We start from the raw sequence: 72089 nt of genomic DNA on the forward strand, positions 1-72089 counted from the left end.
TTCCCGATCCGATTGCTTTTTTTTTTTTTGCTCCCGATTCAATTCCAATCATTCCCGATAATTTTTCCCGATCATATACATTTTGGCAATGCATTAAGAAAAAAATGAATAAAACTCGGACGAATATATACATTCAACATACAATACATAAGTACTGTATTTGTTTATTATGACAATAAATCCTAAAGATGGCATTTACATTATTAACATTCTTTCTGTGAGAGGGATCCACGGATAGAAAGACTTGTAATTCTTAAAGGATAAATGTGACTTTGTATATTGTGACTAAATATTGCCATCTAGTGTATTTGTTGAGCTTTCAGTAAATGATACTGTAGCCATTTAACTGTTCTGCCCAAATGCATGATGGGAAGTGTAACCACGACTGTGCGTAGTGGCACCAATATCTTCTCTGCGTTGGGAAATAACATAGGGTGTTAAGAAAAAGATCAACTACTACCCTTCTTCCCCACATTGCTCCCCACGATATTTCTAATTGTTGAGAGATAGTAAGGCTTTAGCCAATTAAAAAAAAGCTCCAGAGGCAAGGAGTCCGACAAGAGCCATGCCATATGCAATCTGTGCAATGCAAAAGTGATATAGTGCGGAAACACCATGAACCTGTGTCCACACATTTCAAGACAGCCGCGTGGAGTTATACCTGGTATACCTGGATGCTCAAGCTAATGGTTTGACCTGCCATTTTTTAAATAACTTTGTTATTGACATGCTATACATCCTTTAAGATGTTTTTTTGTTGTTGTTGTTTTGTTGTTTTCCCATATTTAGAATCTTGCATTTAAGCAGGTTTTGAAAAAGCAGGTTTGCACTAAAAAAAGAAAAAAAATAGATAATTAAAGCCATATGTTGTTCAAACATTAAACAAAAAATGTTTTGTTTTTTTTTATTCCTAGATGAGATTTTAGGAATAAATTGATATAAATTTACTTTTACACCCATTTTGACTTGTTTTTCTAAAATGATATGCAAATATCGCAATAATTGTCCTAATGTATAGTATCGGGATTAAATCGAATCGTTACCTGTGCATCGCGATACAAATTGTATTGCCCAATATGAGGCAATACACACCCCTATCTACCAAGCTGCCGCATGAGAGAAAGAAAAATAAGCCATCCTCCATTTTAATGGTTATCCCTGGCTATAGATGAGGTGTGACCACTTCAAAAACTCAAAGAAAGCTAGTGTGATTTCCCCTTCACCAGGGGGGTTCCAGATGTCACAGCACCAAGCGATTAGCATGGCTCTGACATTAAGAGGAGGGCAAAACCTCAGATACAAACATATTCATAAACTGCTCTCCAAGCAGGCCTCCAGCCACAACACTGCTGCTTTTGCAATCCGCTCTTCTCATAGCTGTTAAAATCCCTTTGCCATCTCAGCACAGTTAGTCTCTCCATATAATCAAGTTAAATCAAAATGCCTCTCAAGCAAGATGGACCCACACATCGCTAAAGGCCAGGCATTCAACCAACACTTTGGTGGCATAATATCACGGAATTTAGAAACACTTCACCAAGTGATGCTCAAGCAAGAATAAATTACGGCCCTAATATATTCACCGACCTGAAATTGCCACACTATTATTTGCAAAATTTGTTTGTGAAGGCTTGATTCCTGCATTGGACTTTGGGTGCAGCTGGGCAAAATGAATTTGTCATCAGGTTTAAAGGTTTTTGGCAGCTATCCCGGAGTCAGTCGAGGTCCTTGAAGTAGGAACGGCTTTCCCGCTGCTCACCTCCTCTGCATCCCAGCAGGTCCATGGATTAAATTTACAGCTTCTGTCAAAGCCCCTGACAAGCCTTAAAGGGGGAGCAGGGCTTCTCTGGCTCCCCCCATATCGGTCCCCAAAGACAGAGAAACAAGACATTTTTTATGAGCTGCTGCGATACTTGCAGTGCCCCAGAGAGCTGGTATAATGTGACTCTTGGTTGGAATGCCACTCATGTCTCATGCCACTCTGCATGACACCACCACTTGATTAGATCCGCTCGTCTTTATAGATCTGTATTGCTATCCATCTGTGCCCACCGTGCAGTCTTCCTTTCTTTAGACGTTTACTCTTGCAACACTGAAGTTCAGTTTCATTTTGAAGTCAAAGTCCTACCTTTAAATCTGAGGCCTCCTATATTGTATCCAATTGGATTTACTGAGAACAACTGACCTCATTCAATCAATGTGGGATGACCCTTTCTCTTAACACCTGTTGAGAGAATGTGTAGCTTACCTTAAAACAAAAAGAAAGAAAAGCAAAACCTTATCACACAAGGTTTTACCAGAACAATTCACTCGTTGTAGGACTCAGCAATAGGGATGGGACATCTGTTTACCTCACGATATGATACAATTTGCGATACAAGGCTCATGATAACGATCTCACGATTCGGCGATACAGCAATTACTGTGGTACCCAGTGCTTAACTCATTTGCTCACAAAAATGTATAAATACGTTCTATTTTTAAAAATTTTAGTGTCCCAAAGACGTATTTATACGTGTTTTACGTTTTTTTTTTTTTCCAACAAAGACATCTCTGGGTCATGATACAATTTAGCTCCAGAGCACAAAGCTGAAAATCCATTTTGAAGAAATAAAACTGACCACTGGAGGGCAATAGCGCATTTGGTAAGACCCGCAACCCAATTCAACGGCAACGAACGGCCAAGCCGCACGGCTGGGCGCCGGCGGAAAAACGACCGAATGGATGCCAGGCGGCAGCGACCGAGCAGAACAACCAGTAGGACGCCCGGGATGCCAGACATTGGACGACCGAGCAGAACGACCAAGACCGCTAGTGCAGCGGAAAATGCCTTTGAGTCCATGCTGCTCGCGAGCAGAGCCCGCATAGACTCAAAAAAATTCATCTTTATGAGACAGACGGCGATGAGGGAAAAGTTTAACCGGCTGTCGCGGCCAGAACAGCGTCATCTTTCAGTTATTTATGTGTAAATAAATTGTTACCTTGCTATATTTGTCTTGTTGTTTATCTTATTTTGTAAAAGGAAAACATTATACATTATTGTTTGGGATGTAATTAAAGCAAAAACTGGCTGTGTTAAAGTCAAAGTTATGTTAGAAATATATGGTTTCACAACAAGCTCAATTTTTCTGTTTTTTCATCAGAAATTGGAAAATTGCTGAGACTAAGCTATTTTCTACTGATTTCTAAATAATGAAAAAAGATATGAACTTTTCTGAAAGAAGAGAGTCTAATCTTTCTTTTGGTGGGTTATACAGCAAAAGAACAGAATTTTCTGTGGGCCTTGCAAAATCAGTCAGAATCCAGTAAAAAGGCTGGGAGCGAAGGGCCTTGCTCCGGTGAAAATGGCCGGGAGTGAATTAGTTAATTCGTAAATCATATGGAGCCGGAACACAAAGCACATAGGGATGACGAGACGGGCACAGGTCTCGGAACATGCAAAGAAAATGGTGCTGAAAAAAAACGCCCACTTGCCATGCTCTGGGACTTACAAGCCTCAATTTCAGATAATATCCATGGTATACTGTATGTTATAACAAAAAAATACAATTATTTAGGCTATATTCTGCACAGCAAGGGCAATTGCCAACATAACCACAGGTGGGACTTAGAGTACACAGACGGCAATTAGTTTCTCAAACTTGTATAACATTAAAAAAAATTATGACATTAAAAAAAAAAAAAAAAAAATTCTTTTGCGAGTTGCCCCACAGTTCCCTCCGCCTTACCAATTGTGCAGAACAAACCCGAATTTCCCATAAGGATACTGGCTTGTTGCTCCGGCTGTTGGTCGTCCACCTGGCTGACTGCTAGCGCTGTAGCTGGCCCCCACTCTGGGTGGCACTCAACCTGACCAGCTGCTGCCACGGGAGCAGCCTCATGCCCTGGCTTGGCTGGCTGTTCGTGAACCTGGCTAGCTTCTGTGGCACTAGCCTCTTGCTGCACCCGGTACTGCCCGTTAGCATAATCGCTGCAGCTGTCCTCATCGCCGGTTGTTGCTCTTCTGACTCGTTTTAAGCCATCTTCCTTCTTTTTGAAAAAAGACAGTAAATGAAACTGTCTTTTGGCATATTGAAATACTGTTTGATCCTGGCTGCTTGCTCTCCAGATGCCGCAAATTTCCGAAGTTCTTAATTTTTTTTTTATTTTTTTTTTTTTATGTCACACGAGAGGTGCTGGATCTGCCCAAATAAGTCCCAGAACACAGTGAGGCACAAATCAAGACGCATCGGATCCTTTTCCGGCAGGATCAGGCACAAATTAATCCCATTTGGTACCCCTACACACAAATTGAATTAGTTCCAGTACTTTTTACAGTCAAAATGGTTGTATATCGAGCAGGATTTTCCCATAAGAATACAGGTAGTCCCAGGGTTACGAAAGAGCTCCATTCCTACGCAGTCAACCCAAACTTCCGTGTAAATCGGAATTAACCCTTTAATGTCAAAATAACTATGATGGCAGCGTTGGGTCTGGCTGGACTGTTGCTTTGTATGACTGAGAAGCAGACTCAGACGTCTGACATGGATAAAAGATAGCTGCACTCTGGTTTGACCCACATATGACTAAGTTGTTTCTGCTAATTTACGTTTGTATATGCATTTGTGATTAAGTTTACAGTTACAGTCTGTGGAGTTAAGTGTGAGCGATATGCTATGAGAATTTTAAATATGTTAGCAAACGTAGCATTTAGGCTAGCGGACTTCTGTTAGGCAAATTAGGCTGATTTAATCTACTACATTTTGATCAGATCAGACGGACCTTTGAACGCCAATTGTTACGTGTCAAGTGTTTTATTGCTAAAATGCGTGTTATTTTTAACTTAAGTGTACAAATGTGTGTTACAGCTTTACAAATTGTCTAAAGTGAAGGAAGTTAAAAGCTTCAAAATGCACAATTGCCTTGTCTGCTGTCTGTCAAGCTGAACAACTTCACGTTTAGTGAGGACAGAACACGTCGTATTAAGAAAGTAAAATAAAAATAAATAAAATACTGTGAGGTACAATAAATACTGTTTTTGACACTTATAGATAAATAACGACTGGAGAAATGCCGAACGAGACTTCGGCGTCGTAAAGTCGAAATCGCGTAAGTCGAGTACTACCTGAACATTATAATTCGATTAATTTGTTTCACAGCTTAAAAACCTACACTAAATCATTCATAAATATTGCAGGTACAATTACAAATAGCAACTATACATAGTAAAACAAAACATTTATGAATACAAATCGTAATAATAATAATATACCATATTTTCCGCATTGTAAGGCGCATCGATTTATAAGGCGCACCTTCAATGAAAACTGTTTTCCATTATAGAGCGCTCTGCATAATAAGGCGCAGGAGTAGTAGTTGTTGGTGTTGCAGCACGCATCCACTAGATGAAGCTGCGTTAAAGGGATTGTCATGCCATGATCAACATTGATCAATATATAGGGCGCATCGAATCATAAAGGGCACTATCAGCTTACAGTAGTTGTGTTGCACAAGTTTTGAAATAAATAATTACAAGCCTGATGAAGCTGGCGACTTCCTTGCCGATGTTACAAAAATAATAATATTGAGAGTCGTCCTCGAGATTTTTCGGCCATATTGTCGAGCCAGTTCACTGACGCGGACACCACGCTCATGTTTTTCTGTCATTTCCTTCTTAATTTCAATGGTAAATGTCACATTTTTCTTTTTCACCACCTGCACTAACCTACTTGGGACCCATATTGATTTCTTGCACAAGAAAATCCGCCGTGCATCCATCATGCAGGAAAAAATGAAATTGCGACATTATCATAAATCGTCGTATTTCGATCATGTCGTCACTTATCTTGACAAATGATGAGTCAAATTTAACGTGGCATGTCAAAAGGATCGTATGTTAAGCGATTATATGTCCAGGTACCACTGTATCAGGAAATCATTCTAGAATATTCTACAAAACAAGTAATAAACAGAATAATAGGGCATTTCACATCATTTCCTGTTGATTTTAAGTCACTTCTTTTCCTTTTGAGGCATTTATGGGTCACTTCCTGTTGATTTTGGTTTACTGAAAAGGAATTGACTCAAGAATGTCCTCAAAATGAACAGGAAGTGACCTGTACAATCCAGTCAATATGAATTGGATGTCCAGCGCCATCAATGGCAGCCGGTGAGCTAACGTATTCTAATGGAAGATTTTGGTAGCAACCTGTTGGTTCTTTTTTTTTTTTTTTTTTTTTTAAACAGTGACACCTTTTTAAAACGACATATCGTTTCTGGGTGGGAGCGTATCAATAACCTTTTGGGCTATGAAGTATTGCGTATAAAACCTTTTTGACATATTGTCACATCCCTACTCAACAATAGAATGTGCATCATTCTTTAATTCTAGCAAAAATACAGGGGTTTCTAGATAAGGCCCATTTTATATTTGTAGCTATGGGACACTAATAGTTTATTTAGTAGTGTGTTTCTTATTTTGGTGCGTTTGTAAAAGCTCTCCCAAACCTGAGTAAAATATGAAAACTTCAGGATTTACCGCATATACTGTATAAGTTTTGGATGACTGCATTCTGATTTGTAGTGGAATGTATTGACTCAGATACAAGTGCTTCTTAAGGTCACAACATGTATGCATTTATTTCAATATTAATGTTAAGGACAAAAAAGTTCTGTTGTCAAATTGAACAACAAAATAAGCAGGGCTCAAAAAAGCTTTGGTACACCTGCACCTGTTGTGAAAGTGCTAAATAAATAAACTTGCACTGGTTCTTTTTCTCAACATCTGGTGGTTATCATATATTCTCTTTTTCTTAGATGCGTTGTGAAGTCAGAAATCCATACATAAAGCTGTTGGAACCAAACAGAAGCATGTGAAACTCTACCTTTATTGCCAGCGGTTTTTGCACACGTGAGCCCTCTTTGCTGTAATTCTTTAATTATTGATTTTTGTGCTATCCGTCCTCGGCAGTCCTCCAATTATATAACCACAAGGATTTCTATTGACGGCTCCGAGACCACTTGTCTAGTGCTCCTTCAGATGCCGTGCCCAGCCCTGGAAACAAACCTTGGGAAAGTGTTTGTGGGAGGGTTAATGAATTTAGATCAGGGTTTGCCGCAAACACAGCCTTGCCATCCAATGCAGCGGCCTTGAAGTCGGCGGCCCCGAGGTTAGAGTTGGGTCATCGCCGAGACAATACGGCTGATTAGGATGGCAAACACCAGAGACTGTGGAAGCATGTCTTGCGGCCAGGGACCCTAAATTCAAAGCCAGGGCCCTGAATGACAAACCCAGGAGGCATTAGTAAGACTGTGGAATCTGCTTCTTCCATTGCAAAGTAAATTTAACAGAGCTTCTGTGTTTCTCAGTGTACTACTCCAATGTGAAAAGTATTCATTCATTTTCCAAGCCGCTTATCCTCACAAGTGTCGCGATGGTGCTGGAACCTATCCCAGCTTTGGGCAGTAGGAGGGTATATTCTGAATCGGTTGACAGCCAATCAGAGGGCACAAGCCGAACATTCACGCAGACACTCATACGTTTGAACAATTTAGAACAGGGGTCCCCAACCTTTTTTGCACCACGGACTGGTGTGATTTGGGTCTTTTTTTCATGGACCGGTGTTCTGTCAAATTTTTCACCCTTATAAAATTTTGCTCCCAAGGCTTTTGTGGTGGTGAAAAAAGCCCTATTTTATATTCAGTTGGACTCTCAATGTTATCCAACGGTGCAAAAAAACTATTTACATCATAAACATACATGTGCAACACGAAAATGGCGTAAATTAATGCTTAACGACACGGCGAAGTCGTTAATTGAGAGAGATGCGTGCAGTTGTTGTGTGCAGCTAACATGGCAAACGTAAGTTAATATTCCTTTCTTTAAAGAAAGTAGTGCGTACTTTGGAATCGCTGCATTCGCGGTCATTTTTAACATTACGCGCATGCCAAATTTTTCAGAACACCGGCAATGTGCGGCAGAAAAATACAGCAAACATAAAATAACATTTGTTTTTAGCCCCGTCATGTTAAGTGCAGGGAAAATACAACTCACCCGCTGAATCAGTGGGAGGCCTGTTTCGTTGAGACGAGTTGGTCCCGAGATGGGAGGGTGAGAGAAGCCCGCTTCACAAAGATACAATGTTGGAAATTGTAGCACAGTATTTAGTGCTCCCCTAGCGATGTCAGGATATTCCGAAATGACTTTAATCCAGAACCTCGACTGAGTTGTTGTCTCAAATGTACGTTTAAGGTCGCCGTGATTTGCAATCTCTACAAGCTGATATTCCTGTTGCACAGACATGCTCAAATCACTCGGTTTATTCACATACGGGTCACGAATCCACTCCTTCGCAGTTCGTGGGTCTTTAGTGATTGGGATGTAGCATAGATTTTGTTTTTTTTGAGGTTGGAGGCTCATCTTCTGGCTCATCAGGTTCCCTTTTGCCCCTAAAAATCTGTCCAAAGACGTCTGTTTTTCAGTCATTCTAGTGTGGGGGCGAATTATTTCCGGTAACAAATGTGATGGGCGACGACCTACATCATACGCTATTATCGAGGCCAAGCGCACATAGATATACAAAACAAGATGTACTGCTAACAGTCAAATCAATGCATTTCTATGACGACCTCCTATCATGTAGTTGTATATCTAAGGTAGACAGGGATATTGGTGTGTTAAGCGGCACAGGCCAAAGTCAATCGGCCAAATGCAGTCGTTTATAAATTGTTTATTATTTCTGCGCGGGCCGGGACCAAATGTGCCACGGACCGGTGACGGTCCGCAGTCCAGTCGTTGGGGACCCCTGATTTAGAATGTTTAGCCAGCTTAACATGTATGTGTTTTGGATGTGGGAAGAAGCCAGAGAACCCACGCATGCATTGGGAGAACAGGTAAATTGCACACAGGAAGGCTGCAGCCAGGGGTTGAACCCTTGATGTCAAAATTGGGAGGTGGACGTGTTAGCCACTTGTCCACAGTGCTGCCTATGTGATAACTAGTGAATATATAAAAGAGAACTACAGTGCTTTGCAAAAGTATTCGGCCCCCTTGAACCTTGCAACCTTTCGCCACATTTCAGGCTTCAAACATAAAGATATAAAATTTTAATTTTTGGTCAAGAATCAACAACAAGTGGGACACAATCGTGAAGTGGAACAAAATTTATTGGATAATTTAAAAATTTTTAACAAATAAAAAACTGAAAAGTAAAGCGTGCAATATTATTCGGCCCCCTTGTGTTAATACTTTGTAGCGCCACCTTTTGCTCCAATTACAGCTGCAAGTCACTTGGTGTATGTTTCTATCAGTTTTGCACATCGAGAGACTGACATTCTTGCCCATTCTTCCTTGCAAAACAGCTCGAGCTCAGTGAGGTTGGATGGAGAGTGTTTGTGAACAGCAGTCTTCAGCTCTTTCCACAGATTCTCGATTGGATTCAGGTCTGGACTTTGACTTGGCCATTCTAACACCTGGATACGTTTATTTTTGAACCATTCCATTGTAGATTTGGCTTTATGTTTTGGATCATTGTCCTGTTGGAAGATAAATCTCCGTCCCAGTCTCGGGTCTTGTGCAGATACCAACAGGTTTTCTTCCAGAATGTTCCTGTATTTGGCTGCATCCATCTTCCCGTCAATTTTAACCATCTTCCCTGTCCCTGCTGAAGAAAAGCAGGCCCAAACCATGATGCTGCCACCACCATGTTTGACAGTGGGGATGGTGCGTTCAGGGTGATGAGCTGTGTTGCTTTTACGCCAAACATATCGTTTTGCATTGTGGCCAAAAAGTTCAATTTTGGTTTCATCTGACCAGAGCACCTTCTTCCACATGTTTGGTGTGTCTCCCAGGTGGCTTGTGGCAAACTTTAAACGAGACTTTTTATGGATATCTTTGAGAAATTGCTTTCTTCTTGCCACTCTTCCATAAAGGCCAGATTTGTGCAGTGTACGACTGATTGTTGTCCTATGGACAGACTCTCCCACTTCAGCTGTAGATCTCTGCAGTTCATCCAGAGTGATCATGGGCCTCTTGGCTGCATCTCCGATCAGTTTCTCCTTGTTTGAGAAGAAAGTTTGGAAGGACGGCCGGGTCTTGGTAGATTTGTAGTGGTCTGATGCTCCTTCCATTTCAATATGATGGCTTGCACAGTGCTCCTTGAGATGTTACAAGCTTGGGAAATCTTTTTGTATCTAAATCCGGCTTAAAACTTCTCCACAACAGTATCTTGGACCTGCCTGGTGTGTTCCTTGGTTTTCATAATGCTCTCTGCACTTTAAACAGAACCCTGAGACTATCACAGAGCAGGTGCATTTATACGGAGACTTGATTACACACAGGTGGATTCTATTTATCATCATCGGTCATTTAGGACAACATTGGATCATTCAGAGATCCTCACTGAACTTCTGGAGTGAGTTTGCTGCACTGAAAGTAAAGGGGCCGAATAATATTGCACGCCCCACTTTTCAGTTTTTTATTTGTTAAAAAAGTTTAAATTATCCAATAAATGTTGTTCCACTTCACGATTGTGTCCCACTTGTTGTTGATTCTTGACAAAAAAATTAAATTTCATATCTTTATGTTTGAAGCCTGAAATGTGGCGAAAGGTTGCAAGATTCAAGGGGGCCAAATACTTTTGCAAGGCACTGTATATACCCATATGGAAAAGAACAAATTATAAAGTTAATATCTGTTTTATCTGTAACTTGTATGTAAATTACGTGACAGCCAAATCAGATATACGATCCTCAGTAAATTTGTACAATATGAAGCTTGTATAATTTGGGAACTTAAAAGAACAATAGTTGACAGGAATTGCACAGACAATATCCTTAGTCAAGGGCGTAGGTTTGGTCTCAACATTGGTAGGGACGATGTAACAGCATAACCTGCATGTACACTTTTTGCTGGGTGCGGGACATTAATCAGACCAAACAGATTGGGTGGGGGTCAGGGATAGACTTCTCACGAATATGAACCCAATTGATACGGTAAATGATCAATGCAAAATAAATCTGTATTGACTTATACTAACTTTCATATGTATTAGTTCAAGTGATACATCATTTCGATTTAAATCTTTGATTTCAAAAACTACCAAAGAAACATTTTGAAAACTTCCAGAAGAAATGTCTGGATTTTTTTGTTTTTGTTTAGCAAATTTAAATTGCAATATTTGCAGAATTTAAATTATATTAACATACACAATCTCAACTATCCAGAATGCAAAAAATTAACAATTGTCTTAAGACCACTCAACATTGTCTGTCTAAACAAAGAATTTAAATACAACTGAAAAACATCTTAGATAGGGAATACCAAAAATAAATAAAAATGGAACCTTCCATCAGGTAAAACACCACTGCTTTTGTCCACAAACACAACCAAACTCAAAAAAAAAAAAAAAAAAAAAAAAAAAAAAAAAAAAAAAAATAGAAAGCTCCTTTGGGCTATAAAAATAAAGTAAAAATAGCTAAATTAGTGTTTTCCCCACCTCCACAACATTGACGTATCTTTACAATAGTTACAGTGGTTGCTGGTGCTGGCTGAAATAAAATTCTAATATCTCTCGTCTTCAAAAGGGGCAGAGGTGACGGCATGTTATCGACATGTTGTATTTCTGTCTGGGCTGCGAGTGCGTGTGTGTGTCTGTGTGTGTGGGGGGGGGGGTCTCATGACATCAGCCAATCAAACATGCGTTTGACGGGAAAAAAATGGACTGGCAAATTCAGCAAGTGAAAAGGAGATAAATGACAGCCTGAACATAATAGAAGTAATTCACTTAATAATGGTAGGGTCAATTCTATCCATACAACATATCGAAAGACAATCTAAATTACCTATATAACTGAACTCATGTTATAATGCCAATAAGGTTGCTCAAAAGTTGGTGGGGACAATTTGAGCATCCTGAAAAGTTGATGGTGTCATGTCCCTACCGTCCCTATGCAAATCTACGCCCTTGTCCTTAGTAGATATGTGTAAAACCAAACTTATATGAGTTAGAAAACCATCAGTGGATAGGAAACACAATCGGTGCAATGGCACATTCATGATACATTGAAATTGGAAAAAAAAAAAAAAACAACAACAACAACAACAACCGTGATTAAAAAATAAAAATCCATGGAAAAGCACAGATTTACTAAAAATAATTTGTTGTTTTGACACGTAAAAAGTTTGCATTTTCTAATAGACAGGTACCACATTATGAAGTCTGAAGACTACCAACAAATTTTGCAGTATAATGAGAGAAAGCTGGGTCTCCCTCAGAGGTCTTCCAGCAGGTCAATGACCCAAAACACACTTCAAAAAGCACTGGAAAATGGTTTGAGAGAAACTCCTGAAGACTTCTAAAGTGGCAAGCAATGAGTCCAGACCTGAATCCCATAGAACCACTGTGGAGAGATCTGCAAATGGCAGTTTGGAGAAGGCCCCCTTCAAATCTCAGAGACCTGGAGCATTTTGCCAAAGAAGAATGGTCTAAAATTCCAGCAGAGCATTGTAAGAATAGAATAGAATAGAATAGAATAGAATAGAATAGAATAGAATAGAATAGAATAGAATAGAATAGAATACCTTTATTGTCATTACCGGAAGCGGTTGTTCGCAGTTATTTTGTCAAAAGATTGTGCTACCAAGTATTAGGCTGAGGGTGCCAATACTTTTGTCCGGCCCATTTTTGTGTAAAATAATGTAATGATTTTATTTTATTTTTTTCATTCTCTTTTGTGTTTTTTCATTGCAAGCAAAATTAATGAAGATATGACAACCAAAGCATTTGTAGTTGCAATCATTTTCTGGGAGAAATTGAGCATTATCTGACATAACTGCAAGGGTGCCAATACTTTTGGCCAACAATATGAGAAACATCAATGGAAAATATAATTTGCCATATACTTTCCTGACTATTTTGCATCAAAAGAATGCGAAAGTGGCCACTTTCAAGAATAAATCATAGTACAAGACTTACAAATATTTATTACTGGAATGGATGTAAAGTCTTATAGGTTTTTTTCTATTTCTTTTCCAGATGGCTTATCAATATATTCTTTGAATAAAAATAGAAACGGTGTCTTCATCGATGAGATGGCTTACAATGAATTTAGTTACAATGTGACAGATGCAGAGCGCACTGCGGCATTTATTTATTGTATCGGTAGCACAAAGTCTGTAGGATTACAACTCAATTTTCGTAAAATCTAATTTAGAAAAGTGAGCAGAGAAAAGTGTTTGCATCATACCAAATGAATTTGTAATGAACCCAGTGGAAACCCCTGCTGCTTATTTAATTTTCAATACCAACTTGCCTTCAAACCAACGCGACTAAACAGCTGAACAGGGAGGGAAGCTAATTGCTCAGTGGTGGCCAGTGGCAACGTGAGTGTCTATAATTGGAGGACATGCAACACATTTGCATATGGCTTCTACTATCCTTTGAGGTGATGGAAAATTATTAGCTATGTACACAGACTGTGCTGATTATCTTAAGCAACATGTTTGCATGCACACCCAAAATGAGTTACCGCTGTTGTATTTCTCATGTCCTACTTTAAGTTCGCTAATGGTGTAATAATTACAATTTTTAAAGGCCAATCTGAAACTTCTTTAAAGTAAGGTAGCAATTTACTGTACATATTTTAAGATTGAAAATCAGAATTAAAATTACCACTAAACAATAATTTTTTGATTGTTGCTTTTGCATGTTTTCAAATGTAATTTTGCTAAGGTGTCATTTGGGATTTTTGTTTTGTGGCTCGCCATTCTGCATGCGCGCTTGCACTACTGGGTGGTGGGCGATTCGTTGGGTGTCCTTGTTGCGAGGGTGTTCTGGCCTGTACGACAGCTGTGGGGGCCTGTTCCCCCTTTCTACTCAGAGAATATTATGGATTTTAACTTTCAAGTAAATTCTTGCTGCTTAGACGAGATATATGAGCCATCATGGACTGATTTACAGTTTATACACAAATGTATACTTGCACAAAGAATGTGGCTCGTTTAATATTCTTGCAGACATGTCTATATGTGTTTTGAAGTAAGGATTTTTACGATAGCATCTTCATTACACTGGGAAATAATAAAAATGCCCCGACTTTAACGAGATATTTTCACGTACGTACCTTGTTTCGATCCAAAAACTAAGTAGCATGTATCACTGAGTGTTAAGACACAGCTGGATTTTTGGGGGGATTTTATGGGCGAAACATGGTAATATAACAAGGGTCGCGATGCAGAAATTGCAGACATCAAGGAGTGGTCGAGAATTTCTTTTTCATATATTTACCGTTTTAAACGTTTTTTTTTTTCTTTTTTTCAATTTTTCTGAGTTTGGATCGATTATTTGTCATCTAACATATCGGAGAAAATGTGACAGTAACAACAAATATACAATCAAGCGATAGTTATGAGGTTTATTTAAATAATTAATAATAATAATTAATTAGTTTAAAAGTTTTAAATATGCGAGTGAATAATTTTTTAAAGTCTTTTTTTTTTTTTTTTAATGAAATATTAGACATCAATTAATGATTCAAAGCTAAAAATGACAGCCATTTTCAATAATAAATATAATTAATTACCTTAGTTTTATGGCTGGGTTGAAACAAAAGCAATTGCGCAACGTCTGTAAACGGGGTTTTCCAGGGTAAAACGGACAGATTAAAATAGTTTGGGGGCTTAATGCGCCATGAATCTGCTATGGCAGCATATACACATATTGTTCTGTCAAACATAGCAGTTCTTTTGCCTTAAAATACAGCAGTTTATTTTAAAGAGGGGTGCAAGAGCAGAAACTGCTTTTTCAGTCTTGTCTGTGTTTTCCGCCCTATATTTTTTTGTCTAACAGGTGCTTTTGTCCCACAACAGTTTACCTATTTACTATGTTGTTCCTACATGCAGACAACAAGCCATATCTCTTGTAAAAAAAAAAAAAATGTGTTAAATAAACCATTTAACGTACGGCACATACTGTATGTTCAGTGCTTTTTAAAAAAATAATTATTAAATATTAATAAAATAATTTTTAACAAGTTCAAACTAACTACAACCGCCCAGCTCCCTCTACCCAGAACCTATAGGCAATGAAAAGTCCACAATTAATAAATGTAATTAAACAGCCCTGAGACAAAATAAAAAGATAGAAAAAGGGTTCTGAGGATCAATGTGCATACAGTACAGTGATGCCTTGTGACTTTGCAGCTCAACTTTCACGCCCTCAGTGCATCGTAGGTTAAAAATACATTTATATAGACAAGTTTTCGAGGTATTTCCGCTCAACTTCCTTTTGTCTGCAAGCAACTTCCGTTTTAGAATTTCTCCATCCAAAACAACAGTGGAGCTGGAGTAATAGTACTCATCAAAATCTGTTAAAAAACACAATTTGGAAAGAAGGCATCCATCTGCCATCATCACAACATGGGAGGACAATATGGTCATGAAGGCAGATGTGGAAACAAGCTCGTGCCACCACAAAGACAGTGTTTTTATAGCCATGTTGCCGCTGTGTTATGGAAGTTATGTTCTTCCTATCCCTGCATGTTCATGTGTCCGGTGCTCAAAAAATATGAAAGCTAAAATCTTGCGCATGAAACGACTAGTTGCGTTTGATATTGTTATTACGATGATGATTGTAATTATGATGATCTTTAATATTTACTACCAGTTGCTAATCAGTAGGTGTAGCATGGCACAATTGAATCAACGCATACGTTTTTTTGTTCGTTTGTTTACAGATGGAAAATGCTGTTTGGCATGGGAAGATAAGTTGATGTGACTCACAGCAACACTTACTGTATGTTGATGGACATATATAGCGACTACGTCGTTCTACCCGGGGGAGGCCGAAAGGCTGGGGCTGGAGGTGGTGACTCGCCTCGCAGCGGACTATCAGCTCGATGCAGAGATCCAACTACAGGGTGACCCAAAAAAAAGTTTACACTCAGTTGACTGCTTTTTTAAAAGCCCTTGAAACATATCTAAATAGGTTGTCATGCTTAAGTGATTCATTAAGATCACTCAATGCAGCTGGTAATCTCTCGTCTCTACAGTTCCTGTGCTTCTGCTGAAAATGAAGAAAACTTTAGCTGTACCTGAATTGCTGCGTGCCGGTCTGACACCTACTGAGATTGCAGCAAATCTAAGAATATCCAGATGTGCAGTCTACAAAGTTAAAAAGAAGCTGAAAGATACTGGAACAGCCTCACGAAAACCTGGGTCTGGAAAACCCGATCTGTGCGGACCAAAAAGTTGATTGACAAGGTGATATGTGGCCACCCCAGAGTCCAGATCTCAATCCCCTGGATTATAGCATATGGGCAACTGTGGAGGACAGTGCCTGTAAGAAGCCACAAACTTCTGTGGCAGCCTTGAAGAGGTCCATTGTTAGATCTTGGGAAAAGATGACAGCATCCTACATAAAGAAGACCTGTCAAGCATTCCGCAGGGGCCTGGAGGCTGTTGTGACACTTAAGGGAGGACACATTGAAAAATAGAGTGTACTGTACATGTTCTTTACAATAATGTATAATTTGTGATTAAATTTAAATTCTAAGCTGAATAAACATGGCATTTAAGTTGTATTATGGCAGTGTAAACTTTTTTTTGGGTCACCCTGTATGAGCTTTTTAACTGCAGCAACTTTAAGATACGCTATTGCAGCCATCTCTTTTTCTAATAATTTTTTAAAAAATTTGATTTATTGACCTGTTTTGCACATGCACAAATCGTTTTACATATAACAAGAAATGGAATCATGTCCAAATGGTGATCAATATCTGCAATAAAGAAGAATGACATATTATTTTTGTTTATATGTACATACGTTGTAGTATTTCCTTGTAACAACAAAATCCGTGTCAACCCTTCTGCATTGGCAAATGTAATATAATTTGTAATTTCACCTCATTTTGGTCACTCAAGTAGCCGGCGTATCAAACTGGGCGCTTGCACTACTGGGTGGTGGGCGATTCGTTGGGTGTCCTCGTTGCGAGGGTGTTCTGGCCTCTACGACAGCTGTGGGGGCCTGTTCCCCCTTTCTACTCAGAGAATATGATGGATTTTAACTTTCAAGAAAATTCTTGCTGCTTAGACGAGATATATGCCATTATGGACTGATTTACAGTTTATATACAAATGTATACTTGCACAAAGAATGTGGCTCGTTTAATATTCTTGCAGACATGTCTATATGTGTTTTGAAGTAAGGTTTTTTACGGTAGCAACTTCATTACACTGGGAAATAATAAAAATGCCCCAACTTCAACGAGATATTTTCACATACTTACCTTGTTTCGATTCAAAAACTCTATGTAGCATGTATCACTGAGTGTTAAGATACAGCTGGAATTTTGGGGGGATTTTATGGGCGTATCAAACTGTACCTCATGTCAACACAGGCTGACATGTTGTTATAAAATTGTCCACGAATGATCAACGAACTGATAAGAACAATCATACATCTCATCTACGTCTCATGCACGTCTTGCTGAATCCATTTTTGGGGATTCCATGAGTTCCTCTGGCTATATTTTGCAGTTTTAACTTCGTCAACACACTGCTAACTTCAACCGCAACTCATGCGTTTTTTTTTCTAAACCGCAAGTTCGAAGCAGAAATTTTCCAAGATGGCGACGCCCGTATTTCGCTCAGGAAACTTGTCTATTTCTCAAAAATTAAAAATTGAGAAAATATGGCGCAAAAGTTGCCTGTGCACCAGCAGAAGGCTATTATCAGAGGTGAGTTACATATCTTGTTATAAGAATAAAAGTTTTAAAAGCACATTCATGTACATTTTATTTACATCTACATATGTATGGACACTTACACACACACACACACACGCATGGATCATATGAGAGTGAGAGAGTGAATGTACAGTACATATTGTTCATACATTATGCAATTTATAATATTTTATTTCCATGTTTCAAACTACTAAATGTTATAATGATTACATATGAATTATATACACCTATTGATTATATATATATATATACAAAAAAAAATGTCAAAAATGGGGAGCGGGGGTGACACCACATCACTTTTTTTTTTTTTTCTTTTTTTACGTTCTGTTCCCCATTAACAGAAATAATTGAGAGATCACTGTACAAACGTAGAATAAACCAACCAAATTTCATTCTGATCTGTCGAAAAATAACAGCAGTAACAATTTTAATTATCGGTAGTACCCTTCCCAAGATCTTGCAAAAAAAAAACAAACAAAAAAAAAAAAAACAATAACCTCACTGGACTAAGTGCAGGGTTCAAATCGGTGAGAAAATGTAAGCATCTTATAGGGCAAAAATTATGGGTACGTTTTCTTTAACAGAATATCTGAATTGGTGCATCTGACCAAATTTTACAATAAATCTGTATTTGTTCATATATAAACCGCACTGGACTATAAGCCCCAGGTGTGCACATTGTATGATGGGATATTACCGCTCATTAGCTTGTAAAAATCCATATATAAACCAGACTGGACCATTCAGGGATCAAAGTGGGTAAAAAAAAAAAAACGAGTAACGGCTCATTATCCAAAAATTACAGTATACATTTATTTATATTGGTCTGTTGTTTGTATTACAGACATTATGTTTTAATAAGTATTGCAAACAATGTATAATCAACCTCAAATAACATGTCTACGCCATAAACTTAAAGTCTGAAATTCAGATTACTACAAAATTAAGAGGAGCTGCAGCAACTTGATCACTTTAAACATGTTGTGTCACAGGAGTCAAAAGGAGCAGCCTCATTAGTACAGATGAGTACTCATTTTCCCTACAATGATGGGCAGTCCTTCTTCCAACCTTATGGGGCTTGTTACAGGGTACAATACACCTAGGAGCAGCAATAACCAATGCCTCCACCCTGTTCAACAATGAGCCTGTTGTGCTTTCCCCAGTAGTGAGGGCAAGTCCTGGGAGACTACATCGGCAGCTGTGGTGGGATCCCGAGACAAGGGCTGGAGCTTGAGGAGAAGGAGGGGTGTAGCATTTTAGGGAGGGTGTGTGGGTTTATGGAGTCTAGAAGGCCAGTGTGTTGTGGGAACCTGAATCTCCCCGCTCAACCTTGTCCTCCCTCCAGCCACCCCCATCCTTTCTGACTCCAAAAAAGGCCAATGCGACAGCACTCCCATTTGCAATGCAGATCATGTCCAGGAGGAAAGTATAAAAGAAGTCGGGAATCAATGGTTCTGTATCAATCTGCTGCCTGCTAATGTCCCCCGCATTCTGATTCTTGACCCCTTCCCTGCCATTCCCAAGACAAACCACCATTGTCCCTGAAGGCCCCACCTTTCCCCCTTCACTCTATTGCACAGCAAAAGATGCCACATTAGGCGAGGAAAACCCACAACTCAAGGTTTCTTTGAAGAGTTGCACTAAGTGTCATTTAGAAATGTGTTAAGCAGGTTTGGGGCCGTGACATAATGGGCTGAAAAGAGAAAAGGGTGAGAATGGGGAGGGTTCAAAAGTAGGGGAAACCAGTCAGTGCTTAGCGAACAACATTTAACCCTTGTGGTCATTGTCATAATATGCCAATTTGTGTCACAAATCTGGTTAGAGTGATACGGTAAATCAGAGGAATAAAAGAAGAGTGTCAGGTGACATTTTTCAGTGACAAAAAAAGAGAGAAAAGCTATTGAAGCTTGCACACATCACATCATTTTTACTGCTGTATATCAATTGCTTATACTTGTATTTAGATGTTTTTGGTGTCAGTCCCGTTTAAAAGCTGCTCTGTTTAATAACTCTTCAATATAAATATATTTTTTTAGTCCGTTACGATTGTTTCTGTTTATTATCACAGTAGAGAACTTATATTGATGCTTGTTTGATCATTAAAAATCTTAACATGTTATTTATTGTGAATTACCCTGCATGTTTGTTTTCACTGTTAAAAATCCCAATGGCAGTCAAATATTCCAATTGCAGCATTGGACAAAGATGCAGTTTAATACAGACATAATTCATCCTGCTAGCTATACATTGTGCATGAGATGTTTTTCGACGATTGCACGATTTTATTCAGAATACAAGTCGGTATTTCCTTACATATGTACTGCAACTAGCACATATGTAATGTAACTACATACCTGTCAACCAGGGGTGAAAGTGGCTAGAATTTCTTGCCGGAACTCCCCTACGTGACGGTTGCCACGGAGCCAGAAATTATGTTTATTTATTTATTTATTCTTTTTTTTTTTTTTTGGGGGGGGGGGGGGGGGGGTCAAACCTCCTAAAACTACTGTAGTGCAAAGAAAACTGCAAAAAAAAAAAAAAAAAAAAGTTTTGGCACAGTCATTTCTATAACACATACAGAAACTGATTTTCATTCAAAATTTTATTTTTTCAATGGTTTGCAAAATAAAAGAACAAAAACAGCAATAACCCCAACCTCCATCTCCTAATTTTTATCTTCCCTCATCTCCTCACACACTAAATTCCAAATCTCAATTTTAAGTACTTAACATTGGGGGGGTCAAACCTCCTAAAACTATTGAAATGCAAAGAAAACTGCAAAGAAAACTGTTTTGGCACAGTTATTTTGACAACACATACAGAAACTGATTTTCATTCAAAATTGTATTTTTTTAATGATTTGCAAAGTAAAAGGTAACAAAAACAGCAATAACCCCAACCTCCATCTCCTAATTTTTATTTTCCCTCATTTTCGCACATACTAAATGCCAAATCTCAATTTTAACTACTTAAGAACATAGGATGTAAATTAAAATTGAAGGTTATGTAAACATTTACTTTTGCTTCCTTTTTTTTTTTTTTAAATAATAAAGATATGTGATATACATTCTGAAAATAAGTACAAATGATTTATATTATGCAATAGAATATATTTTGAAGATTGCGCAAACATTGAAGTTTTTAAATCATAAGGAAATGAATAAGTAGCCTAACATAAATGAACAAATGAAATGAACCCTAGTGAAAACGGACTACGTTACACAAGCACTTTATGATGCTAGGTGTTAACACTTGTGTATGTAAATCTGATGTTGGTAGATTGTTTTCTTCTTGGAGATGAAATGCATGTGTGGCAGCTTAGCATTTGTTTTGTTGACATAGTGTTTTGACAGTTGCAGTCATACAGTATTTTTGGAATCAAAGCACCGTGTACCGGAGAAGCATTCCGGCCCTAAATCTTATACCGGAACTGCGTTCCTGCCTTGAATCTTATACCGGAACTGCGTTCCTGACCGTTCTGGCCCAGTTTCACCCCTGCTGTCAACTTAAGGCCATTGGCAATCTTACAAATAGTGACGTATGCCCTTACAAATTGGTGACTAATCTTACGTTTTATATAGCGTGCAATATGAAACAAAAATAAATCAATTTTTTAAATAATAAAAATTTAATTATGATATTGTCACATAATTTAACCTAGTGCAATCAAAGAACAATCAATATCTTCAGCCACATCATGATTACAAAAATCTAACAGTGACTTTTGTTATAATTGTATGTAGCACTTTTGGTAATTTCTATCATGTCTTTTGATTGCTAAATTTCTGCTCGCAATTCAGTTTAACTTGAAGGTAGTTTGTTAGTGTGTCCAATTGTAAATTAAAAAGGTCAATTGATAAAATTAACTTACCGATGCAATCTTTGAGTCAGGGAACATTTCTTTTGCTAATTCTGAGAAGTGATCAGCAATAGTTGCAGGCAAATTGTTTTCGGCAACAAATTGGCAGAATAAAATCTCCGCTTTCGTCACTTTTCAGTCTGCATCTTTATGACCTGTGTTGTTAATCTTACTTTAAAAAAGTAATTACCGTATTTTTCTGACTATAAGTCACGCCAGAGTATAAGTCGCACCAGCCATAAAATGCCTAACGAAGATGAAAAAGACATATATAAGTCGCACCGGAGTATAAGTCGCATTTTTGGGGGAAATTGATAAAATCCAACACATAGAACAGATATGTCATCTTGAAAGGCAATTTAAAATACAAATACAATACAGAGCAACATGCAGAATAAGTGTACAGTATGAAAAGTGTACAGTATGATAATGTTACATGATGCTTGAACAGCAAAATGCGAAGTAGGCCGGTATGCATAGGTGGATCTACTATTCAGGCAAAGTAGACGATCGCCTTAGGCCCCCAACCAGTAGGGGGCCCCCAACCAGCTACCCTTGCCACAGCGAGCAACGGCTCCGGGGAAAACTGACGCACACATATAAGGCTTATGTGTGTGCGTCATGCCTCACAGCGCGTGCATGCATTTTATTAATCCATATCAATTTTGAATAGAAGACGGGATTATTATTGTCTGTTATTTATGTCTTCTTTTTGGAAATCAAAATTTGATCACCCTGGAATGACGTACCATGTCAACATGTGTAGTCATTTGTTGTGATGCTTTTGCGCATACGGGACATTTTGCTCAGCGCGTATCGGACAGAGTTGGTGCGCATGCGTGATACTTGAACGGCCTCAATGGCCAAGGGCAGTCTGAACAGGTATGTCAGAAAAACAGATGTGCTTTGAGAGACTAAAACATCATCTGACCAGACAAGAACGAGACAAAAACTTGCAACTGTTTCAGTTTATGAGTAGTTAGCCTGCTATCATTGTAACACTGTCTGGTTGTGTCAATTGTGACGTACTACCACCACCACCTTCCCGATTCACCGGTGTGTCGTCTCCAGTCTCCATGCAGGCTTGCACACACAGGGTGAGATTTGTTTTCTTAGCCAGAGAGAATAATGCAATGTTGCTTTAGCCTTTAAAGGTCTGTGCTGAGTGATCATCTCACACTAAATGTAACTCGTAGCGTTAGCATAGCTTTCGTGTTAGCATGAGGCTAATGCTAACGGCGCGCGTACCCTTAAACTCTGACAATTTTTTAAAATGTATTTATTTTTTGCAGTTCATTGTGTCCAGATGGGTGTAATTAATTGAAAATAATATACTGTTTTCCTGTTGAGTGTGTATAGTCACAAAGTTAACGTTGTCCTTGTTGACGTCACCATATGTGCCTGTCAATGTTCATTCGATTATTGTTAATTAATTTTGGAGTAAAATTTTACTTTACGGACAAAAACATTTTTTTAGTAAAAGTCGACTAAAACTAAACGAAATTAGTCAAATTTTCCTCAACAAAAGACAATAATTCAAAGTGCTGCCAAAAACAACACTGCTCCAGTTAAATCAAATTTACTACTTTATTGTAAAAAAAATGTTAATTCCGCTTAAGAAATTAAAAGTTATTTTTTCAGAATATTTCAAACCAAACCATTTATTGTTCATTTTTCATTTTCGTCAATGTGTTCCATACTGTAACCTTATGAAATAGAGTCCAATATGTGTGACTTTGACATTGTCCTTTTAGAATTTTCAACTATTTCATATGCAAATAATTAGCAAAAACGTAATTTAAAACTCACTCAGAATTGAAATAAGCCATTTTCATCATTAGTGTCCAGGTTAGAATTGGCAGTGTATTTCCTAGCTTTTGACCTCCAGGTGAAGAGATTTGCATGAGGGGAGTAAAATTGGCAGATATGTGATTCTGAAGCCAAAAGTTCAGCATGTGCAGGATGGTTGAACCATTTATTATGCAGCAAGCCTGAGATGGACCGTTGCCCAGTGGCACCTCGGCTCTCATTTGGAGCAGCTGAAAAGGCCACAAATGGATGCAGTGACCCTTCAACTCACTTTGGGACTGAGTGAACTCTCGAAATCAGCATTTGGAAGCCAACTGGGGCCATTATGTAGGTCGTTCTTTTGGATTTCTGTCAGCTGCACATGTGGATGACATCATGTGGATGACATTTACTCAACTAGACGACATTGCATGGCATCTCAAAGCGCTATGTGAACCTTTTTTGTTTTGTTTTGCAGAGGGAAAAATAGTTTCTTCATATCAGAAGTGCATATTTGGGAGGGCAGTTTGAACAAATACTCTTCAGTGGTAGTGCATATGCATGATTTCTGACCGGCTGCTCCGCAAAAAAATGCTATACAGTGGATTAACTAGCAATGAGTGGTATGATGTGAAAGGCAGTCTGTCAGCTCCCCCTGTCCATGAGAAGCCTGCTCAGTCCTGTTGCCTGCTGTTTATTTATGAGCAGGTTTGGGCCCAACGCTTTTAATCATTCATGAAACTTCGACAGGCTGAAAAAGAAGTCAACACCAAGCTGAATCCCTACTCGAGCCAATGTTGTGGTTAAAAAAAAAAAAATCAGCATTTCTCGCAGATTGAGATAAAATATACAAGAGTAAAAATCCATTTAAAAAAAAGAACTGAGTTACTTTGCACATAAAAATTAGCAATTGACTGACATGTTGATAAAATAAAAAAAATAAAAAAATGAAACATTGAACCAGTTTTTCATATACAGTGGTACCTCTACATACGAAGGTAATTCGTTCCAGGACCTTGTTTGTAAGTCAAAATAGTCGAATGTCGAGGAGGATTTTTTCATAAGTATACATTATAATTCCATTAATTTGTTCCACAGCCTGAAAACCTACTCTGAAACATTTATAAATGCTACTCGTACTATTACAAATGGCAATTACACATAGTAAAACAAATAAATTTTAAATGAACATTTGAATAATGATAAAATAATTACAATAATTCCTGTAATAATATAACGAATCATGTTCTAATGTGGCGAATGTGTTTTGCGTTCTGACGTGCCAGAGTGAGAAAGGTGCGGTACAGATTTTACTTTCTCTTTTAATTTTCTATTGTTGTTAGCGTCAGCTTACGCGGTCAGGAGGCATGTTGTGTTGCACAAGTTCTGAAATAAATGATTAAAAATCTGATGGAGGCAATAATAATTGTCACCTTAACTTATAAAGACTGGCGAACGGAGGTCAGAAGAGGACCGTCGAATTCGTAGACATTCTACAGCCGTATTGTCGAGCCAGTTCACGGATGTCCACACCAAGCTCATTTTTTTCTATCGGATGTCAAAAAGATGGCGTGTCGAAGCGATTGTTTATTGTATCATACATCTGTACTGTATAGGAACTGTCGGCATGACAGCATTTTACATTAAAAATTGCCTTGGCCAGTTCAATGTTTCTAAATGGTATAAATCATCAATAGGATGTGAATATACAACTTATTGTGAACATACATAACTGCCCCTTAAACTCTTAACCATATTAACCATATTTTGATGTTTGAGGAAAACATGGCAAATGTACTTATGTTACTATTGTTATCGAGTTTCACTGAAGTTTATGTGCGCCGCAATTGTACAAATGCTCTGACGCTCATGTTGTGCAAAACTACACCATTTCATTTTATGTTTTAACTTTGACTTGGATAGCCTAAAAGCAATGTTGTTTCTTCAACCATGACAATAACGAAACCATTTCGTCAACAAACAATTTTTTTCATGAAGATGACGAGACGATAACGAGCTAAAATTGTGTTTTGGGAGACTAACGATACGAATGCCAGTTTTCATCTGACGAGACGACAAAACAACAAAAATGCCCAATAGATTCCGTCACATGTTCACAATGTGTGACATTTTATGTGTGGTTAGCCTGCATCGTAGCAGGGTCTGGTTGTGTCACTCATGTAACATGCTGCGCCCCTTCTCCCAACACTCACCAGTGGCCTCTCTACTCTCCAGCTTGCACACACGGTAAGATATGTTTTCTTATCTTGGCCAGAGAGAAAAAACAATGTTGCTTAGCCTTTAAAAGTCTGTGCTGAGTGATCATCACACACTAAATGTAACTCATTCCGTTAGCATTAGGCTAATGCTAACAGCATTAATTTGTAGTCTTCTTCAACTCTTGGACAAACTTGTTTACATTCAGTTCGCGGCATCCAGGTGGGTATAATTAATTGAAAATAATGTACTGGTTTCCTGCTGAATGTGTATTATCACCTAGTTTTCGTTGTCCTTGTATATGCTACAACATGTATCTTCTGTCAATGTTCGATCAAAATAGTTGGAAACCCTTATTTATTTTTCAAAGTATTTTTTTAAATTCCACAGACGGAAACATTTTTAGTAAACGCCATCTAAAACTAACCAAAATTAGTCTCAAGTTTTCGTCAACAAAAACCAGACAAAGACAAACAAATTTAAGATGACTAAAATATGATTAAGACTAATTAGTATTATCATCCAAATAATAACACTGAGACGAAAATTGAATGGGATGTCAAAAACAACACTGCCTACAAAAGAGCAAGGGACTTTATTTGGCTCACTTTGATTGTGCAAGGGAAGGTACAAGTCCTCAGATGTTTTGCTTCAATATGAATGGTGTAGTGCCATAAACCCATAAACCTACACAATTAACCTTTATTAGCACGCAAACAAACACTATTATGCCTCATTAGCTCTTGACCTGCTGATGTATGGGCTTGTTAACTAACAAATGTTGTCTTTCTAGCACTTTTGTTAATACGATGTGTGTCTCTGAGAGGGGTGTTTTAAGCTAAATAAACTTGTCCTCAATTAGAAAATTGTGAAAACCATGAGCAACCCTCATACATCAATCAGCAGGAGATTCACATTGCGTCGTTTTATTTGGCCTGTTTTCTCCTGCTTGAGTGCATGTCATAAAAACTAATCCAAGCATACACACGAGAAGTGATGCAATTTGCTAACAACCCATTAATTACATTTTAAATCCAATAAAAGGTTACAAGGTACAGACATTTTACATGCATGTACGAGTGCCTTTGCGCAACAATCATTATTTATTTATTTATTTTGCCTCGTGTTTTTACTGTGCATAAACTGATATATTTTTTCTGTCTGCACAGATGTGGGAACTCTTAAAACACCTGAGTTTTGTCAGACGGGTTTTACAGACAAGCGATCGCCGTGTTATTTTCGAAAACTGAATCCCGTGTGATTCATAGCACGTAAATTCTTCTGGATGACAGACTTTGACAAATGTGGAAGCACAGCTGCAATTCTCAGAGTGTGGCCGTGCCAGATCCGAATATTAGCCCTGAAGAAGACTGTATTATTTGGAAATAAGAGGACTAGGGCACAGATTCTCCTTAGTCTTGGAGGAGCCATAAAGTACACTAGTAAGCCAGGTCTCCAGACTGCTCCTAAATGGGGACATTTCACTCCTTAAATTTTTCATGTACTTGCACCTGTGCAAGTAGGACTTTTGCATATACATTAAAAAAATATATATATTATTATTCTTGTTTTTTTCTTTTTTTTGTAGCTGACAAACTACATTTAAAGTGCCAATGACAGGATTTTAAAAAAAGGTCTTAAATAGCATTATTATGTGAATTAGAATTATATTTTGAGACGATTCGACTAAATACAACAATTTGGCAAAGCGCAGATGACGAGAAATTAATCTTTTAAACTGCCGTTTAGCCACACCTGTCATTACAGCGCTCTAGCGTCCCCAGCTGGTGGATGAAGTCAGCAGAGTCACGATTTCAGCTGATTTAGAATTCAGCCCATTGAGAAGGAAGACTCAGAACCAGGAAAATACGACACAGAGCAGCAAAATGTCATCATTGTGTCAATCTCATCCAGACTTTTAGAGATGGTTTTGTATCCTTTCCCAGCTTTATACAAATCAACAATCCTTGATCGCAGGTCTTCAGACAGCTCTTTTGACCAAGCCATGATGAACATCAGACAATGTTTCAAGACAATTCTTACCAGGTGTGTGTTTTATAGTGGGCAGGGCAGCTTTAAACCTCTCCATCAGTGATTGGGCACACACCTGACTTAATGTGTATGGTAAAAATTGGTTTCAATTGCTCTTTAAGTCTTCTTAGAAAAGGGATCACTTACCTATTGTTACCCCTTCTGTCATTGTTTGCATGCTATCCTCATTAACTCATTCACTCCCAGCCTTTTTCACCGGAGAAACCCCCTTCGCTCCTGGCCGTTTTACTGGATTTTGACTGATTTTGCAAGGCCCACAGAAAATTCTGTTCTATTGCTATATAAACATGGAACCCACCAAAAGAAAGATGAAACTCTCTTCTTTTAGCAGAAAAAAAAGTTCATATCTCTTTTCATTCTTTTTAAATCAGCATTAGAAAATAGCTTAGTTTGAGCAATTTTCCAATTTCTGATGAAAGAACAGAGAAATTGAGCTTTTTGTAAAAGCATACATTTCAAACATAACTTTGACTTTAACACAGCTATTTTTCACTTTTGTGACATCCCAAACATCTGAACAATATTTCCCTTCTACAAAATAACATAAACAACAAGACAAATAGAGCTTTTGATAGCAAAGTAACAATTTATTTACACATAACTAAACTATTGAACTGTTGAACTATTTGCGCACATAACAATTTACTTGAACATAACATTCGGGGAAGGCTGCTCCTGATTGAATGAGGTGACTCCCAGTAATCTGATGAGTCCGGATCAAGATTGGTCTCACTTTTTTCATCATCTTCATCACCTTCATCGTTGATTTCAACCTCGGGCTCAGGAGCAACGCAACGTGAGCTCCGCAGAACGCGTGTGGAAACTGACGCTGTTGTGGCCGTCTCGGCAGACGGGCTAAACTTGTCTCTCATCACCATCTGTCTCATCAAGATAGATTTTTTTTAAATACTTCTTTGTCGATGGTTTCGTTTTCTTTTCAAAACACTCCTCCAGTGTCGTTTGCCTTTTTTTCCCCCGATCATTCTCCACATTTTTCTCACATGTCTTCACAAGATCCCTCCAACTTCCGTTTCCTGGCTATTTTTCTTCACTTCCTTTCTTGGCCCGAGATGAGTTTTTACCAAATGTGCTACTGCCCTCCAGTGGCCAGTTTTATTGCTTTAAAATGGGTTTTGAGCATTGTGCATCACAGTTTAGTTGTATCAGAATCTAGAGATACCTCTTGTCAGAAAAAAAGGTAAAAAACGTATAAATACGTTTTTGGGACACTGAAACAATTAAAAATAGAACATATTTATACATTTTTGGGAGCAAATGAGTTAAAATATGAAAACCTGTAAATGTGTGGGTGGTTTCAGTTAAAGCAGACATTGTTTCTTCAAATTTGATTTTGACAAAGATCAGATCACATTTGATGGTGATTTCATGCAGAAATGTGAGAAATTCCAAAAGGTTCAGACACTTTTTCATACCACTGTACCTGTATTATTAAAGTATTTATTGGTTAAACAGTGTAAATTAGAGAAAAACTTGTGGAATACAATGTGGCCCCTGAATTTACTGCTTGTGCCCACTAATATTTTAAGTTAGGGGCCACTATGCTCCGAGTAAAACATGTAAGTCTGGAGCCCTGTTTAAGCATTTGAAAAGGTTCCCAAATTTGCCTTCCACAAAGTGGAGCCGATTGCATCCATGTATTCATTAGATACAATTGTGATTGCTCGTGCACACAAATTCCACAAGCTAAAGAAGGAGGACCAAAAATGTATGCAAATGAGCCTGACACTTTTCCCAAACTGAGCACTGAATTGAGCCCAGATTGATGAGCAAAACTCAATAACTGTAAATTAAAGCATTGGGAAAGTGTGATAATAAAAGTGTAAACTACGAAGTCAAAACAAAAGCGGAGAGAAAACTAGAACATTTTGAAAAGTTGCCATTTACATTTCAAGAGTTGCCTGAAATTAGCGTGCACAATAGCATGACAACATTAGCTCAGTGAAAATGCCTTGATCTCCCAAAGACAATACGTGCCCAACAGGAGAAAAGATGGATTGGACACTCACAGAGTCACTGCTGTTTGTGTGTTTGCTTTTGGTGTTTGCAAAGAAGAAAAAAGGACGCCTCTTTTTTTCGTCTTTCTTTATCTTTTTTTTTTTACGATGCCATCTGCGCCACAGCAAGAAAGGCTTACATTGTACGCGCGTAGCCCTTGTGAACGATCAAGGCGTTAATGACAATTCCATTTCAAACTTCCCACACTGCTCCTCTGCCTCAATTTAAAAGTGCGAGCCGGGGAAAGCAAGTACAAGGGCAGCAATTATGCAACATCGGACTACCCTGAGCTCCTGTTTTTTTGTTTTTTTTTCGTGATGGTTTGTGTGGGAGAGGAAAAAGACTGGTTTGACTGAAGAAAGGGCAAAAGTTCAATCCAGTGGAGAGTGGACTGGACTGTGCCTTGTGACACAAACAAACATGATTCAAACACATGTAGATTTCTCTTTGACAGTGCTCGTGTTACCCCAAAGGAACAATTGTATATCACTCAACTGAAGAGATTTATAACGCACTTCCTTGTAGTTAAATGCTAAGCCTATCGAGCAACCTCACACAAAGAGGGATTGCAATATATTCAAAGATTATATACTAGAATGGTGTGTGTTGACACAAAAAAAGGGAACAGCATGGTGAAACACTGTCATTTTTTTTGTATACTATCAAAAGGCAATATATTTATGTGACATATATCGCAGCCACGTTGTGATAGCTTTTTAGTTATATTATTAAAAAGTAGCTAATTTATATGCACACGAGAAGCAGCGGCTCATCCATGAATTAAATCAGGCTCACATATGTGGTTTTGTGATTTCAAAATGAAGCAGAGTGAAAAGATAGTGTCATTTTCTGACGGGGAACGTTCCTTGAGTTGTAAACAGGCATTGATTGGCAAATGTCAAGATTTAAAAAAAAAAAAAAAAAAAAGAAAGAAAGTTGCTAGAATGCTGGAACTGCATATTTAAAAGATTTCAAGTATGATTAGTACAGATACTTTCCATTCTTCTCCCCCAAATTTGATTATCTTGGAGAGGTTTATATATTTCTTTAATAAGTAAACTTCTACATGGTATTCCAAGTTGTTGAAATTCAATGTATTTATTTATTTATTTATTTATTCTTATGAAAGGCTCTGTACTAGGGATGCTCCCACAAGCGTTTTATTACGATATAATCACAATAATGGTCAAGAGGATTAGCTAAAGGTACACTCAATTATTTGAAAATATTAGCTGACCTGCCTCTCCAATGAAAATAGAAGGGCAACAACATCGTACACCTGAATGCAAGCTTGCAGGCTGAGTAGCTGTCATCTGTGTATCCCTGAACAGAGGTTTGTGGCTTTTCCAAAGGATGCCGGGGACTGACAGTGGTGGAATGCACAGAAGTAAAATTACTTTGTTACTGTACTTAAGCACATTTTTTGTGCATCTGTACTTGCGTACAAATACAAATGAATATATATGGCGGAAAACACAAGAATCAATCAAATTAACAAGAATCCTTCAAAGTATTTCATAATGGGTCCAAATTATTTTTCGAACAAATCATGTGACTAGCACCCGAGAGACGGTTCTTTGCTTTGCTTAGCCAAAACTACAGTTTAGGAGGCAAGATGGATATTTAAAATTTCTTTAAACCTAAGCTTTCAAAAGCTTGAACAACTGAGCTTGTCAAGACGCATATTGCAGAAAACACAGACAAGGCTGAAAAAGCAGTTTCTGCTCTTGCACCCTACTTTAAAATAAACTGCTGTATTTCAAGCCAAAAGAACTATTGTGTTTGATAGAAAAATATGTATATATGCTGCCAGAGCAGTTTCATAGCTGATTAAGTCCTCGAACTATTTTAAATTTGTCCATTTTACCCCGGAGACCCCCGTTTACAGATACCGCGCAACCGCGTATGTTTCAACCAGCCATAAAAAGAAGCTAAGTAATTATTTATTATTCGAAATCTCTGTCATTTTTAGCTTGGAATCATTAATTGATTTCTAATATTTTGTTTACAAAAAAAAAAAAAAAAAGACACGACTTTAAAAAAATATTCACTCGCATATTTTAAACTTTTAAACAAATTACGTCACAATGAAAAAAATAGTGTCTATAAATAAGTAACAGATATCTAACTCATAACTATCGCTTAATTGTATGTTTTTGTTACTGTCGCATATTCCCCGATATTTTAGATGATAATCGATCCAAACAATGAAAAATTGAAAAAAAAAAAAAAAAAAGAAACGTTTAAAAGGGTAAATATATGAAAAAGAATCTTGACTACTCCTTGATGTCTGTGATTTTGGCATCGCAACCCTCGTTATATTATATGTCGTTCAAATCATGGCGTCTTTACGCTCTGTCATGCTCTCACCTACAGTTAGGGTTTCGCTGTTTAGTTTTTTTTTTTTTTTTTTTTTTTTCTGAAAATGCCCTCCTGTTCAAAATTTTTCTTCCCCCAGAAAATTGAGATTTTAAGCTTTTCAATGAGTGTTTGGTTGTTTTTATATATATATATATATATATATATATATACATATATACATATATATACATATATTTATATATGTACATACTAGTATATTGCATTTTTGATTAAAAGACCTAAAGTTTATCACCAAATAGTGTAGGAGTGTCCCAAACGATTATTTTTCTCCCAATTATTCTGCAGGTTTTTTTTTAACGATTAGTCGACTAGTCTCGTCATTTTTTTATGATTTTTTTTTTTTTTTTTTCTTCCAGTCAAATCTTTGTTGCCGATTATTAATTCATAAAAACATTTTGGAACACTTAAATTCTTTGTCAAAGTAAAAATAACCACAGATAATAATAATTCACAAATAAACAATGAGGTCAAATGCTGATGGCATTAACTAGTGCAAAGGAATTTAGATGATAATGATCAGTGGAACATTTATTTGAGAACCCCTGGTGTATATGCATTTGTAGACCATTTCGAAGTTACATTGTGGACTCTATATGTAATTTCTCGGCAATATGACTCACCTTACAAAATGAGACAGAATCTATAGCAAACATTCCATGTTAATTTCTCAGAAAGATCTTTTTAGAAAATATATCAATTGGGTCTTTTGAGATGACTCACTTGGATGTTTTTTGTGATATAAAAAGTAAAATGAACAAACTGCACTTACCTTTATGTTGAATCAGAACTTCAAGTTGCAATGAGTCGTGGCACATTTCTGAGAAAATATATGTGAAGTAAATCATCACTTTTAAAGATCATCATCAAAGTTTTGCAGCAAGATTCAAGAAACACCAGTAGCATCCTTCAATCTGTTTTGGGGACGTACAAACAGTCATTATAATATGTTGGGAATGCTATTCAAGCTTTTCAGTTGCCTGGTTGAACGAGTACGCCTTACCAATGTCTAAATAAATGAAACTAGTTGATGTAAAGCTTGTCACCGCATTCAGAAAAAAACAAATTCAGAACTTGTGAAGTGAACTCGACATGCATTGCACGTCATACACCCACCTATTCAGATTGTGTAAACGTGAAGGGTCCACTCAAGCTGCTGGTGATAATTTTGTTTCTCTTTTCAGAGTTTTCTATGGCAGATGTGCTAGCGCTGTAAAAGCGTAAAGGATGCATTGGGGGCTTGTTAATTAGCAGAGTTTTGAAAGGCCTCGTATAACGCCTTGGCTGGCAGGTTGGCAGCACCTGATTAGTGGGGAATAGTGAAGCGCTGAGACGATGCTCTAGTTCCCCAAAATAAAGAGGAGAAACATTCTCTCACACACACAAGCGCGCGCACACACACCCACAACAAGCCCATATGCTGGCCTCGTTTTTTCCCTCGTCTTCACCTGACAAATTGCATTCGGTGTTTAAAAAATAACAAGGGAGTGAGTACATATGTCTAAAGCAACTGTTGGAGCTGAAAATGGTAAATTTCCACTCAACATTGTTTTCCTGCATAAAGTACGCTATGTACAAATGCTTTATTATGATCACATTGCAAAAGTTTACAAAGTTACAGAACTTGTCTGCTGTAATTAAAACACAGTGTGATAAATTTTAACACAAACAGTGATCCCTTGTTTTTTCATGGTTAATGGGGACCAGAATCCAACATTTTTTTGTGTTGTTAATGTATTTATTCAGATTAAGCATTGGACAAAGATACATGTTATTTCACTTTTGTTCCCAAAACATAATAAAAATGTAAGTATATATATTTTAATAAATGTATTTTAAGCATTTCATATGTTAATGTCCCACCGAATTAGTTTTAAACAAGAATAAAGTAGTAGAAAATGCTTGGTTTTATTAAATGCTTCATTGAGTGAGTCCACTCAAATCCACTGAAGCTGCTCACTTACACACAATAAGTTGCCACAGCAACTGTTTAACAAGTTAAGCAATGATTGACGCATGCGGTGCTTCGAAGCCCTGGCTTACAAACATCTGTGGCAAGATCAACCGAAACATCTGTCAACATCGTTAACTTTAATAAGCAACTCCAGTGCACGGGCTGACAAACAAAGAGTAGGGAGAGGAAGAGAGGGAGCGAGAGGGAGACTGCGTGATCGGCTCGGGACAGCTAATCTCTATTTTTTATTTTTTTAAATATTTTTTTAAATAAAAATATGTTGTGTTTTATGGGTATAACTATGCCAAAAGCAGTTTTCTTTGCATTTTGCTGTTTTTTGTAAGTTTGACAAGGTTGCCACGAAGCCAGAATTATGTCAGGGAGTTCCGGCAACAAATTCTCGCCATTGGCCACAACATACATTTCTGTTTGGACTGACAGAGACTGTTTTCCTGAATGGTTTATAATACCCACCCACCACCACCATGCCACACTGTGTTCCAAGTAGTAAAAAAAAAAACAAGTGACTCTAAATCAGGGAAACTGATTCATTTCTCCTAACCTGGGAATGGAAATCCCTACTCTTCGCCCAGAACTACACGTTCTGTGAATGCTGATTATCTTTAGAGTGTCACCACAAGGTCACCAAGCCTTAAGGGAAAGTCAACCAGCACACCTACCAAATCTCTTTATTGCGTCATCCAGCCCTGCATGTCAACAGGTTAAATAATTAACAAACTTACTACCATTTAGTAGATTTCAAACAGAAAAACAAATCTATACAGACGTAAAAATTGTCATTTTTTTCTATTTAAACCTGTCCTCTTCAGCTGATTGACACCGAGAAGGGAAATCTGAGTGTCCGATTGGTCTGAATAGTTTTAATGTGTCACATGGTAGTATGACATACTCCCATTGTGATCCTTCAACATGCCTCATTTATTAGGACAAAGCAGAGCAGCAGCAAAGCAGCTAAAGTTGTGGGGGGACAGAAGAAAAGAAGGAGAGAGAAACAAAAGAAGTACAAGCAACAACAAGAAATACATTGAAGGATTACACTAACGATGAATATGTTGGTGCTATCGTTGACCAGTTGTATTTCCAGTTGACATATGTGGGTGGCCTATTGGAAAAAAAGAAGAGGGTGGGGAGTCAGAACGAGAGAAAGTGATTGGGAGGGATCGAGTGTACACCAATGAGCCATGTAAGGTGTAGAAGCCAGTATTTGTGTTAATCCCTTGTAAATCTGCAACCCAGCCAAGGGGGAGGCCAGGCCATCCGCGCCCCCATCAACCGACGTTCAGGGATGGGACGAGCGGACGCACCACCACCAACCCCGCACACAAGCCGCCCCAGCCCCCCATCTGGCACGGCACACTGCGGGAACCCAGCGGCCCACCAAGCCCAGGGCAGGGCAGTATCCCCACCCAAAGCAGGCGATACCCAGGCGGCCCACCAGCACGCAGTCAGCGACCCACGCTGGAGCGCAGGGAGGACGCCCAGGTAGAAAAGAAGGGAGAAGGCAAAGGTGCCAAATAAAAACTGATTTCAATTTGCACTTTCAAGTCACGTTGACGGCCGCGCACTATGTCAAATACTTAATTTTTTTATACAGGCCGGCATGATCACAGAGCGGCAAGCTTGAGTCTGATTGGTATAATGGAGTCATGTGAATATTGTTGCGACTTCTCATTGGTGAAACTGGTTGCGCTACTGTTGGCGTCTCTGGAAAAAAAAAAACAGAAGTGAAATCTAATACTGTATGTAGATAGAATAAAGAGGAAAAATATAACTAGTGTAGCCCGAAGTAGCGAAGTAAGAGTAGCGTGTCTTCTTCACAAATGTACTCCAGTAAAAGTAAGGCTTAGTAAAACTACTCTTAAAAGAACATTTTTCTCAAAAAGCATAGACTTCATAATGGTATTGACGGGTCAGATCGGTCATGCACTGCACCTAGCCTTCAAGAAGGGGGCCGCCAAAATCAAGAGGAGCTATTCACAAACACGCATGCAGAGATGTAACGCTGGATTTCTGTTGAAAAAGTACGAAAGCTGTACAAAACGAAGGACTGTCTCAGGAGTGATTTGTTCGAGGATTCAAGGTAATTATTATAGTTTTCGTACCATGCATATGTTTTAAAACGTGAAAAAAATCAATGGGAGAAATTAGCCGCTACTGCATTGGCATCATAGTTTGCAATATTTACGAAAAATAAATGCTAACTGCATGGCTTTTTTGCTATAAACCAAAAATCAAAACTGTTTTACATCCATATCTATAAACAATTCGGGGATTCAAGCATTTCTTCACAAGAATTTTCACCGGAAAAACTCTGATTGCATAAAGCGGCCGCCAGGTACATTTACTAACAGACTAGCACTGTACTTCGACATATTTGCATAAAATAAATGCTAACTGCACATTTTTTTTTAGCTTTTAACCAAGAATCGAGACTATTTTACATCCATATCTAGAAAGAATTCAGGGATTTAAGCATTTATTCACAAGAATTTTCAACGAAAAAAGCTTTGTCTGTGATTTCACTCAGTCAGCTTTGACGGCCTTGCCAACAATGCAGGCACCCTATTTATCGGCCTTCCGCCCCGTGTCCCGTCTATACATTTTGAACTCTATGTCAAAAAGTTACTCAAGTTATAGTATCGGAATAAATGTAATGCGTTACTACCAACCTCTGTGTATCACTTTTTCTGTTTTTTTTTTTTTCCAGGGAGTTGGCAACTAAGGGTGTACCCAAACTCTCACCCAGACACCCAGAAGACTAAAATAATCATAGAAAAGAACCGCATGGATGGATCATTAGCGATTGTTCTGCTTTCCTATGTGCTCAATGTTGCTGTTGAGAAATGTAAGTCAATATGAAGACACCCAAACTATCCTGAAAAGGAGAGTCAACAGGTTTCAGGACTAATTTATTTGTTCACTCTCAATGAATGAGACCCAGAGTCCCTCTGGGTTCTATGATTTCAGAATATTTGTGTTTGCGGAACATGTTTTCATCCTTGCGCTGCCCTCTGTGTCAGGACCACCATGGGAAGCGTTTCCTCGTGGGAATTAGAGCAAGTCTTTCATTACACCATTCTTAACTGAATTATTTTTGCTGACTTTTTTCTAAGAATTTATTTGTCTGGTAACTCAAGATATAGTGATATTGTTGCAAACGATTTATGATGTAGGGAGCCAACATACTGTAAGTTTGTTTAGGGTGACATTGCCAACTGCAAGTATAGACTATACTGTGAAGCCTGCCAGATGGGGACATCAGCTCTAGGGTGGTATAGGTTACTAGAACCTCCTTTTCACAAGCCCAGGGTTCAACTAATGGACATCTGTCACAGTCCCACGACAGCAGACTCAGCCACTGAAAGTGGCGTTAATGAAATATGTATGAAACAAGGATGTTCAGCGCTGGGCTTGGTGCTCCTAATCAATGATTCGATCCAGTGGCACACGCTGTGCAGAATACATTTATTATACAGTATCTTTTCAGGCAGTCAATTTTATGCATTCTGATTCCACCTCCAGTCGTACAACATTAAAACAGGGCAGAGCAGAAATTGTGTTTAAAATTTAAAGCTGTGTTGCCCCAAGCTATGCCTCTCTCTTACTGTCATGCATGCTGGATTGTTGGAAGGTGAGAGATATCTACCAAGTTACCTCCCCCTTCTGCTTTTTCTTATACATATACTAGGTCAAATGCATTTGCTGCAAATCAATTAGATCCTTTTTTTTCTAATTGCATAAGGAAAGCAAATGTACTGCAGGGTGAGTTGCAGTTAAGTGACCTGATCAGTAACGGCTGCCAAGGGCAAAGCGGGCTAATGTAAAGCAAATCCTATACCTGGGGAGCACCAACTATTCAGGCTAATCCACTCGCCTTGAGGCTGCTGCCTAATAGGGGCACTCTGGGCCTCGTCATTGTCCTTTCTCGCACCCAACACTAACCTGCAAAACACATACTAATTCCACTGTAACTATTTTATCTGAAGCATAATTGTGAGAATGTGTTGGGGGAAAAATGATTAAAGCTATTTTATTCCAATTACAACCCCTAGCAATGACGAGCACTCACTCAGACATTTTATCATGTAGAACAAACTCAGATAAAAAGCTTGGGAAAAAAACAATGAATTAGTTCAAAGGTGCAACTCTTTAGCATTCAGAAACACTAAAAGAAATGAATAAAAACATTGTGGTGGTCAGTAAATGTTACTCCAGCATCATCACCTTGTCAAGAGTCAAGAATCTGCATTGGACAAGGTGTGAAGAGTCAAGAATCTGCACTGGACAAGGTGATGACGCTGGAACTTTAGTTTGGTGCCGTTCCAGTGAGATTTACAAAGATGACTGCCAGAAGAAAAGATCAAAATTCCCTCAGTCCTTGATGATATGGGGCTGCATGGTAGGCAAACGCACTGGGAAATGGCTGTGGTTAAATCTTCAATATATGCAGTGAATTTTTAGACAGCTTTCTTATCCCTTCAATTGAAAACATGTTTGGGCATAATGAAATCATTTTCCAAGATCACAATGCATCATGCCACAGAGCTAAAACCGTTAAAGCATTCCTAGGAGAAAGACTCATCCAGTCAATGTTATGGCCTGCAAATAGCCCAGATCTCAACCCTATTGAAAACATGTGGTGGAAAATGAAAAAAATGGTCCACAGCAAGGCTTTGACCTGCAAGGGTGATCTAGCAACTGCAATCAAAGAGAGTTGGCACCAAATGGATGAAGAATACTCATCCATGCCTCAGGGACTGTAAATTGCCATAAAAACCAGAGGTGGTGCTACTAAATACTAGAGATGTGTTTTGATTGTTATTTCTTTGTTTGTATCTCATGATTCCATATTTTTTTCCTCAGAATGGAGTGATTTCATATATATTTCCCTGCACTTGCTCTATATAAGTAACATTTACTGACCACCACAATATTTTTTATTCATTTCTTGCTAAAGAGTTGCACTTTTGAACTAATTCATTATTTTTTCAAGCTTTTTATCTGAGTTTGTTCTACATGATAAAATGTCTGAGTGAGTGCTCGTCCGATACTGGTGATTCCATACTTTTTGCTAGTGGTTGTATTATCCCTGTGAAGAGAAAAAAAAAAAAAAAAAAATCAAGAATATAAATAGACCGAAGAGGGAGAACGAGGATCTGGTGGTGGTTGTATTATCAAACGCGCCCTTTTCCGCAGGCCTGTCATTTGGCCCCAGCTAGCGGGGGGAGCAATAGCAGCTGTCAACAGCAGCCCTTTACATATCTATCCTCCCAATACATCTCATTGGATTCAATTCATTTTACCTGAGGCACTTTAGTCATTTCATTCAGGTTCTCGCATTACAGAGGCATGTGAGTGTGCAGCGCATGTCTCGTTCGGTGTATATTTCTGCTTGCTACATGTGCATATCAACAGCGTCTCTAGGTTTCACTCTGCCCTTAGTGTGCACTCATGCATCATATACGTGTGAGCGCAAAAGCCGCGGGTATTTACACACATGTTTACCCCTGCTGCCATGGGAGCCTGGAGTACGCCAGGAGCTGTTGGGGTTACACAGCAGGGGATCAAATAAGTGTAGGGCTGCCTCGGTAAACTCACTGATTAAATGTACCATTAATTCACGCACCCTTGACCTTAGTGCTCAGTTTACACACCATCACTAATAGCAAACGGCATGGTTAGAGGAGGCTCATACATCCTAATCTGCAGTTGACACATACCATAGCTCCAGGCAACACATGTTGATTAAGTCCATGTTTAATATTTATATCCAATAAAATCGGATTGGCAGTTTTTCTACCTAATTTGTAACACTGAGGAGGTTATGATTTCATGAGCATTTTTTTGGCTTAATTTACTCCAATGCAACCTTGAATAGTTTTCTATAAAGATGCGCCGATAGCGATACCAGTATCAGCGGGAGGATCCAGCACTAAAATGGTGGTATCGGCAAGTACCAACAAATAAGGCGCTGATAATATTTACCGGTCCAGTATCATAACACTTGACTGCAGCCTTCTTTCTCCTGACGCTCACTACACTTCTTTGTTGTGTGATCACACGTGATCACTTTGCATGCCAGGCAGCTATCGCTGTTGACCTGCTCCAGACCAATGAAAGTGGGCCAATAGCTGCTCTTAACCAATGGCAGGGCAGCTTTTTCATATGGGGGAAAAACTAACAAACTTGGAGGGGAAAATGTCGGCAACAGTGTTGTTTTCGTCAACGATGACTATAATGAAAATATTTTGTCAACGGAAATTTTTTTTCAAGAGGATGACGAGACGATAACGAGCTAAAAATGTGTTTTGGGAGACTAAAACATAACGAAACTGATGCTAGTTTTTGTCTGATGAGACGACAACGAAATGAAAATGCACAATAGTTTTTGTCACATGTTCACAATGTGTGACAAATTTATATGTTGTTAGCTTGCATCGTAGCAGTGTTTGGTTGTGTCACAAATGTGACATGCTGCTGCTCAGTCATCTTGCAGTCACGGTATGATTTGTTCTTATTTTGCCAGAGAGAATATGCAATGTTGCTTTAGCCTTGAAAGGTCTGTGCTGAGTGATCATCACACACTAAATGTAACTCATAGCGTTAGCATAACATATGCGTTAGCATTACGCTAATGCTAATGGCAACTCTCGGACAGGTGGGTATAATTAATTGAATATAATGTACTGCTTTTCTGTTCAGTGTGTATACTGTATATCACCAAATTCGTGTTGTCCTTGTAATGTAAAATATGTGTTCATCTGTCAATGTTGATTCGAAATAGTTGGCAACCTTTATACAGTTATTTATTTTTTGGAATATTTTTTACTATATATTTTTTTATTTTTACTAATATTTTATACTATATACTGTATATATTTTACTACGAAAACAGTAAATGTCAAACTAGAGTAAATTAGTCTTGAGTTTTCATCATCAAAAACTAGACGAAGACAAACACTTTTTGAGCTGAATAAAATATGACTACGACTAAAAAGTATTCACGTCCAAAAGAGTAACACTAAAACGAAAATTAAAAGGGCTGCCAAAAACAACACTGGTCGGCAGTCTGGAAATATTTCAGCATAGAAAGATCTCCGTCGAGTACAATGGCTGCATGCAAGATTTGCGGCCTGAAAGTTTCGAGAGGTGAAGTTAAATCGGCCAGTTTCAATATCTCGAACCTGATAAAACATTTGAAGACGAAACTTGTAAACGGACACAAAGAGTTTGAGGCTGCAACAGCAGGACTGCTATCCAGAGGAAGGAGGCTGGACCGGACCAACAAACCCTGGTCTGTTCACTTCTACTTTACTTTTATTGTCTTTTACTGAAAGAAATGCCGCAGTAATTTGAGAACTGTTTCAACAGTAGGGTTGCCAACTTTCAGAAATAGAAAATAAGGGATGCCCTCTTTGCAGACAATGCCGTACAGTCAACTAAAAAAAAAAAAAAGTGACATCCCCAAAACTGTATCTATACATATATATTCCGTATTGGTTCAATACGGAACGCAACTTTTAATTCCCAATTCGGAGCGATTCCTTTTTTCAAACGGGTGGCAAGCCTATTCAAAAGTGCTGTAGAAGTAAGCAAAGTAAGCTAAGCTAAGTGGCTAAGTGTGTGTGTCAGAGAGTCTCACTCGTTCGCTGTTTGCATTTGTGCGTAGCTATAGATGGAGTTGAGTTATTTGCTGCTGGTGCACAAGGAGTGAGGCTACTGTAATAGAGAAACAGGATGCTGTTTTATTATAACTTCATGAAAGTTGCACTGTTTGGTCTTTGAGAGCCAAAACTCGGGATTTAAAAAGGTTTATTCAGTTCATTCATTGTATTTTTACATTCTTACTGTTGGGCTAGTATTATGCATGTTTTAATTTCACAAATTTAGCACTATTTTGGCCTTACATGTTTTAATTTCACGAATTTAGCACTATTTTGGCCTTTGAGAGCCAAAGGTTTATTGTCACCCATACCAACGTTCCACTGGATTCACTTGGTATTAGTCTTTTTCCTGTTTCACAATGGTAAGCAGCAGCCTGACAAAGCCACGATGTCAATGATTTCACATCCAAATATGTAGCTATTCATTTACACACACTCACACATATATATAAAATGTATTATATACGGTAATTAAGGCTGCAACAACCAATCAATTAAAATCGATTAATACATTAGTTGCCAATGAATTTGATAATTGATTTTGCCTGTCGCAATGAGCAGTTCCGTTTGGGTCTTTGTTTGTGTGTAGTGTGAGGCTATGTGCGCTCGCCAGTGAATAGAGCGAGAGAGAGATTTCACTGCTAGTCTGCTACACTCTGGTTGGGTTGCTGAATCAATAATTTTACGAAGTGTCGAGAGTAAGATCGTCTTTTGTGATGTTAGATCCAGTGTGCCTCCGTCAGAGGTAAGTAAATGAAGCCAATTTTATTGTTTGTATTCTTTGTTGATGAGATGTTACTACTTAGCATGGAGCGCTAAGCTTGTTAGCTATTATGCCAATCAATGTCTTAAGTGTTCATTTGCAATGTGTTTTGGAGAAGCATATTAGCACTTGAATTATTGTTAGATTGTTGTCGTTTTTTTCTTAATGTCATTGTATAGTACTTTCCTGCCTTTTATTTATCATGAACAATGTTTGTCGCTGTTGTAAAGCACTTTGAGGACCTTTCAGGTTTTTGTAAAGGGCTATAGAAATAAATTTGATTTTGATTTTAGATTGTAAAGTTGCCTCATTTCTTTTAATAAAATAAACCACACACACATAAACCAAGTCATATAACAGCTTAGAGTTTCCTTTCAACACAAACTCAAACTGTAAATTGTCATACAAGAGAGTGCGCTTTGAAATCGGATTTGGATTGTATTTATAAACAACTGTTTGATAAAGAAAACTGATTAATTTACAGTCTGCCTCTTCCTAATTCAATTTTGTTGTTTAGCTTGTCTAAACAAAATAAATGAGTCATTGACACGATTTATATCAGTGCTTTGTGCACACAAAAAAAAAGTCAATCAGCAGCACTTTTGTTAATTTGAATGAACAGGACTTTTGTCTGATTTTTACACTGAGAAATTGTGTTTATGCTTATACTCAGAACCTTTATTAAAAACTAAGTTTTATGTACTTAAAACAGTACAGTTGTTGACTAGTCAGGAAGCTATAATAAAATATGTTTTAAGGAAACAGTCATCTATTTTGTCTTTATTGTTGCTTTCAACATTCTTAAAACAACTTAAGTTAAATTGTGAAAAGGTAATTGAAAAAATTGACTTTTGTCTGATTAATTGATTAATCGTTTAATTAATCGTCCGATTAATCGATTATAAAAATAATTGTTAGCTGCAGCCCTAACTGTAATATACAATTTTACTTTTTCTACCCATCCGCTACCCACATTTAAAAACTTATTATGCTTACGAAACCACTTTTACACAGTTAAATTTTTGCGGGGAAGACACCAAAAAAATGCATAAATAATACAATATGTATTGTAGTGTCCATATGATTGTCGTTGTAAAAAAATGTTATTTTAAAATTCTGTTTAAAATGTTCATAATCTACACCTACTGAACAAATAATGAAAAAGCTTAGATTTAAATTTGCACTGCAGGCAATTAGCATGTGTAATGTGAATATGAATGTATAAACATGTATAAAAATATTACGAAAAACTGCCTTGAGCCACCCCGTTCGAATCCATCTATTTTCTTCTAACATTAGGAAGGAAGTGGCTTATACCCTGGTCTGGCCGTTACAGTTTCATGGCACATAGTTTTAAAAAAACACATAAATGCACATGTATATGGCATGTTTTTGGAATGTGGCAGGAAGCGAGAATATTCAGGAAAACCAATAAAAGCAAGCAAAGAACATGCACATCAGAGGCCTGAGCTGATTTGAAAAATGAACTGAAACTTGCACATGCAAACTCATGCATCTGTTGTGGCACTTGCGGATATGTGAGGTGGCAGCTGTCATTCCCACTAAATACCTTGTCAACGCAGTAAATCGAACAAATCCATATTTATATTCATATTTGATGCTAAATATTCATGATATTGTCTCCATCTATGTCATATTTTAATTAGAATTCACTCCCACCCTGACACCCTCTCACTTAAAGAAATATAGTTGCACACTATGGTTGTTGAAGAAAAAAAGTCATGTCTCTATGTCTAGGTCTCTCTGAAACACTAAAGACCGATAAACACCTACTCTGTCAGCCAGTGTTGTTTTCGTCAACGATGACGATAACGTAAATATTTCGTCGACAAACCATTTTTTCCATGATGAAGTGACAACGACGAGCTAAATACGTGTCTTGAGACTGAAACATACCGAGACAAATGCCAGTTTTTATCTGACGAAACGAGATGAAAATTCTTAATGGTTTCCGTCATAAATTGACAATGAGTGACATTTTTTTTATCAGACGTGTAGTTAGCACACAATATAGCAATGCTTGGTCGTGTCACTAAGTGACGTGCTGGGAACACACACGCTTACTCACTGGTGTCCTTAGTCTCCAGGCTGCAAACCTGCCTTTGTGAAACATAGGTCAGGCTGTCGTCTGTCAATGTTCATTTGAATTCTTTGGAAACCATCCATTCATCCATCATCTGCCACTTAATCTAGGGTCGGGTCGCGGGGGCAGCAAACCCAGACTTCCCTCTCCCCAGCCACTTCAACCAGCTCCTCTGGCGAGATCCCAAAGCGTTCCCAAGCCAGCCGAGAGACATGGTCTCTCCAGCGTGTCCTGGGTCGTCCCCGGGGCCTTCCGCCTGTGGGTCATGACCGGAACACCTCTCCAGGGAGGCGTCCAGGAGGCATCCGAAACAGATCCCCGAGCCACCTTAACTGGCTCGTCTCAACGCGGAGGAGTAGCGGCTCGACACAGAGTCCCTCCCGGATGACCGAGCTTCTCACCCTATATCTAAGGGAGAGCCTCGCTTGTATCCAGGATCTTGTTCGGTCACGACCCACAGCTCCTGACCATGGATGAAGGTAGGAACATAGATCGACTGGTAAATCGAGAACTTCGCCTTTTGGCTCAGCTCCCCCTTCACCACTACAGACCGGTGCAGAGTGCGCATCACTGCAGACGCTGCACCGATCCACCTGTCGATCTCCCGCTCCCTCCTACCCTCATTCGTGAACAAGACCCTAAGATACTTGAACTTCTCCACTTGGGGCAGGATCTCATCCCTGACCCGGAGAGGGCACGTTACTGTTTTCCAGCTGAGGACCATGGTCTCGGATTTGGAGGTGCTGATCTTCATTCCAACCGCTACACACTCGGCTGCAAACCGCTCCAGTAAGAGTTGGAGGTCTTGATGGAGCCAACAGCAGCACATCATCTGCAAAAAGCAGAAATGCAATGCTGAGGCCACCAAACCGGACACTTTCTATGCTTCGGCTGTGCCTAGAAATTCTGTCCGTAAAAATTATGAACAGAATTGGTGACAAAGGCCCGCCTTGGCAGGGTCACCCATAACAAACAGGTTCTAGATAATGGGTCAGACAAAGCATGCCTTGGAGCACAGGTGTCAAACTGATTCCAGAAAGGGCCAAGTGGGTGCTGGATTTTGTTCCAAACGATTCTGTGAAAAGAGTTTAACCAATGAACTTCCTGCTGAAACAAGCAGCACCTGACAAAGTTTAACTGATTACACATGTAAAAGATCTGATTGGTGAAAAGGTGTCCTCTTCATTGGTTGGAAAGCAAACCTGCACCCACCTGGCCCTTTCTGGAATCAGTTTGACACCTGTGCCTTGGAGGATTTGTTGGAAACCTTTTATTGATTTGTTCATGGACTAAAACTTAAAAGTTTACAGACGAAAACATTTTGAGTAATTGTCGACTAAAACTTTACAAAGACATTTTGAAATGACAAAACTTTAACAAAGATAATTATTTCGTCCAAAAGACTAAGATGAAAATTAAAAGGGCACCCAAAAACAACACTGCTGTCAGTGATATGTTTTTTTAATTGTGTGTCTGATTGTACAGTAACCTCTGCTACCCAAGGTAAGCTTTCTTGAACCACCACTGATGACAGCAACAGGTGAAATAGGACAGAGAAACATTCTATTCCTAGCCTGCATCCTGCCACAGCCATTTTACATTAACAACAACATATAGGGAAAAATCTGTTGTAAACCCATCTTGAAAAAGCTGAGCAGAAAGAGCTGACAGGTATTCTTGCTTCCTTCTTCTTAAAAAACATTCATCAGAGGGATATTAGGCTGTATGGACATTGGGGTGAGACCATATCACCCCTCCATTACACTGTCTTCAGATGCCAAGTGGATGATACCCAGGCAAACAGTCAGGCAAAAGGTGAACAGCCCTACTGGGGACATTCTATGGGCTGAAATGTAGGAAGAGTCTGTCAGGTTCCATGCAGACAGCTAGGGCTAATTATTCCAGTCTGCAAGGCATCGGTTTGACTGTCAGCTACCTGTCTGGGTTGCCTACAGATGCCACAGGACTGTGTAGAGATAGAACATTTGCAAAGGGTGGGAGGGAGGGAGGAAATGTGTGCGTGCATGCTTATGTGTCTGTGCATAAAAAGCCGTGATCTTCCAATTTGTCTTTGCTGCTCCCACTTCTATCTTTAACACTCTTTCTGCAGACTTCTCCTTGCAAAGACATCCTCCAGTCAGACGTCTGGTTTCAGCCTTCTCATATATCCACATTCACGAAGAGATAGAGTGAAAAATAAAATCTCGAGACACCGGCATGAATAAAGAGTCACTTTCGGTAAAATGTAGGCCCTACACACAGATAGCCCACTAAACATAGCCCTCTTGGTTCAACATCAACTCCAATTTGGGGAACCTCAGAGTATTTTGTTCCTGCATGTAGCAATTAGGATGTCAAATCAAACTTGGAAAGGCAAACAGCAGAGCAAGCCTCCACGCTACTATTTCTAGCTACCACATCTCTGTCTCAAGTACTCTCACACAGATACACACACAAGCACACGGAAGGCTCCCTCCTACTCCCACACAGCCAGCGAGAGCCTCTAACGATGATACAAAGTTGCTCAGTGAGAACTCCCTCGATCCCTCAAATGGACACACACAAACACAGTGTCATGGAAATTATCACATCACCAAACAATTCTTGAGTTCCTGACCCAGTAATCCAAAAAGCCATAAATCGGGGGTTTCAGAGAGGGCCTGACCTTTGACCCTTCCAACACCAGACCCGTCCTTACTGTCAGTCAGCTCTTTATCTCCTTCTGACCTTTCAACATTACCCAGACAATAACAGGGCACAGCCAGAGTTGCTATTCATTTGGTGGCAGTAAATAAAGTTTCTTATCATGATATCGATATAGTTTGCAGTTATGTATATTTGTCATCTGAAATATGTATAAGACAAATGTGCTGTGTTTGGATAAGTTGGCATCTAAAATCTTAAGTATTTATATCAATGCTTTGTGCTGTGAGGAGATTCCTAGCTTGCCTCATCTTGGTTTGAAGAGGTTAGCATGGATAGCGTACCCATGCACAGGTACACAGAAATGATTGTTCCTTGGACCTGTTATTGATTACAAATGCCTCCTTTCATTAAAAAAAAAAAAAACTAACCAGAAACACTCCAAATGATCTACAAAGTCTTCTGTAAACAGAATAGCTAATATAAGCACACGAACAGAGTTTAAGACCATCAAACACCAGTGGCCTGAACTACAACAGAGACTGTGAACCAGGCTCTCTCTCAGGTCCAACCCATTTGACCTCTGACCTCTCAAATGAATTAACACATTTTCTCACAGAAATCAACAAAAATGGCATTTTAGATAGGTTGTTGCAGTTGGATTTGGTTTTGTTATGCAAACATTAGCATTAAAGCTAAGCATTAGAGTTATTAGTTACAGTGAAGGTCATGGTTTCATAGGGTAGGTTAAGACCGCAGGTCTTGATGCACAATTCCGATTTTTCTTCATATCTGTTTTTTTGGCGTGCCCGTTCAGACTGCCTTTTTCCATAGAGTCCGTTCATGTATTATGCATGCGCGCTAACTCTCAGTCCGACACGCGCTGAGCAAACTGACCCGCATGCGCAGAAGCATCGAAATAAATGACTACACATGCTGGCTCTACGTCATTCTACATTTACCATACTTTGATTTCCAAAAAAAGGACACAGATAAATAAATAACACACACCATGACGTACACACACACACCGTCAGCTTTCCCCGATTCTCAGCCATGTGAGCAATCTTGAAATACTGCTCATTTGGAGCACAGAAAACGAGAAAATTCAGGCTTATCTCACCCGGCCCACCCATTTTTATTTTGTTATGACTGTTGTCAAGCCTGCCTCTTCCTTTAAAGCACAGTTAAAGCTAGGCACTATCGCTAATGGACAGCTTCATCACTGCCATCTTCCCTGCCTCTCTAGTTCTTTGCTGACGTAATTGCTGCATGAATTCCAATTGGGAGACTTGACAGTTCAGACCGCAGCAACATTCTGGAAAAATGTGGCCCAGATCGGATTTGAAATGGTCCACTTCTATGCGACCTGTCCCGTTCAGACCAACAAGTTAATGCCTCACTGGAGTTGTGAAGACACTAAAATTGGGATTTGTGTATTAAGACCTGCGGTATGAACCTAGACAAAGTGCCTTTTACAGACAATTATATCAAGAAGCATAATCTGATATTATACGATGGAGAAAAAACTGGATTGTCAACAAGTCCTGGATTCGAATTTAAACTCTGGCCCTCCTGTGTGAAATGATTATACTCATTCCATGCTTGCGAAGATATTGTACTACTTTGACACAGCCCTCAAACACATTGCATGTCAGGTTAATTGAATCCTAAAGTGACTGTAAATGGCTTTTTATCAATTAATGTCTGACCTGTGATCAGTCAAAGGTGTATCCCGCCTCCTACCCAAAGTCACTTGTGACTAAGATTGCAAACTGTCCTTTGAAAAATGAAATCGTCCCGTATTCAGAAACAAAAGTGCGCGTCCCTTATTGAGCTTTCAAGGGACGCGCTATGTCCCTTATTATCATTAAACACGAAAATAGTGTCTTATTTGTAGAACGAATGAATACTGATATAGTGCTTTGCAAGAATAGACAGGGAAACGCATTCCCCCGCCTATCCTACTTTTTGACCAATGAGCTGATGGAACAATGACAGGTCGAGGTACTGTGGCTAACGGAAGACAACATAAGAGTGTTGGAGATAAGAGGGTAGAGGCTACTTCTACACTAGGACAGATAATTTTCTCAAGGTTATTCTGCCGACTATTTTTATACCTGTCCGCACTTACGTTTAAGGTGCGTTTAAGCCCCCCCCCCCCGCTTTTGCAAGGTACTTCTGCATTTGCGCAAACTACGCATGCATTGAAAGGAGCAGCCTCATATGTTACATCATCGCCCGCACGGTTTACCACTGAACCGGAAACTCATTACTCGCCGCCGTGAAATTTCGAAATGACTGCACCTTCTAGAACAGGGGTCGGGAACACTGTTTTGTGATGACTGTTTTTTCCGTGAACGCAATTGAACGCATCACGCGGGAGCGAGAGTGAAGGGAGAGCACGCTCCGCTTTTACGGGCAGTCGCCGAGTTGTGATTGAAATAAATCTTTAGAAAACAACAAAAGCCTGACATCATTACTTGGGATGTTACAATCGATGCACAGTTGCGATCTCACCATTTGGAAAATAATAAATAGAAACATATGCTGTGCCACTGTGTATATTTCCTGGAAGCCGCAACCAGGAGTGCTTGTGCATAAAAGTGGCGACAGTTTTGACAGGCAGAAATGTCATGAATCGCATGCCTCTTTGACTGGGGGTAGCACGCAGGTCACTTTTGATTTTTTTTCGGCATTCTTATATACTTATGTTCGGTTGGCAATGAGTTGGGAGGGGCAAGCCCCACAGCTGGCTGATCGGACACAACACGGGAGACTAGCTCTGTAAAAAACGCTCATCTCCGCGTCATCCGCGATGGGAGGACCACAAATGGGCACTGAATTGCAGTATATTATTGCGACATAATTTGAAGGTTCAAGAAAAATGTGTGGAAAAGAAAAGAGCGGGCATGCCACGTCGTGATCATCCGCCTTCATTGTTCACGATGCCATCATGCCACACTAAAAATGGGGACTGCATGATGTCACTTCCTTAGTATCCATTTGTTGTACGAAAAAAAGCAGTCCATATTAAGTGGCGGGTAATTATACCCGCCTACATTATCTGTATAACAACTAATCCGGATAATTGGCATACTAGTGCATCTGACATGCCGTATGGTCTAACTAATTACATGTTTAAGGCCATTATGCGTCCTAGTGTCGACATAGCCTGAGTGACGCGAGAGTAAAAGCATGTTAAAAATGATGATCATTTGTTTTCTTGTCGTTCTTTGTGTACTCCATTTTCACTTAGGCTACGTTCATACTTAAGGTCTTAATGCACGAATTCGATTTTTTGGGTGTTTTTCCGACTTGAGTGAGGCATTAACTTGACGGTCTGAACGCATAAGGTGTGGACCATTTCAAATCCAATCTGGGTCACTTTCGTGTGTGGTTAAAATCCGATCTGGGCCACATTTTTCCAGAATGTGGCTGGCGGTCTGGACTGTCAAGACTCCCAAATCAGAATTCATCCCGCAATTACGTCAGCAAAGAGCAAGAGGTACGGAGGACAGCAGCGATGCAGGCATTAGCACCTAGTTTGAACTGGAAGAACTCGAAGTGGGCTTGACCACAGTCATAAAAAATAAAATGAAGAAAAGGATAAACCGGACAATTCTGTGCACCAAATGAGCAATATTTCATTATTGCACACATGGCCGAGTCGGGGCAAACTGACGCACCCACGTCACTTCACGCACACGTGAAGGCTTACAGTATGTGTGTGCATGTATGCGTTCTATCAGTCCATATAAAGTTTGAAAATAAAACTAAACGGGGATAATTAATGTCTGTTATTTGTTTCCTCTTTTTGAAAATCGAAATATGTGTACGTGTAATCTGTTTTGATGCTTCTGCGCATGCAGGTCACTTTGTTGAGCGCATTTCAGAATGCGAATTAGTGCACATGCGTGATACTTGAACGGGCTTAATGGACAAAGGCAGTCTGAACGGGCACGCCAAAAAAACATGACAAAAAATCGGATTTGTGCATTAAGACCTGCGGTATGAACGTAGCCTAAGTGTATTATATTTTTGAGTTCTCTCAAACACATTATACAGTATTTGAAGTGATCATTTGCAAAAATGTTATTGTTGAGGGGACTTTAAACTCACCTAATTTGAAAAAAAAAAAACTTTACCTGAGAGTTTGTTTTTTAGGAAAGTACTTTTTTTTTTAAGTATTTAGAAATAAAAAAAATAAAAAAAAACAGCGAAAAACACACACACACATAAAGACTAAGGACCTTATAGCGAAAAACACACACACACACATAAAGACTAAGGACCTTATAAGTGTTAAAATATAATATTTTAAACATAGCAGAACAGATTTAATCCTAGTATATTTTGGATTAAAAATACATTGCTGATATTTTTTTTTTTTCCAGATGTTTATACAACTCAAATATGTACCCAATTAATTCAGTTTTGAGTACATTTTTTTTTTTTTTTTTAAATCTGTTTTCGCATGTAAAAAAATAAAGGGTGACAGTTATCGGCCAGCTGGCTCTACCAATGAGGTGTCCCTTTTTTTTTTTTTTTTTTTCCCTCAGGTACCTGGCAACCCTACTTGTGACAGTCTCAAGCTGTCAATAATACATATTATTCCCATCATTTTGGGTTCAACTGTGCCAACGTAAATGTACATGGACCATTCGTTAGGCTATATCTACACTAGGATGGATAAATGCTTAAATGTATTTCCTTAGCCAATAGCCAACACAAAAAAATCTCAATTACTGCATTTTTTGGACTATAAATCGCACCTGGGTATACAGTGCCTTGCAAAAGTATTCGGCCCCCTTGAACCTTGCAACCTTTGGCCACATTTCAGGTTTCAAACATAAAGATATAAAATTTTAATTTTTTGTCAAGAATCAGCAACAAGTGGGACACAATCGTGAAGTGGAACAAAATTTATTGGATAATTTAAACTTTTTTAACAAATAAAAAACTGAAAAGTGGGGCGTGCAATATTATTCGGCCCCCTTGCGTTAATACTTTGTAGCGCCACCTTTTGCTCCAATCACAGCTGCAAGTCGCTTGGGGTATGTTTCTATCAGTTTTGCACATCGAGAGACTGACATTCTTGCCCATTCTTCCTTGCAAAACAGCTCGAGCTCAGTGAGGTTGGATGGAGAGTGTTTGTGAACAACAGTCTTCAGCTCTTTCCATAGATTCTCGATTGGATTCAGGTCTGGACTTTGACTTGGCCATTCTAACACCTGGATACGTCTATTTTTTAACCATTCCATTGTAGATTTGGCTTTGTTTTGGATCATTGTCCTGTTGGAAGATAAATCTCCGTCCCAGTATCAGGTCTTGTGCAGATACCAACAGGTTTTCTTCCAGAATGTTCCTGTATTTGGCTGCATCCATCTTCCCGTCAATTTTAACCATCTTCCCTGTCCCTGCTGAAGAAAAGCAGGCCCAAACCATGATGCTGCCACCACCATGTTTGACAGTGGGGATGGTGTGTTCAGGGTGATGAGCTGTGTTGCTTTTACGCCAAACATATCGTTTTGCATTGTGGCCAAAAAGTTCAATTTTGGTTTCATCTGACCAGAACACCTTCTTCCACATGTTTGGTGTGTCTCCCAGGTGCCTTGTGGCAAACTTTAAACGAGACTTTTTATGGATATCTTTGAGAAATGGCTTTCTTCTTGCCACTCTTCCATAAAGGCCAGATTTGTGCAGTGTACGACTGATTGTTGTCCTATGGACAGACTCTCCCACCTCAGCTGTAGATCTCTGCAGTTCATCCAGAGTGATCATGGGCCTCTTGGCTGCATCTCTGATCAGTTTTCTCCTTGTTTGAGAAGAAAGTTTGGAAGGACGGCCGGGTCTTGGTAGATTTGCAGTGGTCTGATGCTCCTTCCATTTCAATTTGATGGCTTGCACAGTGCTCCTTGAGATGTTTAAAGCTTGGGAAATCTTTTTGTATCCAAAGCCGGCTTTAAACTTCTCCACAACAGTATCTCGGACCTGCCTGGTGTGTTCCTTGGTTTTCATAATGCTCTCTGCACTTTAAACAGAACCCTGAGACTATCACAGAGCAGGTGCATTTATACGGAGACTTGATTACACACAGGTGGATTCTATTTATCATCATCGGTCATTTAGGACAACATTGGATCATTCAGAGATCCTCACTGAACTTCTGGAGTGAGTTTGCTGCACTGAAAGTAAAGGGGCCGAATAATATTGCACGCCCCACTTTTCAGTTTTTTATTTGTTAAAAAAGTTTAAATTATCCAATAAATGTTGTTCCACTTCACGATTGTGTCCCACTTGTTGTTGATTCTTGACAAAAAAATTAAATTTCATATCTTTATGTTTGAAGCCTGAAATGTGGCGAAAGGTTGCAAGATTCAAGGGGGCCGAATACTTTTGCAAGGCACTGTAAGTCGCACCAGGCAAAAAATGCGCAATGAAAAGGAAAAAAAAAACATGTATAAGTCGCATTTTTGATAGAATCCAGCAGCTAACAAGCAACAATGATATAATAATGTGTTAATAATTTCACACATAAGTCACTCCAGAGTATAAAACGCACCCTCTGCCAAACTGAAAAAAAACTGTGATTTATAGTCTGAAAAATACGGTACAAACATTGACAACTCATGATGGATGCAATGAAACAAGAGTTGAACTGTTTACAGTGTTTCCTTTTCGTTACTGAAAAATACATTGGTATATTAAACCAACAACCATGTTGTTTTGTCTCTCCAACAGCACGTTGAACATAGAAGACAACCTCTTGGCTTGCTGGGGTTTTCAAAAGCAAGACCACATGAAAGCAATTTCTTCTTTTTGCCAGTAACTCTTATTTAAAACTTCCTTTTCTCGTCTTCAAACGTTGTAATTTATAATTGCTTCAATCTCATTCAGGCGCCTGTAATGACAGACCAATTCTCTGAAATCACAGCATTTGAGAACACTTTGTAAAACAGTAACATAAACTTTAATCAGTGTTAGCATGTTTTTGCATGAACTATTTAAGTGAATGGTGCTAGGCCAGTATTTTCTTTTTCCTTTTTTAAATAAGGCATTTTCCAAACCAGCCACTAAGTGGAACAGGCACCCTGCTGTTTGTCTGCAAAGAGGGAGACGTTAGAGAATTTGCAGGCGAGCAGGGCCACCAAGGGACATTGCACTCACTCTGGGTCACTGCCTCTGGGGTCAACACCTTCCTCCCCCTTTGGTCCCCTTTCAACTTACAAAATGTCATGAGTAACACTATTTCTCAACTAGGCCAACTGATCCACGGGTCTGTCTTGACAAGGCCCTTAATCTGGTATTGAGAAGTGTAATCTTATTTCCTATCTAAAAAGGGCAAATGCCCTGGAGAACATGTTGTTTTTATTCCTATAAAAAATAAATAAATAAATAAATGTAAGTGTAAATGGCAGGATTGACCTAGCCTGTAATGCAGTATTCCCTGACAAGTATAAATTTAGAATAAAATAAGGATCCTTGTTGCTGGGATCAAATAATGGCAAGACACAGAAGGGGGAAAATGTTTTTACGGTACTGAAAAATAGGACACTGGCAATAATTGACAGGTATTTGGGGGGGGGGGGGGGGGGGGTGGCGGGGGGGACTATCTGTTATTATGTTTACACATTGTGAAGTAAATGGAGCTTGGCATTCTTCCCTAGCTTAGTACTGCTTATGTTGGAGGATATTATCCGCCTCTGTGAAGCCTCCTCCCAATGTGATGACAAGCTGTAGAGTAACCCTTCACACAGCTGGATGCTCGGGGCCCCAGACTGGAGAGGCGTGCGCCTGGCCCCTCGACAGAACTCACGCCAGTGTACAGTTTTGTTACTTTGCTCCACTGCCCCTCCCTCCTCTCCTTTCCTCCTATGCTGCCTATTTTTAACGCTAATTTGCTACACGTAAGTTTTTATCAACCTTGACAGAGGTTTTAAGGTTACATTGTTTATTTTGATGCCTTAGTTTGAGGTGGTTTAAAACAGCACTATTCTGATGTGTTTCTCTAAAACAGTGGTTCTTCACCTTGCTAAGGGTACTGAACCCTTAGCTCTGAAGTTTTACATGTGCATACACCAAACCCTTCGGAAATAATAAAGCTTTTTTTTTTTTTTACAAATTCAAAACCGAAATAGCTAAACTACAGCAAGCTAATGTCTGGATGAATTTCCATTCAAATTACTTTAAATTTCAAATGTACCCCAAATAATTGTACCTTTTGCTGTTGATTTTCATTTTTTTTTTGTTTTCATGTCTACATTCTCATTTTTTTTTGGTGTTGCATCCTTGCTTTGCATATCATGTTCATAGTTTAAAATATGACACTTTTTTTTTTTTTTTTTATACTTCCTCGCACCAAGTATGGGTCAACCTTCCACTGAGCAAACCAGTCCCTCCTCAAAATTGAGCAAACCAGTCCCTCCTCGCTAGAGGGCTAGCAGTTGAAAGAAATGGAATTACAGTAAACTTGTAAACTGGGGGCAAACCTGTCCAAAACCTATCTATCTAATCTAAAATGAAACTTTAGCTTTAGTCGGTGTACAAAAATAGGGCCCTGCGTGTCTTAACCTTCCCCGAACCCCTTAGACCTACTCACCGAACCCCTGGGGTTCGATCGAACATAGGTTAACAACCATTGCTCTAAAGTTATAGATAGAAAAGGTAAGCACCTTAAGGCTCCTTAAGATGGGTGCTGTACTCTTGTACAGTAGGTGGGGGGTCGCAACAGAACTGACAGGATGTGAGTGGCGCTTGTGTTGCATGCACAAGCTAAACGTGTATGCGTTGATTGGAGACTTTTTTATCAAGGTTTGAGTATGTGATGTTGCCTGGCACGGCCAGACTGTTCTCCCTGTGTTTTTCAAACACTGAGAGTACAGTCTGGGACCCAGCCCATTAACGGCCTCTCGAGCGAGTACAAAATCAATCGACAAATCAGATTCGTTTATTTGCTTGACGTGTTCTTAACGAGCAACATCACTCATCCGCGTCGGAAGTCGTCTCCACAACAACACAGATGCGAACAGGAGAGCCAAGAATATGTTCCAATCCACGGTAAAATCAGTTTTAAATTACCAAAAACACATTGACACAAGTCATTGACACCAGTCTGTCTCGCGCTAGCCATATTGAATAAACTCCGCTCTCCTCGTATGTTTACTTCCGCGCGCAAGTCCCTCGTCCCACACGTCGCTGATTGGTCCACTCCGCTGTCTGTTTGCTGTGGCTTGCTCCGCCCTGGAAATTTTACCCTCTTAATGGTGGCCAGACTCAATAGCTGGAACAGTGGTGAATCTGGAGTACCAGGCTATATGTGATGTGCTTCGTGGATTTTCTTTATTTTAACAGAGTTTATTCATACTTGATAATAATACTGATACTAATGATAATGACTGTATTTTGAGTTATTTAGAAGGAACAATACGTTTACGCTGCTATAAGAGTCATATCTTCAGTGTTGTCCCATGAAAAATACAAACACCTAAAGAAATGTAAGGTGTGTACTCAATTTTATATATTATTCGAAAAAGTCTTCATAATTTCATACATGCAAGCACATTTTAATAGCAGCTCAACACATTTCGCTTATGCTTCCGCTTTAGACTTACTGTATGCATGCGCAACTCATATCAGTCTACGATGATAAACAGTGCGTATGCGCGTTTGATTTGTGCATGTCCTGCGCATGCAACACACACATCCTATTGGTACTCACAATAGGTTGCATCAAGGGGTATGCGCCTGATAGTTGCTTGCAATCGGCTGTTAGGGTAAGTTTTGGAGTTTGAGCTTGTTAAGCTTCTGTTTAGAGTGCTGTTTTTTTGCTTGTTTTTTTCCCATTCTACACATTTTTAAATAACATTGAGCTGTCAATGTTCTGTTTTTTTTTTTTTTTTTATTAATATTGGCATCTCTGTATACATCTTGTAAATTTTCAAGCAAGTACTTTTGAACTTCTACGTGAGTAATTTTTTTCTCATATACTTGTACTTTTACTTATTATTACTAAGAAAGAAAAGTGAGTACTTCATCCACCACTGCATGATAGCAAATTTGACCTTTGACGGTTCTCTTTTTTTATATTTACAACTAGTCATGTGCCAGTATGAGATTCTGACGGTACGATAACCTTAGGCCAAAATACCACGGTTTCACAGAATTGCAATTACAGCTCTAAAATGTGTTACTTTGAATAACCTGGGTTAAAAAAATAAAAAATTCCATCAAACAGGATTTTTATTTTTCAAAACATTATTAGCAAATTGGAACATAGGTATAATGTTAAGCTAAAATTAATTAAAAAATTACAAATATTCTTAAATAAAATTAGAATAAATGCAGTACTTTAGGTGAACCTAAACCCACAGCCATAGCTCAACATTATTACCATCCGAACAAAAATAATTGAATTATTTTCCATAAAAAGCACTCTAGCTTAAGTATTTCCATACCAGCGATTTTGTTTTCTTCGATGGGGGAAAAAGTTTCACCTCCTTCAGCCATCGTGGAGCACAGCTGACTTAAGGCCGAGTTATACTTCCGCGTCAGACCTACGCCGTCAAGGAAGAATCGAGTTACGACCCTACGCCGTAGCCTGACGCGCGCCTCTCGATTTTTCTAACCATCGCGTCGCGTAGACGCGTATGAAGTAGCGAAAACGGACTGTGATTGGTCAGCTCAGACTGTTGTTTCCGGTTTACCGCGAAAACACCGCCATTGTAGAATAGAATCAAACATTATTTTCTACACGCAAAAATGCACCAAGCCGACGGGAGTATCATCGAAGAGCAAGTCTCGTCAAGACATTATTATTGTGATTGCCAAATGGCAAGGTCGGCGATCGGAAAAAAAAAAAAATGTAAGAACCACCGAGACGTGGGTGGTCGGAATCGAGTGGCCACACGAAGCGGTGACCCAGTCGGCCAAAAACTGCCAACTTTTTATCACTTTATGTCGTATTTTTGGTTGGTGCACTTCATCATTTACTGTGTACATATGTTTCAAGTATATGAAGAATAAAGCACAGATTTGGTGTCAAAAGAGTTGTTTTGATCTTTAATTTTCAATAACAGACAGTTCACACACACAATACAGTACATAATCACTGATTGAGAGTGCCTCGGTGCTTTTTATGAGCAAGCCTCCCAACACAGTTTGGGAAGTTCCCTAGACGCCAGAAATCTGCTATGGCTTCCCAGTGGCTGGTTGTAGGACACGGCAAACAAATCAGGCTGGAGGGCTTTGCAGACCTTGAACGCAGTGCTCGACGCCAGTTTGAAGCTAGCCGCCACAGCTAGCTCTCTCCACCCGAGTCTTTAAAACTCTCTGTGCGGCATCAAAAGTCGGCCAGACCGCCTCGAAACCATCTTCTGCGTCGCCTGCCCGTCAACATTTGTATGTTCAATATTTATTCAGTGTTGATGAGCAGAATATTTACTTTCAAGAGTTCCATCTTGCATTGTTTATTTTTTCTCCGACTAGCGGAAGTAAACAAGCATGCCCCAAAACCATACAAACATAACGCCACATCCCTCTAGTGGCTTGGCGGTGAATTACAGAACAACGCGTTCCCTCACCGCAGAACTATCGAATGTCGAATGACGCCGTAGTCGCTACGCCGTCACCGCAACGCGGGAGTATAACTCAGGCTTTACTCACATCCAGTACGGGAGGGCTGAGCCTTGCAGCTGCAAGCGAGGGATTTCTCCCTGCATTTTTGGAACATAAAAAATAGCTAATACCATAGGGACGCTATGACGGAAAATTTTTGCGGTTTTGAAACCGTGACGTTTTCATAACACGGTATACCTTGAAACCGGTAATTGACACATGTCTATTTACAAATACCAGTTGTTTTACTGTACGCTTAAAAACTATAAAATCCTGTATAATATTTTCATTTATAAATTGTACAATGCACAATGGTTGCTGCTACTGTTATGAGACACTGGATGATTGATACCTCCAAGTAACATCCCACTGCACTTTTCATGGTCCAAGATTGGAAATGTCCAACTTTGAGTTATTGAGCAAGTTCACTGTATGTGTTGAAACAAAGTAGCTGTAAGCAGAATAAAAGTATTTTGTTTCAGTGAAGACGTCGAATGTCTGGCTGAGTTACCAGCAAGACCCACTGTTGCCCTGAGGGCTGACTTACGGAAGGCCTGTAAAAACCTTGACTGATTTACATCCTTGCTGCCTGGGCTTCCACAGATGAACGGTGCCTCCCCGAGGGTTTGCTTTGGAGAGAGACAGAGGTTTTTAGGGTACAACGTCCAGAAAAGAAGGGGGTTGAGTGGTCCACGAAAGAATAGGAGTGCAAAAATGTGAACGTGAAGAGGGAGAAATGAGGGGGGAAGAGCAAGGCCGTACGAGGAGGGGAGGGGGGTCACAAGGGCAGTGCAGGGCGTTGCCAGTCAGCGCTGTGTAAACAGGCCTCCTCCTGGAGTGGACAGGTTGCAGAGGAGGGGGGCACTCTTCCACGGGCCACTGAGGCTGTCAGCAGAGTAGATAACTGATGGCTGGAATGTGGCATTTGTTCTCAAAAAGAGAGAACAGGAGGACGAGAGGGGAGAGCGGGAAGGGGGAGGAGTTCAACTAGTGGCAGAAAGTGGGGGCCGCCAATTAACATCTACTTGATGCATTCATACTACCGGGCCTCTGGCTCCTTAAGAACTGCAGCTGCATTTGTGCTGGCAGGCAGCTCCCTGCCCTCCATGGCCCCATACGTTCACATAGACATGGCTTTAACGGCACAAAAACAACATGACCGTACAGTACTCTCCTTGTTTCAGAATTTAGTCATTACTTAAGAGGCCTGTACTTATCTGGTGATCGTTTAACTGGGTTAATCTTGATTTTAAATTCATTACCTCTGCCACAGTATGAGTTGATCAGTAATAAGTGTAGTAAACATTCTAGAAAGGTTTTATGTATTATCAGTATTAACAAACCAATCCTCATTCACATATTTCTGCAAAACAACAGTTACAAAAATATAGAAATATGCATGCCACGACACTAACAGGTTTGGTTCAAGTGCTTCCCTGCTTCCCTAACAGAAAGAATCTTGTTTTACAAATTGGATTACGATGTGTAACAGTGGCGGAAAATATCAATAAAACCCGATATTTCAAGGAAGTAAGCAAAATCGCCATTGGGACATTTTTAAATATAGGATGTTAGCCAATCAAATGCGATTATTTCAGATTGTCCCGCTTACTCGTCACACTGGCTATCCATTATGCTATGCATACCTACAGGCAGGGGTAAAAGTTGCTAGAATTTCTTGCCGGAACTCCCTGACATAATGGTTGCCACTGAAGGAGGTAGTACCTTTTCTCGTAGGCACTGTCTAACGGTGTGCATTACTCTAACACACTTAATATAATCAATCAGGGATTAGTATCAGTTCTCGTATTTATTGTTTTGACTGTTTGTATTACTCTAACACACACAATATAAATTAGATAGCTCTTATACCATAGTTTAGGGAAAAAAAGCAGAATATAGGACATAAGAGATAAACAACGCCTTCTTATCACGGAAGTCCAGCACTTGCGTCATACAACTAACTGAGCAGACAAGCCCACATCTGCACCACCAAGTCCCGCAATCAGTTCTCCCAGACAGTCCACAACAAATGGCGGGACGGTCTGTCCTAACACATGGAACACAGGAGAACACCCGATATACAACTGATAACATGACTGACAAGGCTCTAAGAGCCCCTTTTATGCTGAGGTGGCAAAATCCACGATCGTCGTTGCCCGGACAACAGTAACTCCCGAATCCTCCTGTCCAATCCACAAACAGACAATAATCCTATACACACCCTTCTTCCTGCCCAAGGCCCACCCCGCGAGAGCCTTCAAAAGGCAATGTTCAACTAAGCGTTTTCATTTTTTTCAGGAACCTTTTTGTTGACTTCTGATATGGTGACCTTGGAATGAGTTTGCCCCCTCGCCTGAGTGTATCTGTTTCGCCTTGCCGTTTTGATCTCTGTCGACTTGAATAAATTGTCAACTTGTTCTCGGTGAGCCTTCTTTAAACCTTTAAAAATAGAGTTAGTACAAAGAGTTAAGACAAAGGTGAACGCACGGAGTTTGCCCTTCTGGCTGGACTGCCGGGCTCCCGCATGCCGGGCTCGTTGGATCTGCGCCAGTGCAGGCCCGGCAGTTCCTGCGATCTGGTCTTCAATCAAAACCACAGAGTCAGATTTTTTTTTTTTTTTTTTAAGAAATACAAAAATAACTGCTTTTGGCAGTTATACCTATAACACAAAATAGAACACAACAGGTTTGACACATGCGTTAGGCATGTATGTATTACACTTATTGTAACAAGGCATACACGAGAAACTGATTTTCATTCAAAATTGTATTTTAGATATATAGATAGATATAAAAAAGTAATATCCATTAACAAAAATAAGTACAAATGACTTACATTATGCACAGTGAAATGGAATAAAAGAACATATTTTGAAGATAATGCAAACATTGACTTATTCAGATAAAAGGTAGTCCCCGGGTTACGAACGCGTTCCTTTCCTTCACTGGCGCCCGAACCCGAATATCCACGCAAGTCTGAATTAACCCTTTAAGTAACCCTGAATAGACCCCAAATCTCAAAATAACTATGTATGTATTATACGTCATTGTACCGTCCCCGCCAAGACGTTGGAGCTAAGTCCTAAGGGATGATGGATAGCTGCGCATATCGGTGTGACCCCCTCAGACACATGCTGGGAGAACTCAATGGAATAAATATCGGTGAAACCTAATGACAAGCACTTTACCGGGCTTGTTGTTAACACTTATGTAAATCTGACGTTACTAGATTGTTTTCTTCTTGGAGATGCGTGTGTGGCAGCCTGGCAGTTTTTTTATTTTTTTTACATGGAGTTTTAACAGTTGCCATCATATTTTCGGGATCAAAGCATCATTCCGCCCCCGAATTTTGTACCGGGACGGTGTTCCGGACTGTTCCGGCCCAATTTCACCCCTGCCAATAGGAGAAATTATAGGATCCAGGAAGTCAAGCGGCATTCACATAAATCTACAGTTGTATTAAAAAGTATCTGAACCTTTCGGAATTTCTCTAATTTCTGCATAAAATCACCATCAAATATGATCTGATCTTTATCAAAATCACACAGAAGTAAAACCAGTGTCTGCTTTAACCAAAACCACCAGAACATTTATAGGTTTTCATATTTTAATGAGGATAGCATGCAAACAATGACAGAAGGGGGAAAAAATAAGTAAGTGCACCCTCTGCCTAAGGAGACTTAAAGAGGAATTGAAACCAATTTTCACCAAACAATTTAAGTCAGGTGTGTGTCCAATCACTGATGAGTGGTTTAAAGCTCCCCTGCACACTATAAAACACACACCTGGTAAAAATTGTCTTGATGAGAAGTATTGTCTGATATGCATCATGGATCAGTCAAAAGAGCTATCTGAAGACCTGGAATCAAGGATTGTTGGTTTGTATAAAGCTGGGAAAGGATACAAAACCATCTCTAAAAGTCGGGATGTTCATCAATAGACAGTCAGAAAAGTTGTCTGCAAATGGAGAGAGTTTGGCACTTTTGCTTCTCTCCCAAGGAGTGGCAGTCCACCAAAGATGACGCCAAGAGTTCAGCGCAGAATACTCAAAGAGGTAAAAAAAAAAAAAAAAATTTTTTTTTTAAACCCTAGAGTGTCTGCTAAAGACTTACAGAAATTACTGGCACAATCCAATATCATATATAAGAATGATGTTCATGGGAGTACTCCAACGGAGGAAGACACTGCTGTCTAAAAAACATTGTTGCTCGTTTAATGTTCGCAAATAGGCACTTGGATACTCCACAGATGTTTTGGCAAAATATTTTGTGGACTGATGAAACCAAAGTTGAGTTGTTTGGAAGTAACACACAACGTCATGTGTGGAAGAAAAATGGAACAGCTCACCAACATCAACACCTGATCCCCACCGTAAGGCATGGTGGAGGGAGCATCATGATTTGGGGCTGTTTTGCTACGTCAGGGCTTGCATTTATTAACGGAAGAATGAATTCAGAGTTTATCCGGATGTTTTGCAGGAAAACCTGAGGCCGTCTTTCAGACAGTTGAAGCTAAAAAGAGGATGAATGCTGCAACAAGACAATGATCCAAAACACAGAAATAAATCAACTTCAGAATGGTTTCAGAAGAACAAAATACACGTTCTGGAGTGGCTAAGTCAAAGTCCAGACTTGAACCCCATTGAGATGCTGTGGTGTGACCTAAAGAAAGCGATTCATGCCAGACATCCCAGGAATCTGACTGAACTACAGCAGTTTTGAGGGGGGAAATGGGCCAAAGCATCGTCCTGATCGATGTGCCAGACTGATCTGCAGCTACAGGAAGCGTCTGGTTCAAGTTATTGCTGCCAAAGGGGGGGGCCCCCACAAAATATTGAATGTAATGGTTCACTTACTTATTTTTCCCTCTTCTGTTATTGTTTGCATACTATTCATTCATTCATTTTCCATGCCGCTTTTCCTCACGAGGGTCGCGGAGGTGCTGGAGCCTATCCCAGCCAACTACGGGCAGTAGGCAGGGGACACCCTGAACTGGTTGCCAGCCAATCGCAGGGCACAAGGAGACATACAACCATTCACGCACACACTCATACCTACGGACAATTTAGAGTGTTCCATCAGCCTACCATGCATGTTTTTGGGATGTGGGAGGAAACCGGAGTTCCCGGAGGAAACCCACGCAGGCACGGGGAGAACATGCAAACTCCACACAGGAAGGCCGAAGCCCGGGATTGAACCCTTGATCTCAGAACTGTGAGGCAGATGTGCTAACCACTAAGCCACCGTGCCGCCAAGCATGCAGTATGCAGTTGTTTGCATACTATCCTCATTAAAATATGAAAACCTATAAATGTTTGGGTGGTTTTAGATAAAGCGGACACTGTATTTTCATCTGTGTGATTTTGACAAAGATCAGATCACATTTGATGGTGATTTTATGCAGAAATGCGAGAAATCCCAAAAGGTTCAGATACTTTTTCATACCACTGTAACACAGTGAAAGATGACAGATTCCACAGGTACAGTAACTACAAAGTGTGCCTATTTTCTTATCTACTTTTTACCCCTTTCGAGTGTATCTATATTTGTGCTGTACTTGAGTGGTGTGACTGCTGTCATGTTTGTCACACAATGATTGCGCTCGCAACACATTGAAAAGTGTGAATAAACACTTAATTTCAGAATTTGCCACAATAGTACTGTACATTGAAGCCAAGCGGGGCGGTGACCCAGCAGATGGCACTCAGGTGAAAAACAACATGTTTTCCCATTTTGTCATGCACATTACACACACTGTGCTGGTATGGAAAGACGCCTACACACTTTACCCAATTATCACAGCACATGCCTCGAAGTGCGAAACAGGACAGCGGTGGGACAACGGCAGCCTGGTGCAAGCTAGCCCATATTTGCGAATGGTTCGGACAGAGACTAAAGCAGGGCCAAGCACAGCAGAAATTTGTCTGTGTCACTATAGAACACTTTTGTTCAGAATAAGGAGAAATACTGCTATGTTGTATTTCATTTTAAAGGGCAGATGAGTTAAATTCTTGAGTGGTTTATTCGGTTAAATTGTATTGAATGAATCATTCGCTGTGTCAAAAACTCATATTACAAACAAAAAATTTCAATTGACCACCTAGTTTTTTAGTTACTGCCATGACAACACCTTAGTAAACGAGTGACGCGCCTACGCTATCCTCGCCATATATTGCAAAGAGTTCTGGGTTTTACTCACGAGATACTGTACATATGCCATCTCGATGTGTAGCGATGAATTGCTCACACGAAGGCTTGAGACTATCAATGGCCCAAAAAAACTTCTCCTGCAAGGATTTTGGATATCTTTTTTGAGAGTCAAGCGGAAGAACTTCTCCCCAGCTCTTCGATCACATCTTTGTTTTCAACATTTCAGCGACGACAGCTTTGAAAGCCTAGGGGAATACAACCTTGGTTTTTCAAAGACGTAAGTAGACCCTTACTGGCTTTTGTGTTTCTAAAATTTGATGCAATTCTGTTGATAAAGAGGGGCAAATCCTACTGCCTGGTCGTTGAAATGCGACCTGTTTGTTGTTGTTGTTGTTGCTGGCCTGTCATAAGTGTATAAGACAGCTGACAGGTCGTCTATTCATGTGAATTTGATACATTTATTAATGTTACGAAAAAGTGATCCTGAACGGGAACTTTTGCTTGAAATATTACTATCGCTGGAACTGCTACGGATAAAGTCTTCTGTTGTCTTCTGTAAATGATGTCACACTTCCTGGTTAAGGAAGGCAGTATTGACGGCATGCTAAAAAACAAACCAAAAAAAAAAAAAATAAAACGCAAATTCATCTCGCAGTTGCGCGTTAGACATGACAGTCGTTAAATTCGTCAAATTACACTGAAATCCGACACTCTTCATCTGCCCTTTAAATAATGGGTTCTTGGGGGCGGGGGGGTTCTGATTATTATATCACAAATTTTTAGAAACTTTCCTCCTTCACCACGTAATGGTACGACATTTGTCTCATCAGGACATCGCAATACCCCCCCCACACACATACACACACAATTTCTTCATGTTATTTACACACGAAATTGGGAATTCACTCCACTACATTCTCCCCTATTGGATACATCATCTACACTGGAAAAAAAAACACATTTTTAAAACTAGTTAAATTCCCATGTTTTCAGTGTAAATCCATACACAGAGATTAAGGGGGGGCATAGCCTCGTACCTAGTGGCCAAAAATTCCATTGCATGGCATAGACTTTCCTATATATGAATGTAAAATTAAGACTTTGCCGGTAAAAATGTCTCCATAAAAGCCGTAAAGCAATAAAACAAACAACAAAATGAATGAAATGAACAAAAAAAAATTTTTTTATTACTGTCAAAAGTATATTTCGAACTGATCATGTGACTAGCACCAGAGACGGTCATTTGCTTTGCTTAGCGAAAACCACCTGAGGACAGAAGAGGCAAGATGGATATAGGTAACTTTTTCAAACCTAAGCTTTCAAAAGTGACAACAACTACTGAGTGAGAACCAGGAATTGAAGATGGGGACCATGAAACGCAGGAGAGCACCGACAAAATGGTGAGCGGAGTTTCAGTTTGCTCCACTAAAGACGTTAATTGTACAGCAGTGCCACCACCGGGCGTACCACGTTTAATAGATGACGATCTTGGCCAAAAGCATAGCTGTTCTGAGCAACCTGATTTAGAATTCTCCTAAAAATGGATGGGAAACAAAAAATAAATAAACAAATAAAAAAGGCTCATTTTCAACGCATTATTATAAATATTCCTGGCTGGAATATTCAGTCAAAAAGGATGCGGCGTCAACTTCTCCAATAGGTAAGACAGAAAAACATGCACACAGCTGGGATGCCTGTATGTACGAGCATGGGCTAAGCTACATTCCGAGCTAAGTTTATTTAATTGCAGACACTGCGTTTTGGGGTCATCAACAGGCTTTGCCAACCCTGCCACAAAACGCAAACTCCGTCTATGTGTAAATCTACTAGAAATAAGTGAAATTATCTGCCAGTGCTTCAAGTACATTTTACTCACTTACACTGCTGGCCAAAAGTATTGGCACCACGGCAATTCTGTCAGATAAAGCTCAGTTTCTCCCAGAAAAATGATTGCAATTACAAATGCTTTGGTAGTAATATCGTCATTGATTTTGCTTGCAATGAAAACCCACAAAAAAGAATGGGAAGCAAAATTAAATCATTATCATTTTACACAAAATTCCAAAAATGGGCCGCATAAAAGTATTGGCACAATTTGAAAAAATATGTGATGCTTCTCTAATTTGTGCAATTACACCTGTTACTTAACTGTGGCACATTACAGTGGTGGCAATAACTAAATTACACTTGCAGCCAGTTAAAAGGGATTAAAGTTGACTCAACCTCTGTCCTGTGTCCTTGTGTGTACCACATTGAGCATGGAGAAAAGAAATAAAGACCAAAGAACTGTCTGAGGACTTGAGAAGCAAAAATGTGAGGAAGCATGGGCAATCTCAAGGCTACAAGTCCATCTCCAAAGACCTGAATGTGTATACTGTGCGCAGTGTCATCAATAAGTGTAAAGTCAATGGCCTTGTGGCTAACCTCCCTAGATGTGGATGGAAAACAAAAATTGATGACAGATTTCAACAAAAGATTGTGCAGATGGTGGACAAAGAACCTCGACTAGCATCCAAACAAGTTCAAGCTGACCGGCAGTCCGAGGGTACAACAGTGTCAACCCGTACTATATGTCGGTGTCTGAATGAAAAGGGACTATATGGTAGGATACCCAGGGAGACCCCACTTCTGACCCAGAGACATAAAAAAGTCAGGCTGGAGTTTGCCTAAACTTACCTGAGAAAGAGAAAAACGTTTTGGATGGAAGAATGTTAGAGCTTTTTGGGAAAAGGCATCAACATAGGGTTTACAGGGGAAAAAAAACAAGGCCTTCAAAGAAAAGAACCCAGTCCCCACAGTCAAACATGGCGAAGATTCCCTGATGTCTTGGGTTTGCTTTGCTTCCTCTGGCACTGGAATGCTTGACAATGTGCATTTATGAAGTTTGATGACTTTTTGTAGCATAATGTAGTGCCCAGTGTGAGAAAGCTGGGTCTCCCTCAGAGGTCATGGGTCTTACGGTGGGACAATGACCAAAAACACACTTCAAAAAGCACTAGAAAATGGTTTGAGAGACAGAGCTTAAGACTTCTAAAGTGGCCAGCAGTGAGTCCAGACCTGAATCCCATAGAAAACCTGCTGAGAGATCTGAAAATGGCAGAAGGCACCCTTCAAATCTCAGCAACCTGGAGCAGTTGGCCAAAGAAGAATGGCCTTAAATTCCAGCAGAGCATTGTAAGAAACTCATTGATGGATACCGGATGCGGTTGTTCGCAGTTATTTTGTCTAAAGGTTGTGCTACCAAGTATTAGGCTGAGGGTGCCAATACTTTTGTCCAGTCCATTTTTGGAGTTTTGTGTAAAATGATCATGATTTCATTTTTTTTTTTTTTCATTCTCTTTTGTGTTTTTTCATTGCAAACAAAATAAATGAATAAATTACTACCAAAGCATTTGTAATTGCCATCATTTTCTGGGAGAAATTGAGCATTATCTGACAGAATTGCAGGAGCGCCAATATTTTTGGCCAGCAGTGTAGATTTCTTGAAATACGAAAAATAGCGAGCTTAAAAATGAGCCTAGCAGACTTATTTCAAGCAATAAATTTGTATATTTAATCTGAAAAAAGTTTGTCAGAAATGTTCTTAATTCAAGAATGGCCATTGAGTTTAACTAGTTTTAAAGATGTGTGTTTTTGCAGTGCAGTCACAGCTGCACTCCAAACAATTGATCATTTCTGTGGAGTGGCAAAGCTGCAGCAACAAACGACCACTACATACATTGCCAGCTGCTGCTGTGTGCCATTGCGTCATGGCACCACGTCAGCACATACACAACGGGTAGGCTAAAAAAAAAAGTCATGATTTTGCTGTTCAACGAGTCAGAGGACACCATGAGAATTCAAGGTCAGCGCTTTCAATGTCCTTTTCGTATTAAATTCATTGAAAACTTTCCCAACTTTAACTGTCGATAGTTTTCTCAGCACAATATCAACTCGAACAAAAAGTAGTGCTGCTTCAGCAGACTCCTTGTTAACTCTAATCTCATCACCGAACATTGTATAGATTTTCTTATCATCAGCTGTTTTTTTTTTTTAAGTTTTCTTGCACTGGAGGACTTGACATTAATTGTGGTAGTAGATGGCAGCAGTGATGTGTTCTCACAGTCAAGTCCAGTCTGCAGCATATGTGTGTTTCCTGCAAACCTGAAGACTTATCCCCCTCCGATCCCGAAGCAGTTATTTATCCGTCCTCCCAACAGGGGCATGTAGTGTCGAGATTGTTCCAGCTGACCTCAAATCTGCGTTTTAAAGAACCCAGAGGTCTCCCTCTGCACCATCCATCTGCAAATGGAGCCGTGATCCTCGTGTTTGACCCTCCCTTTTGCACCACCCGCCGTGGTGGCCTTTGAGGACAAGTGAAGTGTAAACAAATCCAATATACGCTGCATTGTAAGAAACCCTGAGGATCCCAAAGAAGTAACTCCAGAGGTACAAATCACTCCAGGTCACGGTTTGCTTGCTTTTTCTTGCTCCATTTCCCTGGGGCTACACAGCCAGCACCACCATCATACACGTTTATTTACATTTGGACTTCTTAGATTGATTGAATGGGCCCCTTTTTTGGTTTGGACTTCCATTGGCATGCTTCGTGGTAAACCAGGACATCTTTATAGTCTGAAGGAATGTTGCTCACACCCCAATCCTTCACTCAGAGTGATATCTTACTCAAGTGTTTGCAAAGTGATGATGCTTTCTACACTTTGGTGTCTGGTCAAATAACAACTGCAAATGAACTCTTTATTGGTAAAATAAACTTGTACAACCGAAAAGGTTTATTTAAGGACAAAGATGTTGAAAAGGTCAAACGATGACTATCATATTAGATTTATTAAATACTGTAAATATATACATGAATTATGTTTTCACATATTTTATTACTGGAATAAAATTTGATCAGGGCGTTACAGTGGAACTTCAGGTTCAAGAACATTAGAATTCATTAATCATTTCGAGAATATTTTTTTTAAGAAATATTGCCTTGGCTTACATGCTACTTTTTGATTCACAAACAGTCTTGGCATGAACAAGGAGTGCTTAGTCTTTTTTTTTTTCTCATTGCGCAAAATACATTATTGGTACTGCGGGTAATTGATATTTCCCTTGTGTTTACTCCTAGCTTCCCAGGAAGGGATTACAGTTGATTGCACTGTCTCTATTTATCCAATAATTTATTAGCATCTTTATCAGTAATGCAGGCCATCTTTGAATCACACCTTTGTTACTGAGTTGGTTCAACTGTAATATTTTAGTCATTTTCACACTTTTAGGATCAGTTATAATATTAAAATATTATTCTAATATTAAAATGTTGCTAAATTGATCAAATTAAGTTTGCAGCTAGGCCTGCACGATATGTCGTTTGAACATCTTCATCGTTATGTGCGCATGCGCAAAAGTCACATCACAAGACGTGCAATTGTTTTTGGTTTTTCTTAACATGTAAACTTTTGTTTTACTTCATAAAAGCAGCAAGTGTGCAGATCCTGGATCCGTTTTATATACAGCAAGCCTGGATCAAACGGCATAATATAATTTGGAGATGTCCCTGATCCAATCACGAGATCAGAAATCGGGCCAATCCAATTTTTCAGAGGCTCGGATTTGGGTGAAAAGAATCAGGGTTTTAATTTTAAAAATGTATTCATGTTTTTCTCCTTCGTGCTCGTACAACACCATAGCCTCTCACCCTCCCTACTGCTAGGCAGTGTGACCAAACTGTTTTTCTTGGTCACCAGTGCAACTGGCGTTTGGTACTTGATGTTGACGATGATTGACAGGTTTGCAGCTCTGATTTGGCCTGAAGCCTCGCTAGCCCTACGATCAAAAGCACTAACGTGTTAATCATCGTTAAACTTGCAGCCCAGTCTGAAGTGTGCTGTGCCACCTCATTCATTGTGTAAGTGAGAGGCTGTTTTCAGCAGCGTGAGCATTAAAGTGCGCATGACATGAAAAAGCATGTTTATTTCATATTTCGCGCTGTGTTTTATGCTCCTGAATGAAATAGACCGATTGGATGTGTGTGGAAGCGATCGTTTTATACATTCAGCTTTTGAATCCCGCGCCATGAAAATTAGTTACTTAATCCAGTATCGGATTTAGGACGAATGCGAATGTGACATCACCCCAGTCAGCATCTCACAATACAGCATTGCTTTATAGCATGCAGATGGACTGTGGATTCAGCTGATTTTGCGGATTAATTCGTTTATTTTTCACATCACGCCAGCCAAACAGCTACAGACTTTTGTAGCTGCACCAGGAAGAGGCGTGCGAGCCTTGCTGAGTTTCTGAAAGTTCCTGTTCACCCCGAGATCAGCCAAAACAAGTGTGCGACAATTGTGGGGCCATTGGACTTACGAGGAAGTGAGTAAACATCGTGTTTTGTATTATGTCAAATACTGGGATCATGGCACACGTTTAAATGCAGATGTGGCTTGCATTTTGTGGCTGACATGCTTCTTGTCCACTCGGCCGACAACTTGCAGCTTGTCGCACATGCCCCCGCCGGGAGAGCGCTATACTCTCGCGTTATTGCCCTCTTCGTGTGCCTGGTGTCCCGTCAAATTTTCCACTCGATCATAAATTGCAATTTTGTGTTAAAAATGGCTGCAAATACAGCCATTACAAAGTAAACACTACAAACTTTCTATCAATAAAGGACTATTTACTCACATTTGATCATGGACGGACATGTAGAAAAGATCCTCTCAGACACATCCTGCCATGTTAGCTGCACAACAACTGCACGCCACTCTCTTACTGTTTGTCTTCGCCGTGTAGTTTACTTTACGCCATAAGCGTGTTGACCATGTGGCAGCTACACGCTCCTCCGACGTCGGCCAGTTTGTCCGGCGGTAATTCTCCAGCTGCTTCCCCGGCAAACATACTCTCCTGCCCGCAGCAGGGGGACAAGCTGTAACTCACTTGCCGTCGGGCGGGTTGCCGATCGGCGCAGGCAATTGACAACCCTGCCGCCGTGTGACTTAATCCCGGGTAGTTTTGAGGGTTTTTTACGCTTCGAAAAGTGAAAATAAGACTTTGTGAGGTCAGCTTGCGTGTTCTTCCCATGCCTTTGTGGGTTTTCTCCTGGTTCCTGCCAAAAAATCGTGCACAGTATGCCGATTGAAAACTCCAAATTGTC

The sequence above is a fragment of the Corythoichthys intestinalis genome, chromosome 20 (assembly GCF_030265065.1).
Source record: "Corythoichthys intestinalis isolate RoL2023-P3 chromosome 20, ASM3026506v1, whole genome shotgun sequence".
Classification (NCBI taxonomy): Eukaryota; Metazoa; Chordata; class Actinopteri; order Syngnathiformes; family Syngnathidae; genus Corythoichthys; species Corythoichthys intestinalis.